This window comes from Gigantopelta aegis, chromosome 13 (genome assembly GCF_016097555.1).
Source record: "Gigantopelta aegis isolate Gae_Host chromosome 13, Gae_host_genome, whole genome shotgun sequence".
Taxonomy (NCBI): domain Eukaryota; kingdom Metazoa; phylum Mollusca; class Gastropoda; order Neomphalida; family Peltospiridae; genus Gigantopelta; species Gigantopelta aegis.
In genome coordinates, this window is record NC_054711.1 from 28,974,681 (window position 1) to 29,043,071 (window position 68,391).

Below are 68,391 nucleotides of genomic sequence, written 5' to 3' on the forward strand. Positions count from 1 at the left end.
TTGTAGATGTAAGATAAGTGATAAGTATGTGTACAGCGGTGACAGGTGTGAGATACTTTATTTATGTTATTGTAGATGTAAGACAAGCGACAAGTATGTGTACAGCGGTGACAGGTGTGAGATATTTATTTATATTATTGTAGATGTAAGACAAGTGACAAGCATGTGTACAGCGGTGACAGGTGTGAGATGCTTGATTTATATTATTGTAGATGTAAGACAAGTGACAAGCATGTGTACACTGGTGACAGGTGTGAGATGCTTGATTTATATTATTGTAGATGTAAGACAAGTGACAAGCATGTGCACAGTGGTGACAGGTGTGAGATGCTTTATTTATATTATTGTAGATGTAAGACAAGTGAAAAGCATGTGTTCAGTGGTGACAGGTGTGAGATGCTTGATTTATATTAGTGTAGATGTAAGACAAGTGACAAGTATGTGTACAGCGGTGACAGGTGTGGGATACTTAATTTATATTATTGTAGATGTAAGACAAGTGACAAGTATGTGTACAGCGGTGACAGGTGTGGGATACTTGATTTATATTATTGTAGATGTAAGACAAGTGACAAGTATGTGTACAGCGGTGACAGGTGTGAGATACTTGATTTATGTTATTGTAGATGTAAGACAAGTGACAAGCATGTGTACAGCGGTGACAGGTGTGAGATGCTTGATTTATATTATTGTAGATGTAAGACAAGTGACAAGTATGTGTACACTGGTGACAGGTGTGAGATGCTTGATTTATATTATTGTAGATGTAAGACAAGTGACAAGCATGTGCACAGTGGTGACAGGTGTGAGATACTTTATTTATATTATTGTAGATGTAAGACAAGTGACAAGCATGTGTTCAGTGGTGACAGGTGTGAGATGCTTGATTTATATTAGTGTAGATGTAAGACAAGTGACAAGTATGTGTACAGCGGTGACAGGTGTGGGATACTTGATTTATATTATTGTAGATGCAAGACAAGTGACAAGTATGTGTACAGCGGTGACAGGTGTGAGATACTTGATTTATATTATTGTAGATGTAAGACAAGTGACAAGTATGTGTACAGCGGTGACAGGTGTGGGATACTTAATGTATATTATTGTAGATGTAAGACAAGTGACAAGTAACAAGTATGTGTACAGTGGTGACAGTTGTGGGATACTTGATTTATATTGTTGTAGATGTAAGACAAGTGACAAGTATGTGTACAGCGGTGACAGGTGTGAGATACTTGATTTATGTTATTCTAGATGTAAGACAAGTGACAAGTATGTGTACAGCGGTGACAGGTGTGAGATACTTGTTTTGTATTATTGTAGATGTAAGACAAGTGACAATTATGTGTACACTGGTGACAGGTGTGAGATACTTGATTTATATTATTGTAGATGTCAGACAAGTGACAAGTATGTGTACAGTGGTGACAGGTGTGAGATACGCGGTGAGAAACTTCTCCTCACGTCTGAGGAAATCATCGCCATTGCTGTAGGAACTGGAGGAGGAATCATCCTTCTGCTGGTGATCGCGCTAATCTGCACGTGCTGCTGGACACGGAAAAAAGCAGACGACAAATACAGGTAAAAACGAACGCCGAATTAATCTTAGTTGGAGATAAGTACTCTATAATATATATATATACAAGTCCATCGCCATTTTAAAACACTTTGTAACACAAGCAAATGGAATAACACCCCGTGTTAGACTGGTGAATAAACAGTGTGTTGTACACTGACGTAGAGGAGGACACGGCCCGCCAATTACACCTATTAAATGAGTAGTTTTATATTGCATCATAACACTTCTCATTTAATATACAGCCACTCATGTTTTATGTAAAGAATTTTTTTATTTTTTTTTAATAATAATAAAAATAAAAATTAATGTTCAATTATAGTTGTTAAAATGTCTCTGTTAGTCGACATCCTCTTAACAACTTCAGCAAACTCAAGATAGGGCTTTTACGGTAATGTGTTTTTCTTTATAGTTTCTTTGATGATTCGAAATCGGAACAACTACAGCCATACCAGACGATGGGGAGTAAGTTCGGAACTCAGAACAAAAACGAATACCTGAGGAAATACGCCATGCCGAGGTCTGTGGACAATACCGGATATCAACTCTCGGGCGATGATGACGTCACCTTCTACACAGGAATGACCAATCGCAGTACAGGAAGCGAGGTAGGTGGTGTTAAAGGTAGTACTAACCCAAATAACTTCCGGCTGTGTCAAAGTTGGAAGTGCACCAAACTTTTAATAGAGATGTTAACACCACAAGTCCTGTGATTGGTGATAAATGTGAGTGTGTTGGTTTGCAAAATATGTATCCAATTTTATTTCATCTTGTACCACTGTGTCAAGTAGCCTTGTGCTTGAAACATGTTTGGGGTACTTGTAAAAAAAAGTTCTCAAATTTTGTGCGGAACTTTTTCCTAAAAGTTTGTGCCAATTTTTTCTGATTCGTTTTAAGGATGAGGGGTGGTGGTATTTATATTCGTGGCGTTTATGTCGATTGATACGCTGCAGGTAGAAGTTATAGCCACATATGTTACTATTATTAACCAGTGACCTTGTAGGTTTGCGGTCTGGGATCGATCCCCGTCGGTGGGCCCATTGGGCTATTTCTCATTCTAGCCAGTGCAGCACAACTGGTATATTAAAGGCCGTGGTATGTACTACCCTGTCTGTGGGATGGTACATCCAAAAGATCCCTTGCTGCTAATCGAATATAGCCCATGAAGTGGCGACAGCGGGTTTCCTCTCTCATTATCTGTGTGGTCCTTAACCATATGTTTGACGCCATATAATCGTAAATAAAATGTGTTGAGTGCGTCGTTAAATAAAATATTTCTTTCTTTCTTTCTGGTAGGTTTGATACTGTCAAATCATCCTGACTACATTTGACAAACATACACAATGACATTTTAAACTTTAAAATGTTTGTTTACGCGTGGTTTCGTCTACAAGATAATATCAGTTAAATGTACACTTATTACTTGACTTATCATCTTCACAACGACAAATCTGATTGGTGCGTTTTCACTGAGGTTCGATATATTTGATTGACGTGCAATTTGATAATCGACTTCTCTTGTGTGTACATATATCGTGAGTGAATATCTGCTGTGTTGATAAGCGTGTAGCTTAAAGCAATAAAATAATTGAAATTATTGGTTCTAAAGGAATCAGTAGAACTTTCGTTGTTAATTAGAAATCATTTGTGAACGTAAATAAAATTTAAAAAAAGATATAGCGATGCCGAGAATAGTGTGTAGAGTGGTTTACAGAGGAAAAAAAGAAAGAAAGAAATGTTTTATTTAACGACGCACTCAACACATTTTATTTACGGTTATATGGCGTCAGACATATGGTTAAGGACCACACAGATCTGGAGAGGAAACCCGCTGTCGCCACTACATGGGCTACTCTTTCCGATTAGCAGCAAGGGATCTTTTATTTGCGCTTCCCACAAGCAGGATAGTACAAACCATGGCATTTGTTGAATCAGTTATGGATCACTGGTCGGTGCAAGTGGTTTACACCTACCCATTGAGCCTTGCGGAGCACTCACTCAGGGTTTGGAGTCGGTATCTGGATTAAAAATGCCATGCCTCGACTGGGATCCGAACCCAGTACCTACCAGCCTGTAGACCGATGGCTTAACCACGACGCCACCGAGGCCGGTGGTTTACAAAGGAATACGAAAGATAAACCGGCGTCGGTGGTGTCGTGGTTAAGCAATCGGACAGAAAGCTGGTAGGTACAGGGTTCGCAGCCCGGTACCGGCTCCCACCCAGAGCGAGTTTTAACGACTCAATGGGTAGGTGTAAGGCCACTGCACCCTCTTCTCTCTCACTAACCACTAACAGCTAGCAACTAACCCTCTGTCCTGGGCAGCCAGCCCAGATAGCTGAGGTGTGTGCCAAGGATAGCGTGTTTGAAATTTAATTGGATATAAGCACGAAAATAAGCTGAAATGAAAGGTAATTAAAACATTGTGAAAAGTATTTCCCTCGGGACATAAACGCGTGGCATGTTTATTAGTCTCTATGTATAAGACCCCTTGCTTCTATCTGGAAAGGGTAGCCAATGTGGAGGAAACACAAACCAAAAACAGTATGTGGGGGAAAGGGGGAAGGGGAGGGGGAGTTGGAGGGGGAGGCGACAGTACAGTAGAAAATGAATCAGGACTCGGTAATATAAATCTGCTCAGGTAGAAAAAACCCCGTCATATCTAAACTAAACAGGGTGGGGTTTTTTTTTATAATTACACGTGGAGGGCAGCTGCCCCAACCCCTGCTTGGTACCGCCCTGAACACGTACGTGTTAAATTATAATATTTTCTTTTACTCTTTTACTAGTGGCATAGTTACAGAGGTCCTGACGCATCACGTGGGACACCGCATGAAGAAGTCACACCACGAAGTGATAACCAGGACAGTTCTGTGACACCACGAAGTGATTACCAGGACAGTTCTGTGGTCAGGTTTGGTGGTGAGACACAAGCTAGTGGACCGTATGAAAGTCTTCTACTGGAAAACGTAACAACAGATGGAAAAACAGTGTACGAAAGAATCAACACTGAAACAACGGTGAGCATGCTTCATTCTTAGGTGTCACGATTAAACAAGCGCTTGTGCAGGGGACGAGAAATGGATTCCGGAGGTCGAAATCTCCCTTCTGAAAGATCTACAGATCCCGACAGTTCTCGCTCCCTTTCTCGGCCCCTTTACCTTACAATTGTGTGACACCCCTTACAAAATCCTGGATCCTCTCCTGACTATATAGCTTGAAATTACACGTAGATGTAAGTGTATCTTGTCTGCAATGGCGTAGCCAGCATGACGCAGACGAGGCGCTTGCCTCGTCTGGAATTCCCCTAGATTTATTTTGTTTTTCCCATCACACTGATATTTATTTTACAGGTCTGGGTTTGCCTCGGCGTTTTTTTTCCGTCTGGCTACGCCCCAGTCTGTGTGTTTATCAGAGTCTGTTTAGCTGTCTAAATATGTACGAATGTTGTTGTCTATGTGTATGAATGTGTTACAAGTTTCATCAAGTGGTGAAGTAACTTCCGAGATTGGTCACAGAAAAGTCATATATAAACTAGTACAGGGATATGTTTTTGATTAGGTTATTTGATTTCTCATTCAGATTTGAGAAAAAAACAAGAAGAAAACATTTCATCAGTGATCATATATAAACTTTAAATAGTAATTTTATGCTGGTAAAATACATATTTGAAAGGTTATAACACTGGCGTAGACATGATTTTAGATTGGGGCGGGGGACAACACATATTGGGGGGGGGGCCAACCCCCACTATGTATGCATGTTTATATGTATGTACGTACGTACGTATGTATGTATGTATGTATGTATGTATGTGTGTATGTATGTGTGTGTATGTATGTGTGTATGTATGTTATGTATGTATGTATGTGTGTATGTATGTATGTATGTGTATGTGTGTATGTATGTATGTATGTGTGTGTATGTATGTGTGTATGTATGTTATGTATGTATGTGTATGTATGTACGTACGTATGATTTTATAAAATTTAATAGGTTTTTTTTAAAGTTTGATTAGGAGAAGCATGGCCCCCGTGCCCCCTCTCCTGTAGTGATGATACAGATATGAATGAATGAATGAATGGATGAATGTTTAACGACACCCCATCACGAAAAATACATCGGCTATTGGGTGTCAAACTATGGTAATGCAAACAAATAAAGTGATGATCAACATCAATACAAAAATTCAAGATTTAAATAAAAACACAGTGTAAAGAACTGTGCAAAAACACAAATATCACAGATAGATACTGACTTTTACTCAAAATTTCAATTTTGTGCTGTATTGGCCATTCTCAAAGAGGATGTTACACCCCTGCACCACGGTGAGGTTACAGCACGCGCAGGGGTTATACAGATATTAAGCAGTGGTGAAATAAACTGCATACTCTAGAAGTACAAATTTCCGAGAACTGTAATTGATAAATCTGACAAACGAAGTACAAATTTCCGAGAACTGTAATTGATAAATCTGACAAACGAAGTACAAATTTCCGAAAACTGTAATTGATAAATCTGACAAACGAAGTACAAATTTCCAAGAACTGTAATTGATAAATCTGACAAACGAAGTACAAATTTCCGAGAACTGTAATTGATAAATCTGACAAACGAAGTACAAATTTCCGAGAACTGTAATTGATAAATCTGACAAACGAAGTACAAATTTCCGAGAACTGTAATATAAAGTGTATTGATACATCTGACAAACGAAGGATTACGATTCTGGCAGGAGTGATATAAAAGCTTGCTAATGTGATCAATAATTCTGGCAATGGTCATTTAGACGTCAGAGTGATAATATAAACTTCTGGCAGAAAAAACATAAACATATTTTTATCAACTAACAACTTACATAAATCGATAGTATTCCACTGACATTTTCAGATAATTCACTAAATGTTACATAGCAAGTTTTTTTCTTTCTTTCAGTTCACCTTCAAAAGGCCAACGCTAAATTTTGAACCCAAAGACATGCAACTGTGATGGGAGAGAAATCGTTATATCAACGAAAGGGCGAGAACTCGGCGTGGATCGTGGTCATCAGACTACCTTGTAAAACATTACATGGTATTTTAAGACTCGAGCTTATAAAACTTTTAGCGGTCTATAATGGAGTGATTTAAACAGTTTCAAATAGACAATTAAAATTTGCAAAACAAGATTGATGACCAATGACGCGGCAATCATTTCATGACATCCTGTGCAAGAATGGTTTTTCTAAGTTAATATTGGGAGTGGCGGTCCTCCTACAGGCAGTACAAGAGGGATGAAACATCCTGTTACGGATCTACGGGAGTGACAGTCCTCCTATGGGCGGTATAGAAGAGATGAAACATCTTGTTACGGATCTTCTACGGGAGCGGCTGTCCTCCTACGGGTGGTACAGGAGGCATGAAACATCCTGTTACGGATCTCCTACGGGAGTGGCAGTCCACCGAAGGACGAGCACCTGGTAGTGGATGATGGAACTAATCACGACTTTGCCTTTTAAAAAAAAACTACTCTGCCTAGTGCAGTGATACGATTTTGATCACGAAATACGGCTCTGTTATGCAGATTACATGCATTCGAATGAGGGGTAAATTCTGTACATTCAGAATACTTCAGCCAAGTATAAATTCACCTCAGATTAATTTTATGCAAAATTAATTATTCCATAACTTGTAGGAAACAGGTATTTATTACAACAATGATATACATTGTATTGCCTTTTCTTTTAGTTACTATTATTATTATTATTATTATTGTTTTATTTGTGTATGCGTTTGTTTACTACTAAAACTACTACTACTACTACTACTACTACTACTACTATTGCTACTACTATTACTATTACTACTACAATTAGTACTACAACCATCACTTGTATATATACACACACACACACGGTGACAGTCCATTATTTGTGTGCGTTTGTTTACTACTACTACTACAATTACTACTACTACTACAATTACTACTACAACCATCACTCGTGTATATATATATACACACCCACACATACACACACACACCCACACACACACACACACCCACACACACACACACACACACACACGATGACACCCCATAATTGACGTATGCATTCGTTTTTTATGATGGCTGTATTGCGTAATGGTATGATGCTATGTTTGTTACCGTATCTTATTTTTATTAAAGGGACATTCCCGAGTTTGCTGCATTTGTAAGATGTTTCCGACTAATCAAATATTTCTACGATTAAACTTGCATATTAAATATATTTTGTTGTTTAGAATATCAGTAGCTGTATATTCCATGTGTTTCTGGTCGTTTTAATATTAGTAAGAAGCCCAAACTGGATTTTGTCTTCACAAGTACAAATATTAGAACGATCAGAAACATGTTTTATATACAACCACTAATAGTTTATGCAGAAAAATATATTTGATATATAATTACAAAAAGTCTCTGTTAGTCGATAACATCTTAAAAATTGCAGCAAACTCAGGAATGTCCCTTTAACTATTAAAGGGACATTCCCGAGTTTGCTGCAGTTTTAAAGATGTTATCGACTAACAGAGACTTTTTAATGATTGTAATTACATATCAAATATATTTTTCTGCATAAAACGTTAGTGGCTGTATATTAAACGTGTTTCTGATCGTTATAATATAGGTACTAGGTTAAATTTTATTTTATTTCCTAAAATATAATTTTTTCGTACGTACGAAATTACTTGAAGACAAAATCCAGTTTGGGCTTCTTACAAATATTAAGACGACCAGAAACACATTGAATATACAGACACTGATATTCTAAACCAGAAAATATATTTAATATGTAAGTTTAATCCTAGAAGTATTTTATTAGTCCGAAACAATGCAGAAAACTCAGGAATGTCCCTATAAAAAATAAACAAAGCTGTATACATATTAACACAGGTATAAATTTTACCCGGAGCATGTAGCAAATTGTTATATTTTTTCACAATTATATATATTATTACACCGTATATTTATAATAAACATGTGTACCTTTTTAACCTTTGTTGTTTTAAGTAATGTTTTTAATAGCAACCGTAATTTTTGCTGAAAATTGCAATTCTATGTTGTTGTTTTTTTTGTTTTTTTTATTGGGGGGGGGGGGGGGGGGGGGGGGGGGGGGGGGGGTGGGGGGGGGGTTACGCCGCATTAGTTTCAACCTCTGGTATATACTGTATAACAACTGTGTAAATAATAAAAATGTAATTATTGTCAATGGATACTAGTATTTGCACAAATAATCAATGTCACATATTACTACCAATCACATCCACAGCTGTTTTTACTCCGTAAATATTTGAATTTGACACGGAACTCTCTTCTTTGGTACCATGGAGCCTGTAACAAAACACAATCCAAGACGAGTGATCTCTCTTTCATCTACAGGCTGGTAGGTACAGGGTTCGCAGCCCGGTACCGGCTCCAACCCAGAGCGAGTTCTTAAGGGCTCAGTGGGTAGATGTAAGGTCACTACACCCTCTTCTCTCTCACTTACAACTAACCCACTAACAACGAACCCACTGTTCTGGACAGACAGCCCAGATAGCCGAGGCGTGTGCCCAGGTCAGCGTGCTTGAACCTCAATTGGACATAAGCACGAAAATAAGTTGAAATGAAATGAAGGTTGAGATCACGACATTTTCGTATCTTCGTGTTCACAACTTAACATTCTCCTTATTTAAGGTGAATTGAAAAAGAACAGAATTTGTTATATAACATTTGTAAAATTGTATCAGATATCGGTAAGATGTATGTTAATCGCTTTTACCCTGTTGGAGAGAAAACAGGGTGAGAATTGTGGTACCACACAGAGACACCTCACATAATATTATTCTAGGAGTAAAATCCAAACTGTCTACTGAAATTAACACTACCGAAACTGATTTCTACGAATGATATATATAAAAGTTAATCGTACCAGCTCAAGTGCAGTAAATATATAATAGTCGTCAGAGATGTTAAAATTTCTATTACTGTCCTGAGTTTTCTGCAGTGTAAGATGTTTCCGACTAATAAACTATTTTAAAGTCTAAAAATACGCATTAAAAGCATACTGTCACAGATTTAAGAACCTTATTTCTCTAAAAATGGATAATAAATTAACATTACATTAAGATTTGGAAACCAAATCTATAGCTATCACATCGCCTTAACTGAACCACGACGGTGTGAAATCCATGTCAACTGTTGACAATATTAGTTTTTGAATTATAGACCATCGCCATAATTCAATTATTAATAAGTGGAGTATGGTGGCTACGTCTATGATTGAATAAAGTACTTTACCACCGGGCTACTTCCTGCCCTACACATACAGACATACAGACATACACATACAAACACAAACCGATAGACAAGACACAAGGCAAAACAGGGCAACCTGCAGACACCAATACAGACAGCCACCAGGCGACGAGACAGACATGCCAAGATAGAATCTATTATATTTGTATTCTATACACCAGGGCGGTAGATTTAGCCCAGTGGTAAAGCACTCGCTTGATGCGCGGTCGGTGTGGGATCGATCCCCGTCGGTGGGCTCATTGGGCTATTTCTCGTTCCAGCCAGTGCACCACGACTGGTATATCAAAAGCCGTGGTATGTGCTATCCTGTCTATGGGAAAGTGCATATAAAAGATCCCTTGCTGCATTAGGAAAGATGTAGCAGGTTTCCTCTAATGACTACGAGTCGGAATTACCAAATGTTTGACATCCAATAGCCGATGACTGTCTAATCAATGTGCTCTAGTGGTGTCGTTAAACAAAACAAACTTCTTCTTCTATACACCACTGAAAGCGAAGAGTTCAGTAACGAAGCGTGCTAACCGATGTTCCAGTGTTGATTCTTTCGTACTCTGTATTTTCAACTGTTATGTTCTCCAGTGCAAGTCTTTCATACGGTCTGCCCGCTCCTGCCTCTGGGTTCTCACCACCAAACCTGACCACAACGCTGCCCTGGTAATCACTACCAGGTGCTGAATCACATGGTATGTCACGTGGGGTACCATGTGATGCATCGGGATCGTCACATGTGCCGTCTCTGCAACTATGCCACTAGTAAAAGTTTAAAAGAAAACATTGTGATTTAATATGTACTTGTTCAGGATCCATATTCACAAAAAGGTGTAAAGTTACGTGTACGACTAGCACTTACGTCTGCCGTAGATTTACGTTTACGTGTAAGGTGTACCTTATTCTCAAAGACGGTCGTAAACGTAAAACGTAAAACGTAAACGTAAGTTGGTTAGACGTACATCTACGATTGTAGGCTAACTCTCTCACAATGGCTTCCGGGTAAATAACAAATGCGCAAAACGCACTTTCGTTTGTCGTCCCCTGACACTAACATCGCGAACGGCGAACCATGGCATTGACAAGTGTGAAAAAATAATTTTAAACAAGAAAACCAAACTGGACGGATCAGGAAATGACTGTCCTTGCTGAAGGTATTGTTGCGGTGAACATAGACGTACTAGCATAGATGTCCTTTTTATTTTGAGAGTGCCTTTTTGTCTACTGGGCCATTTCTCGTTCCAGCCAGTGCTCCACGACTGGTATGTACTATCCTGTCTGTGGGATGGTGCATATAAAGGATCCCTTGCTGCTAATCGAAAAGAGTAGCCGATGAAGTGGCGACAGCGGGTTTCCTCTCTCAATATCAGTGTGGTCCTTAAAGGAACATTCCTGAGTTTGCTACATCTTTTAAAATAGTATCGACTAACAGAGACCTTTTAACGATTGTAATTACATATCAAATATATTTTTCTGCATAAAATATTAGTGGCTGTATATTAAACGTGTTTCTGATCATTATAATATTTGTACTAGGTTCAATTTCATTTTATTTCCTAAATATATTTTTTTGTACGTACGAAATTATTTGAAAACAAAATCCACTTTGGGCTTCATAAAAATATTAAGACGACCAGAAACACATTGAATATACAGACACTGGTATTCTAAACAATATATTGAATATGTAAGTTTAATCGTAGAAATGTTTTATTAGTCAGAAACATCTTACAATGCAGAAAACTCGGGAGTGTCCCTTTAACCATATTGGTCTGTCAGTGGGCCCACTGAGCTATTTCTCGTTCCACCCAGTGCACCACGACTGGTATATCAATGGCCGTGGTATGTATTATCTTGTCTGTGGGATGGTGCATATAAAAGATCCCTTGCTACTAATAGAAAAATGTACCGGATTTCCTCTTTAAGAATATATGTCAAAATTACTGTAGGTGTCTTTCACTCTCCGTGAATATTGAATATGCCCTTTTTAAATGTTGCACCCTCCCTTAACACATTCTGTATCCACCCCTGCGAATTGCTGTTTGAGTTGCATGTGACTAACGGATAAAAGTTCACGTCATGTCAACTCGAAGTGTTTCCATGGCTTGCACAAAAGTTTCCTGTTCGCGCTTTCATATAAATATACTGCAGACGTCTGCGCTCATGATTTATACGCCAACAAAGAGGGTAAATCAATAGTCTACGCCAATAAAATAATTTATATATATATATTTTTTGTAAATTGCAAAAGATAATCGAGCAACAGGTACTTATAAATCACTATCTATGCATGTCGTGTACTTCAAGCTCCGATATGCAATATCTTTTCTTAAAGGTGCATTATCAAAAATTGTAAGAGTCAAATTTCGCTAATTATTTTATACGTTTCTTTTAATAAATAACTACAAATTAATCGATCCCACATATTATAATATTTACATATTTAACTCAATAATATAAAAATTGTAATGTAATTCCGTTCGGCGTAAACAGTGGTTTCCCCAAGAATCACTGGAGAGAAATATAGGGTACAGAGAAACTCTACATGGCGTATTTATTGAAGTACAAGTCAGTTCTCATAATTGGTCAATTTGACCTTCATTTTCAAGGTCAAATGAAGGTAATTGTTTCTGAATATGTAATAATGCTGTACATGACACAAATCATTGGCTCTTTTAATTCTTTCAACCAATATGATCAATATTGATCAATATTATTTCTCTGGTTTATAGATATATCCATTACACATTTAGTTAGGGTGCTTCCTGATCCAGCAAATCAAAATGGACGTTTGGCTATTAAGCATCACAAAACACGTTTTTAAAAGAGCTTAATCTTCCATATAACTAAAGTTTGGTGTCTGTCCCATGGACCTGGCTCCCGTACTAATACCCTTTGATACCGATTGGGACTGAGAAACCCGATTGAACACGATGAACACGTTATATCATTGGGCTTCATTGTCCTCCATTAAAAAAAAAAAAAAAAATGTTTTATTTAACGACGCACTCAACACATTTTATTTACGGTTATATGGCGTCAGACATATGGTTAAGGACCACACAGATTTTGAGAGGAAACCCGCTGTCGTCACAACATGGGCTACTCTTCCGATTAGCAGCAAGGGATCTTTTATTTGCGCTTCCCACAGGCAGCATAGCACAAACCATGGCCTTTGTTGAACCAGTTATGGATCACTGGTCGGTGCAAATGGTTTACACCTACCCATTGAGCCTTGTGGAGCACTCGCTCAGGGTTTGGAGTCGGTATCTGGATTAAAAATCCCATGCCTCGACTGGGATCCGAACCCAGTACCTACCAGCCTGTAGACCGATGGCCTAACCACGACGCCACCGAGGCCGGTCTGTCCTCCATTAAAGTCACTGACCCAAGTTTTAAACACTACGACGTATTTTTTACCATTAGAGCCCTTTTTGGAACATTTAAATTAGGAGTTATTTACATATTATTATTTAGAATATTCATTTCCGTACAGTGTTTTTTGGTGATCCTGTTTTCTGCAATACTCCCGAAATACATGATTCTAAAAAGTTCTAAAAAACCCAACAAAACCCGCATGTATCTCTGAGAAGTAATGGTTATGGAGCCAAGTTCTAGTCTATTTATCTAGACGGCATTTACGCGTTTAAACTCTATTACAATTTATCCAAATATTAATTTTCACAGGCTGAAACGAGGGTATCTGCCTTTAATATTAGGATACGTACCAAGCACCGACCACCGTTTAAGGCACCGGCCTCGGTGGCGTCGTGCTTAGGCCATCGGTCTAGTACCAACCGGCCTCGGTGGCGTTGTGGTTAGGCCATCGGTCTAGTACCAACCGGCCTCGGTGGCGTCGTGGTTAGGCCATCGGTCTAGTACCAACCGGCCTCGGTGGCGTCGTGGTTAGGCCATCGGTCTAGTACCAACCGGCCTCGGTGGCGTTGTGGTTAGGCCATCGGACTACAGGCTGGTAGGTACTGGGTTCGGATCCCAGTCGAGGCATGGGATATTTAATCCAGATACCGACTCCAAACCATGAGTGAGTGCTCCGCAAGACTCAATAGGTAGGTGTAAACCACTTGCACCGACTAGTGATCCATAACTGGTTGAACAAAGGCCATGGTTTGTGCTATCCTGCCTGTGGGAAGCGCAAATAAAAGATCCCTTGCTGCTAATCGGAAAGAGTAGCCCATGTAGTGGCGACAGCGGGTTTCCTCTCAAAATCTGTGTGGTCCTTTACCATATGTCTGACGCCATATAACCGTAAATAAAAATGTGCTAAATGCGTCGTTAAATAAAACATTTCTTTCTTTCTTTTCGTTTAAGGCCAAAGGCTAAACCAATGGATTTTTTTTTTTTTTTTAATTTTTTTTTAATTTTTTTTTTTCATTTTAAAGGCCGGAACACACGGCAGTTGTTCTAACAAATGACTGAACAAGACATTGACTGAAAATAAACACATTTAATTTATCTTGAAGAGTACTTTATTCAACCACCTCCATAGTCGCCATATCTCACTAGTTTATTGATGAGCACCTGGTAGTGGGTCATAGCAGCAATTACGACTTTGTCTAACGTCCTTTCAACTCTACCTTGTGCAGAGATACGAATTTGATCGTGGAATACGTTTTTTGTCGTTTAGGTTTATCGACATTTTAGTATGTAAATGAATTATGGCTACATATCTATAAATTAGAACGTATCTGTAATTGTAGCAAGCGCCAGCTGAAGAGTACCGCTCACAGAGTAGGCCACAGGGGTCCCGTGACTCTCCATACCCCCGCCCCACCCGTTTGAAATGCCACAATATACAACACTAAACTGCTCTTAGTTTTTAAGTATGGGTGAGGCTTGATTGGGTCGTAAATGTGCCAACTGTCAGACAAACAACCTGGGTTTTTTCAGTCATCAATGTTATCAGTACGCCTATAATCCGACCCCATAGGGATCGCATTTTTTATACTATGTAATTTACTACAAGTTATTTATTTCCGAGCCGAATGATTTGTAAATTGCACACACAAATTGTATTTCTTTAATATTCCCAAAACACTTTTACTTTTCTTCTTACGTCAAACCAAACTGAAATTATTTATTAAAAACCCCCCATGTTAATAGAATGATGGGATGAAGTATAAGTGGTCATAAATTCAGTACAAAGACTTGCCAGTGATATACGTAAACTTGAGAGACTTCGTATTACAGGCAACTTGAGTACAGAAATATGTCTTGTAAAGTATTTAAGCCCTTCAGGGGTACCAGGTAAACTGCATTTGGTAATAAATATTGCAGTTACAGTGCATCAATTTTAAAAGGGACTATCTTCACTTTGCTAAAATGTACATATTAATTACAATTAAAAAAACAAAACGAAACAATATCAGTGACCAACTATTAAAGAGATATAATTAAATACAGGAAATTACTGGCCATATGAAAGTACATTCTATGACAAGTCCTGTTACACGTCAAACACAGGGTTATTGTATTAGAGAGGGAATCTTTGCCTACCCAATAGGAGGCACCAACTCCGTGGTTTTCTCTATAAAGTTATCTCTGACGGCAGAGAGTTATCATAATCGTCTAAATGTCCGTCTAGCTCTCGAACAGCAGAGTACTCGGGATAGGGATATTTATAATATTTACATCGCAATTGCTGTTGTATAGTTTGTAATGATTAAATCTTCATATTAACTACTAAAAGCTTTTTAAAAAATAACAAAACATTGTTGACTGAAACGTATTTCCAAACAATAGCTTGTTTAAAAAAAATTCGTTTCGCGCTAGTATAAATTTACCCCCCATGTATTTATTTATTTATTTATTTATTTATCAATTTATTATTATGTGTTTTAACCATTATATCTTCTTTCTTCTTCTCCTATAGTTTCCATTCTATGCGTCATAGCAATTTGTTTTGTTTTTGTGCCATTCTTTAGTTTATACAGAAACATTACAAATGCATTTATGTCTCAAATTGCTATATATGACTATATAACATTATTATACCACAACTTAGACATATGTACTTGTATATAAATTATATCACTTTGATGTAAGGCCATGATGTCAAGGCTCCTCAACCTTGACATGGTCAGAATGAACGGGGGAAAATAAATATTTAATTGTTTGTTTTTTTAAACAAAGGTTAGGTGCTATGTTAAAGATTCATCAATGGAGGTTCCCGCCAAACATATATTATTTTTTTCTTTGAAACATGAAGTGTATAACTTTAGTTTTATGCATATAAAAAATTACAACCAAATAATTCCATTTATTAGTAGAATTTGTTTAGTGGGAATCTTGAGTATGTCACACGCATTAACTAGTGACGTCACTGTTTTATGTATATACATTCAATACACTACGTTTACCTAGAATATTTTGCGGTCAACTGACAAAAGAAACAAATATGGTGCCTTTACTATATTTAACCTCAAATTATTAGGGAAACCCTCTTGTCGTCCAGTCTAAGACTTTTTAAAAATATTATTCTAGAGTTAATTATAGAAAACATTATGCGTGGGATCGATTACTTTATAGTTATTTATTACAGATAAACAAAACAAACTCAGACCTTTAAAACCACGCCTGGTTGATGATGAATGTACACCACGGTCTTGTGTCCCAAGCCTCCCCTCCCTCCCGACCGTCACCTGGCCACACCAATGTTTAAAATATGACTGGCAGCCCCTTTCCTCTTAACCTCCCATGGGCTTAATGAATATTGTTTAAGAATTATTATTAATTTTGGACCAGCCCATCTAAATTTGCGCCGAAAATATATTATATTAATAATTTATATAGGTTAGGAATGTTGATGTTTTTCTTTAAGGGCGCAGCCGAAACTTTTTAACCCCAATTTTCCCCTTTTTATACTTTTGGCGTTAATTATTCAAAATTTCCCCTATTTATTAGGTTATCCCTGTCCCGAGTCACACCCCCGATCCTATCGGAGGCCGGACTCGGAATAGGCGTGTTCGAAACCCAAGTGGTATATGGACACGTTAAACCAGTTACTAAGCTAAGTGACCCAAGCACTGTTATTACGTTAAGTAACGGTACCATATTATAGAAAGTATACGATCGAATCCCAAACAACCAGTATTTAAATATACATTTGTATTTACGTAACTCAAATTTAATTCTCTATCAATCTAACCATTTCGTAAGTTAATGTCCTCCAAGGGTTATCTTAAAAATTGATAATCGTAAAATATCCTTTAAAGATATGAAAATGTACTTTCGATGTTATAGGATGTAGGCATAAAAGTTATGCACTCTAAGTCCAATATTAATCTTCTGAGGAGTATGTGCTTGCATTGAGGTTAGGTTCTGACTCATAGTGTACGTCACGTGAGAAAAGAGAATGATTTACAATACTTTAAACATACAATATAGAATTTCATTTACATTTATTTATTTAAAATATTACTGTATATATTTAATGTCACTCTAAAGGTATACTTTTGTATGTCAGCCTCGTTCTGACCACTACTTGATTTCACGCCGGATACGCCAAAATATTCTTGAATTTTAAAACTAAAGCTAGATTTAGACTTCACCACCGACTCTTGTCGACCAGGGCGAGACGTATCCCAGTGGTACAGCGCTTGCTCGATGCGCTGTCTGTGTGGGATCGATCCCCGTCGGTGGCCCCATTGCGCTTTTTCGCGTTCCAGCCAGTGCACCACGACTGGTATATCAAAGGCATGTACTACCCTGTCTGTGGGACGGTGCATATAAAAGATCCCTTGCTACTAATCGAAATGAGTAGGCCATGAAGTGGCGACAGCGGGTTTCCTCTTTCAATATCTGTTTGGTCCTTAACCATATGTCTGACGCCATATAACCGTAAATAAAAATGTGTTGAGTGCGTCGTTAAATGAAACATTTCTTTCATTTCTTGTCGGCGAGTAGTTGACTCGCCCAGTGCTGCTTGTGTTCAAACCTAATCCACATTTTTCAGTGAAGTCAGTCAGTGTGGTTTTAACACAGGTTTGATTAATTTTAGTGCGCGTTCGTTCAACATTTGTTAATTTACCTAATAAAAAAAAATAATTCCATTTTATGATTTCGGCAATCAAAGTATGAATTCACCTCAATGAAGCTAGCTAAACAAAGAAAGAAAGAAATGTTTTATTTAACGACGCACTCAACACATTTTATTTACGGTTATATGGCGTCAGACACATGGTTAAAGACCAAACAGATATTGAGAGAGGAAACCCGCTGTCGCCACTTCATGGCCTACTCATTTCGATTAGTAGCAAGGGATCTTTTATATGCACCGTCCCACAGACAGGGTAGTACATGCCTTTGATATAGATTTTGAGAGGAAACCCGCTGTCGCCACTACATGGGCTAATCTTCCGATTAGCAGCAAGGGATCTTTTATTTGCGCTTCCCACAGGCAAGATAGCACAAACCATGGCCTTTGTTGAACCAGTTATGGATCACTGGTCGGTGCAAGTGGTTTACACCTACCCATTGAGCCTTGCGGAGCACTCACTCAGGGTTTGGAGTCGGTCTCTGGATTAAAAATCCCATGCCTCGACTGGGATCCGAACCCAGTACCTACCAGCCTCTAGACCGATGGCCTGCCACGACGCCACCGAGGCCGGTGCTAACTAAACAAGACTCTGACTAAATAACCACGTATTTTTTGTTACACAAATAGCGTTCTTTGTCTACAACTAAATAAGGTGTAAAAGTAACAATTAAACACAGAAGAAATAATTTACAGTTAAAATATTTTTAATATTTAATTGATTAACCATATATGGAACCTGATGTGGGTTATTTTCTTATTAAAGGTAACATTAGCAAAATTCGTCATTTCGTCATAACCCCATTTATCATAGAATGTGTATGCATTGATACATCCATGTATATTAGTACTGTCGTAATTTGCTATAATTACCTTATATATCTATATTATTCATATTTTATAGAATCGTTTGTCATAACATGACTGTAAGGTAGTGATAGCAGGGTCCCAGCCCTGACACTATCATATTTGTTTCTACGGTAATAAACTTCTTTTAAAAACAATATATATATTTTTTTAATTGGGGGTGGGGGGGGGGGGGGGGGGGGGGGGTAGGGGTAGTCTTAAGCCTTAGTGAACTCTATTACAGTTTATTACTGTGAGAAATATATTGTGAACAGGTTTTTGTAAAGCTATATCGTCAATGATTACCCAATATCAGTGATTTACGATTTGTTTGGGGATGAAATTATCGTGTGACGTATCTCCGTTCTGTTCTTTAGCCTTTGACACAAGTATCATAAAATTAATATTTCATGGAAAGGGGTATGGCTATTAATAAAGGGGTATAAAACTGACTTACCCACCAATCCCTTTTTAAAGCCAGAACTGACTTCGACTACTAATTTCAACCTTATATTCTATGATTAATTTTCAGTCGAGGGTTAATCAAATTTTAAAATTTCAGGATACTGTTTGTTTGTTACAGTTTTTGTGTTCTTCATTTGTGATTTAATTTTCTTGGAGATATTCATTCACCATGACAACGGTATTTCAAGGAAATTATTCTTTGATAAAATAACAATTGCTGTTACACTTGAATACCTAAATTGGAGGTAAGAGAAAAACAAAAATGTATTTAACTATTTTTATTTAAAACATTTATTTAGTTTACATTTATTTATTTATTTATTCATTCATTTATTTACTTATTTATTCATTTATTTATGTATTTATTTACTTATTTATTTAGTAATTAATCTTAATTCTTATAATTTATTTTATTATCCATAACACATTTATGTATTAATTTATTATGTTAGGCTAACACATTTTAAAGACACTACAGCGCTCTCAATTTAGGAAATAAATTTAATATATAAAAAGCATAAAATTATCCTTATATTATCAATATATATATATATATATATATATATATAATATATATATATATATATATATATATTATATATATATATATATATATATATATTCTAAACTTTCCCATGATATCCATGTCATAAACTCATGTGATAATTTACTTTATTAACCCGGTTAATAATAGTATGCAAATTTGCAAGGTTTCTAAGTAATGTATTGCTGTGAATAGGAGCTATACCGGAGCACAAATTTGGCGATTTTCGAGGATCGGTACTAGTACGGCAGCGCAACGGTATCACATCGCTAAGAACGGTAGTACATCGTCAGGACATCGTCAGAACATCGGCGAAAAAATTAGCAACGGCAGCCGACGGTATAAATTTTTGAACATGCTAAAAAATTCTGCCGTTGCGCTGCCGGAGCGAGCAACGGGACTACAACGGCAGTACAACGGCAGTACTCCGGTATGGCTTCGTTAATTTCGGTAGAGCACCTGTAGCGCCCCGTAATGGATCGGCGGCTCTCCGGTGGCCTCAATGTGTACCGTACTGGTACAGATGTGATACCGTACTCCTGCCGACGTACTAACGATGTACTACCGTTCTTAGCGATGTGATACCGTACTACTACCGTACTAATACCGTAGTACTACCGTACTGCTACCGTTGTGCATTTTGCATATAAATAGGGGCACAGACTACCAGCCCGTCATTCTTTCATTTGTCACCGAGGATGGCGGACCTGTGGCTACACGATTATCAAATAGCCGTGCTCCAACACCAGAACCTGGTGACTCAGTTGGCACTTCACCAGATCCAGGCCAGAAGGAAGAGAAGAAGAAGAAGAAGACCTCAAGTACCTCGAGCAATCTGGGTGAGACCATGGATCAGCAGGCGTCGTCAGTTTGGCATGTATGACCAGCTGCTGGTGGAGCTCCGCAAAGAGGACCAGAGGGCCTTCAAGAACTTCCTCAGAATGCCCCCAGAGATGTACGATGAGCTGGTACAGTGAGTTGGTCCCAGGATCACCAAACAAAGAACCTGGTACAGGGAGCCCCTGGATCCTGGTCTGAAGATTGCCATCACTCTGCGCCACATCGCCTCTGGGACCAAGTACGCGGCCATGAAGTTTGGTTGCAGGGTACCCCACAACACCCAGTCACTGGCCGTGAGAGAAGTCTGCCAAGCCATCATTGACGAGTACCTGAACGAGGCGATGACCTGTCCCACAACCCCTGAAGGCTGGCGTGAGATCCAGACCAGTTCATGGAGAAGTGGAACTTCCCACATACATGTGGTGCCCTTGATGGCAAGCACGTTGCCTGCAAGGCTCCTCCAAAGAGTGGTTCCGTGTATTATAATTACAAGGGGTTCTACTCCATCGTGCTCATGGCACTGGTAGATGCGGACTACAAATTCCTCTGGGCAGATGTGGCCTCGTCTGACGCCCAGATCTACAACGAGTATGAACTCAGAGAAATGGCTGAAGATGGAACCATTGGCTTCCTTGCTTCAGATCCTCTTCCTAATGACTACAAAGATGTGCCATACTTCTTCGTCGTTGATGACGCGTTTGGCCTACGGAAGCACACGATGAAGCGATACACCTTGCGTGGTCTTACAGATGAAGAGAGGATCTTCAATTACAGACTGTCCCGAGCCAGGAGGGTTGTTGAAAATGCCTTTGGCATTCTGGCAAACCGCTTCCAGATTTTGCTTACCACAATGCAGCACCACCCATCCACCGTCAAGATCATCGTGAAGGCATGCATTGTTCTCCACAACTTGATGAGGACGAGGTATCCAACAGAAATGTCTCCCAAGGAGATGACAGAAAAGTGGTATTCGGTAGCACATCGGCTCTTACATCGGTAGGACAACGATAGAACAACGTTATCACAACGGGAACGCCGGTACTACATCGGTATTGCTACGGCCAACTGTGATTTTTCAAGTGCTTTCTCGACGGAGCTCTGCCGATTTTCTCGCCGCTGTTAATTGTGTGCTCCGGTTTAGTCCCGGCGGGGTACATCGGTAGTGTGTGACAGGCCCTTTACAGGCCAACAAGACCCGTGTACCTGAGCGTAACGTTTTCAAAGATTTATTTAAAATGCGTAACGTCAAACTAATCTGTGCTAATCGTGATGACGTCATATTATCGATGGCGGCGACTTTACTACTCTGACTTACTAAAAGGTTAATTAAAATGTTATTTTAGAAGTGTTATAGGATAAAGAGAATTCGCTACTCGTGGTTTTGAATATGTAAAATATCAACCTCGTCTAGTTAATCAGTTAACATAGACTCGGTTGATATTTTACATATTACAAAATACTCGTGACGAATTCCCCCCCCCCCCCCCTCTCTCTCTCTCTCTCTCTCTCTCTCTCTCTCTCTCTCTCTCTCTCCGCTCTCTCTCTCCTCCCCCCCTCTCCTCTCTCCCCCTCTCTCTCTCTCCCTCTCTCTCTCTCTTCTCTCTCTCTCTCCTCTCTCTCTCTCTCTCTCTCTCTCTCTCTCTCTCCTCATCTCTCTCTCGATTCCTCTCTCTCTCTCTCTCTCTCTCTCTCTCTCTCTCTCTCTCTCTCTCTCTCTCTCTCTCCCCACCCCTCTCTCTCTCTCTCTCTCTCTCTCTCTCTCTCTCTCTCTCTCTCTCTCTCTCTTCGTTTTTTGTAAGTCATAAAATGGAATCATAAGCTAACTAACTGAATGAATGAATGTTTAACGACATCCCAGCACAAAAATACACATGGGCTATTGGATGTCATTATAAACTAACTAAAGAACGATCTTTAATACACACGCACCAGCCCGACACATCGCTATAGATCAGCATCAAACGCACATTGGTAATTAACTGTTTTGTTTTCTTTTAATACCAGGTGTGTTTCTGAGTTAGATCGGTTGAAGATACCTCACGATGAAGGCCATGAAAAGTAGGTACCTTTCTGAACACTATCGTTTATGGAAAGCTTTAACTAGCGGTTATTAAGAATCAAGAATGCTACAAAGTCGGATCCAAGCGGAAGGAGAAACCGGGGCATCCGCCCCCCCCCCCCCCCCATTTTTGTTTCATTTCAACTTATGTCCGTGCTTATATCCAATTAAGATTCAAGCACGCTGTCCTTGGCACACACCTCAGGTATCTGGGCTGTCTGTCCAGGACAGTGGGTTAGTTGTTAGTGGCTAGTGAGAGAGAAGAGGGTGTAGTGGTCTTACGCCTACCCATTGAGTCGTCAAAACTCGCTGTGGGTAGGAGCGGGTACCGGGCTGCGAATCCTGTACCTACCAGCATTACCCCACCCCGTTAGTCCGCCCCAAACTATTTTCTGGATCCAGCCCTGTTCTAGACAAATAGTCTGGAAGGTTAGAGAAGAAACTCACTTCCGTCATATAGTTCAAATTCAAATTCTTTATTTTTATTTCAATTACCAATAAGAGATATTTAATAAGCTGTCTACCTTACTGTATATAGAAAGAATATGGCAAAAAAAAAAAAAAGCATACCATGTTAAAATATTTCAAAACGTAGGTTGTTCATCACAATTAGGCAGCATTGCATTCATGATAGGAATTCAAAGGCGGATCCGTGGGGGGTGGGGTGGGGTGGGGGGGGGGGGGGACCACAGGAGTTCCGCGACGCTCCGCTAGTTTACATGAACCAAAACAATTAATTATCCATTACAACACTAAATTTGACAAGCTCAAATTGCCTTTTTTAGAATTATGTAATAAAAAAATAAAAAAAACCTTTTCAGAATCCTGGATCCGCCCCTGGTATTATTATCACAAAATGTATTTTCAGCTATGGTCTGTTTCACAAATATCATTGTCTCATATGGTGAATTAAAAAAAAAAATAATTGTGTTTATTTATATAGTTGACGACAGTTTTTGTAAAATAATGATAAATTTTTACACATTTTATCATATAATATCTTACATTTTCAGTACAATCAAAGTATGTGATTTTTTTCAGATCACATACTTTAAGAATTTGATAACTTTGCAAATTAGATCTAAATTAATCGAGGTCAGGCACTAGGTTTATTGACATTTAAGCAAACGTACTAGGGTCAGGGTGACACTCCATAATTGACGTATGCATTCACTGTCATCAAATAAAAACATTTCAATAGCAATGTTACACTGAAAGCGTCATTCCAGTTTTACCTCATTTCCATGACAGCGCCACATATTCTTACGTCATTTGAATATCTAGTAATGGCGGACTGGAATTAAAGTTGCGTGTACAGTTTACAAAAACAGTTTGTATTAAGCTTGAGATAAAATGATAAAGAGATTTTTACTCTCGTGTGTTTCGGTATCGTCAATATCATATATTATGAATAAAAATAACAAACCGAAAACCCCCCAAAACAAACCCCAAACAAACAAATAAAAAATAATAAAAAACCCCACAACAAAGAACAAACAAAAAGCAAACAAACAAAAACCCACTTAATACAGTAACTAGTATCGTCCGTTGACCTGTTTCGGCGAGAGGCCTGTATCGGTGGTTGTGTTGTTTGTGCGCAACATTACGTACATTTGAATATTTCTGACATCGTTGACTTTTGCATTAGGAAAGTAAACACAATTAATGTCTGTCATATTTACAGCAATGTTCGTAGAAATAAAGTTAAAACGAGCGTAGAAAGCATGATTAAAGTTTACCCACTCATAAACACGGCATATTTCTTAATACCTTTTTTCTATGATTTTCAAAAACTGTCATTTGGGAGAAAACTCAATTTTGAGAAGTATTTTTGTCTGGCTATTGAAGTCACACGATTGTCACGACGTCTGCTGGTAAAACTCTTTACAGATACTTGGCAAAAATATATGGTCCTTATATGTTTTAACATAAATATCTTCCTGGATATCTGTTTATATATTTATTAAGACTCAGAAAGCAGCTTATATTTTTAAACCAAACATTTTTACCATTATAACCATTCATTGGCTCAACTTATAACACGATTGCAAGACATCAGAAGTGTTATATTCGTTTACCTAAAATACTGTCTGTTAACATTGGTTCTCGAGGGCACCATTTTGTAATTTGCCTTTTAAATATTTAAAATGTTGTTGTTTTTTTATAAATATTATTATACGTACATGTTTTGTTGAACAACATACATGTTATGGTATGGTAGTGACAATTGAAGTGACAAGTGTCATGGATGGATAATTGTGAACTGTTGTTAGTGTTTGGACATGGAACGAAGTTTAGGTATATTGCTGCTCACACCGTTGATGATCACATTAACCACTCATGGATGCTTCTGTTTCCACATGCTGTCTCAGGATGCGATACCGTCTCTTCCTTGCGTGGAATTAAAAAGAGACTGCCTGGGATCCGATGCATGGGAATTCCTGTCAAACTTGGTACAAGTGTTCAATCGCCTCTCACATGCGCCAGTGGATGACATACAGAGGTTTGATGTTGTCCTATACAGTAGAACATCTCCTCGGAAAGGGATAAATGAAAGACGCAAGTAGCTGTTTGTTCATGGAAACCACATGTTGGGCAAAAATTAGTACCACATAGTGCATTGAGGGCCTATGAATCTTTTAATCATATTGTCATTTTCAGTATCGTAATATACTGCCAAATACTGGCAATAGGAAAATGTTGTCATTTGCAGTTTAAACCTGAAACACTCATTTTCTTGAAATTGTGTTTTTAAGGGATAGTTCAATTCTATATTTTAGGCATGAAGGTCATTATAGGCATGAATGTATTTTGAATATCGGAATAAGATTCTTTGTCCTCGGAAATGCATGGTTAGCTGTCAAAAGCCACCTCCTACGAGGTTCAGAAGCCGAGATATGAGCAATTGACATTTTGTCATGGCTGTGGCCATCTTTAAATTCAAGATGGCAGCTAACCAGCTTGTCAGACTTCTTGGATCCATCAATTTGTTTAATTAGCCCACCAAAATACCCCTATATACCACATTTCAGTCTCCTAAGTAGTTCCGAAGCTAAAATATGAGCAACTGATATTGTGTTAAATTCAAGATGGTGGTCAATCAGCCCGTCAGACTTCTTGGGTCCATCATTTTTTAAATTAGCAAATCAAAATACCACATTCCAATCTCCTATGTGGTTCAGAAGCCGAAATATGAGTAATTAATATTTTGTCATGACAGCCATCTTTAAATTCAAGATGACGGCCAACGAGCAAGTCAGACTTCTTGGGTCCATCAATTTGTGAAATTAGCAAACTAAAATACTCCTATATATTAAATTCCATCTACTATGTGGTTCAGAAGCCGAACTATGAGCTATTGATATTTTGTTTTAGCGGCCATCTTTAAATTCAAGATGGCGGCTAATCAGCCTGTCAGACTTCTTGGATCCATAATTTTTTTTAATTTAGTAGACCAAAATACCCCTATATACGAAATTTCACACATTTTGCCAGATGTGAACAACTTGGTCATTTTTGTTACATATCTTCCCCACTATAACAACTGTCAGTTTATAATATTAGTTACACGTGTTTTTGACAGGGCGTTCGGGATTGTACGCCCCTCTGTATTTCTATAATCCCGTACGCCCTGTCAAAAACCCGCGTAACGAATTTATTACCTTTTGGATCTGTTTTTATAAGTAAACAAAAATTACACTAACAATCAAACTATTAAACAAAATGCACACACATTTTGAGTTTGAGTTTAATAACATAACATAACATCAAATTCCTCAAAATATATCATTGGATTTTTTGTTAACAATAAACGTTTATGATTATGTTGTAATGGTATCGGGAAAACAAAACTGAACACCCGCAGCCGAACAAAAATATTTGTCGTGTTGTACACACTAACTTGTAGAACATGTCAAATTATTAATTAAAATATCTTCGTGATAATTACACAATGCTATATACTAGCATTAGCTTTTATTACGCGAAAAACTCTAATCTAGCACATTTTTTTAGCCAAACGTGCTCGAGATATCTCCAAATAAACAGTAAAAATAAAATTTACCGAATTGTGGTATTCGCACAAGACTTTTAAGAAATTTAATCAGTGAGGCGTGTTGGAGAAATTTCGTCGGTACAACTTGTCGAGCAAGTCACGTGACATTTTGTTTACCCCGGCCAATTCTGTATTTTCCCGCGAATGACACGGTGTACCTGTGGTACGCATTGGCCAATCAAAACGTAGAAAATGTATCTAAAAGGTAATACATATGCATGAGAATCGAATGTTTATGCTCACCGAAACTTGTTTACCTAGATGATACTTAAAATATTACTGGAATGTATTTTATTCGAAATACCTGTGACTTTGTTTTTCCACAGGGCGGGAGTAGAGCGCCCACCTGGGGTACATCTATGTTAGAATCGAACCTCTTCGATGGACCCTTTCTGTGACTTTTTTTTTTCCCTTTCTCCATCCTACCCAATGTCCCACGACTGGAATATCAAAGACCGTGGTATGTGCTGTCCTGTGGTACAAGTTTTCCTTGCTGCTAATGGAACAAAACGTAGTGGGTTTCCTCTAACACTATAATATGTCAGAAGTTTCATTTAGCCGATGATTAATAACTCAATGTGCACTATTGGTGTCGTTAAACAAAACAAACTAACTTTGGGGTTAAGAAATACATTTTCTGTTTTTTTCCAGGTCCCATTCAACAGATCCTCTTAACAGAGTGCATTATTATCTCGATGATAATTGACGTAACTGGTACATCGTCAAATGACATACCTAGTAAAATAACAAATCATATATCGAGTAGCACAGCAAATGACATATCTAGAAGCATAGTAAGTCACATATCTAGTAGAACATCAAGCGATATCTTCAGTAGCGCATCAAGGGACATATCTAGTAGTACACCAAGTGACAACTTTAATAGCACACCAAGTGACATGTTTAGTAGCACACCAAGTGACATGTTTACTAGCACACCTATTGACATATTCAGTAGCACACCAAGTGACATGATCAGTAGCACACCAAGTGTCACATCTAGTAGTACACCGAGTGACATGTTTAGTAGCACACCAAGTGACACATCCACTAGCAAACCGAGTGACATGTTTAGTAGCACACCAAGTGACATGTCTAGTAGCAAACCGGGTGACATGTTTAGTAGCACACCAAGTGACATGTCTAGCAGCACACTAAGTGACATAATCAGTAGCACATCTATTGACATATTCAGTAGTACGCCTATTGATATATTCAGTAGCACACCAAGTGACATGTTCAGTAGCAGACCAAGTGACATGTTTAGTAGCAGACCAAGTGACATGTTCAGTAGCACATCTATTGACATATTCAGCAGCACGCCTATTGATATATTCAGTAGCACACCTAGTGACATGTCTAGTAACACACCAGGTGACATGTCCAATAGCACACCAAGTGACATGTCTAGTAGCTCAGCGAGTGACATGTTCAGAAGCACACCAAGTTACATATCCAGTAGCACACTAAGTGACATGTCTAGTAACACACCAGGTGATATGTCTAGTAGCGCACCAAGTGACACGTTCAGTAGCACACCAAGTGACATGTTCAGTAGCACACCAAGTGACATATCCAGTAGCACACCAAGTGACATGTCCAGTAGCACAGCAAGTGACATGTCTAGTAGCACACCAAGTGATATGCTCAGTAGCACACCAAGTGACATGTCTAGTAGCACACCAGGTGACATGTCCAGTAGCTCACCACATGACATGTCTAGTAGCACACCAAGTGACATGTTTAGTAACACGCCAAGTGGCATGTTTAGTAGCACACAAAGTGACATGTTCAGTAGCACACCAAGTGACTTATCCAGTCGCACACCAAGTAACATGTCCGGTAGCACAGCAAGTGACATGTCTAGTAGCACACTAAGTGACATGTCTAGTAACACACCAGGTGATATGTCTAGTAGCGCACCAAGTGACACGTTCAGTAGCACACCAAGTGACATGTTCAGTAGCACACCAAGTGACATATCCATTAGCACACCAAGTGACATGTCCAGTAGCACAGCAAGTGACATGTCTAGTAGCACACCAAGTGATATGCTCAGTAGCACACCAAGTGACATGTCTAGTAGCACACCAAGTAACATGTCTAGTAGCACACCAAGTGACATGTCCAGTAGCACACCAAGTGACATGTCTAGTAGCACACCAAGTGACATGTCTAGTAGCACACCAGGTGACATGTCCAGTAGCTCACCACATGACATGTCTAGTAGCACACCAAGTGACATGTTTAGTAACACGCCAAGTGGCATGTTTAGTAGCACACAAAGTGACATGTTCAGTAGCACACCAAGTGACTTATCCAGTCGCACACCAAGTAACATGTCCGGTAGCACAGCAAGTGACATGTCTAGTAGCACACCAAGTGATATGCTCAGTAGCACAACAAGTGACATGTCTAGTAGCACACCAAGTGACATGTCTAGTAGCACACCAAGTGACATGTCTAGTAGCACACCAAGTGAGATGCGCAGTAGCACACCAAGTGACATATTCAGTAGCACACCAAGTGACATGTCTAGTAGCACACCAGGTGACATGTCCAGTAGCTCAACACGTGACATATCTAGCAGCACACCAAGTGACATGTTTAGTAACACGCCAAGTGGCATGTTTAGTAGCACGCCAAGTGGCATATTTAGTAGCACACAAAGTGACATTTTCAGTAGCACACCAAGTGACATATCCAGTAGCACACCAAGTAACATGTCCAGTAGCACAGCAAGTGACATGTCTAGTAGAACACCAAGTGATATGCTCAGTAGCACACCAAGTGACATGTCTAGTAGCACACCAAGTGACATGTCCAGTAGCACACCAAGTGACATGTCTAGTAGCACACCAAGTGCCATGTCCAGTAGCACACCAAGTGACATGTCTAGTAGCGCACAAAGTGACATATCCAGTAGCACACCAAGTGACATGTCCAGTAGCACACCAAGTGACATGTCTAGTAGCACATCAGGTGACATGCCCAGTAGGTCACCACGTGACATGTCTAGTAGCACACCAAGTGACATGTTTAGTAGCACACCAAGTGACATGTCTAGTAGCACACCAAGTGACATGTCCAGTAGCACACCAAGTGACATGTCTAGTAGCACACCAGGTGACATGCCCAGTAGCTCACCACGTGACATGTCTAGTAGCACACCAAGTGACATGTTTAGTAGCACACCAAGTGACATGTCCAGTAGCACACCAAGTGACATGTCTAGTAGCACACCAGGTGACATGCCCAGTAGCTCACCACGTGACATGTCTAGTAGCACACCAAGTGACATGTTTAGTAGCACACCAAGTGGCATGTTTGGTAGCACGCCAAGTGGCATGTTTATTAGCACACGAAGTGACATGTTCAGTAGCACACCTATTGACATATTCAGTAGCACACCAAGTGCCATGTTCAGTAGCACACCGAGTGACATGCTCAGTAGCACACCAAATGACATGATCAGTAGCACACAAAGTGTCACATCTAGTAGTACACCGAGTGACATGTTTAGTAGCACACCAAGTGACATCTCTAGTAGCAAACCGAGTGACATGTTTAGTAGCACACCAAGTGACATGTCTAGTAGTACACCAAGTGACACGTTCAGTAGCACATCTATTGACATATTCAGTAGCACACATATTGATGTATTCAGTAGCACACGGAGTGACATATTAAGTAGCACACGAAGTGACATGTTCAGTAGCACACCAAGTGACATGTCCAGTAGCACACCAAGTGAGATGTCTAATAGCACACCAAGCGACATGTCCAGTAGCACACCAAGTGACATGTTCAGTAGCACACCAAGTGACATGTCCAGTAGCACACCAAGTGAGATGTCTAATAGCACACCAAGCGACATGTCCAGTAGCACACCAAGTGACATGTTCAGTAGCACACAAAGTGACATGTCCAGTAGCACACCAAGTGACATGTCCAGTAGCACACCAAGTGACATGTCTAGTAGCACACCATGTGACATGTCCAGTAGCTCACCACGTGACATGTCTAGTAGCACACCAAGTGACATGTTTAGTAGCACACCAAGTGGCATGTTTGGTAGCACGTCAAGTGGCATGTTTATTAGCACACCAAGTGACATTTTCAGTAGCACACCTACTGACATATTCAGTAGCACACCAAGTGCCATGTTCAGTAGCACACCAAGTGACATGTTCAGTAGCACACCAAGTGACATGTTTAGTAGCACACCGAGTGACGTGCTCAGTAGCACACCAAGTGACATGATCAGTAGCACACAAAGTGTCACATCTAGTTGTACACCGAGTGACATGTTTAGTAGCACACCAAGTGACATCTCTAGTAGCAAACCGAGTGACGTGTTTAGTAGCACACCAAGTGACATGTCTAGTAGTACACCAAGTGACATGTTCAGTAGCACATCTATTGACATATTCAGTAGCACACCTATTGATGTATTCAGTAGCACACGAAGTGACATATTAAGTAGCACACCAAGTGACATGTTCAGTAGCACACCAAGTGACATGTTCAGTAGCACACCAAGTGACATGTCTAGTAGCACAGCGAGTACTACACGAGGTACTACACCAAGTACAACATCTAGCACAACACCAACACCAGGAGGAGACACATCCACGAGGAGGCCGGATTCCAGTAAGTTGTGTCGTCATCACTGAACATCACCATGGCTATTTTTTTATATTTCTTCGATCTTTGAGGTTTGGGATGGAGTAGAGTGAATTTCTCTTTCGGGTTATGCTTTAAGTTTGAAGCTAACACATTAATTACCCGTGGGTCCAAAATATAGAATTTCATTCTCGCCATCAAACTTTTAAAAAATAATGCGACCGTACGACTGTTTGTTTCTTGCGTTTTTGTCCACATATCCTCTGGACTAACACATGCAATAATAAACATGCATCATCGTTATTTGTCTCTGTGTCTCTCTCTCTCTCTCTCTCTCTCTCTCTCTCTCTCTCTCTCTCTCTCTCTCTCTCTCTCTCTCTCTCTCTCTCTCTCTCTCTCTCTCTCTCTCTCTCTCTCTCTCTCTCTCTCTCTCTCTCTCTCTCTCTCTCTCTCTCTCTCTCTGTGTGTGTGTGTGTGTGTGTGTGTGTGTGTTGTTTGTTTGTTTGTGTGTGTGTCCGTTGATGTCTCCCTCTCCATATCTCTCTAATTTTTTCCTTGCCTGTCTTTAAATTTAGATTCTTCAATATTTATTATTAGGTCAAGCACGTTTCAGACTGTCGTTTTCCCTTGAATTTTCAAAGCTACTTTTCAATGACGACTTGAAAGACCCTCGAACAAAGCTCTATGCAAACTACACAGGAGAGCTGAGATCTCAAGTAAGTTTTATAAATGTATTTTTAAATATTTAACTTTGCACAGTAACAGATAATATAGATTATGGATAGAGACAGTAGCTTTAAAACTGTAGTGATGTTTGTATTGTTCTGCATTAGTGAAACATTATTATAGCAGGGTTCGAAATTAAGATGGGCAAACCGGCCTCCGCCGGTTATTATGCTTAAGAGCCGATTAAAATATATACAAAACCAAAAGATAACCAGCCCCAAAACGCTGTTTATATGTCCAGCTAGACCATATATATTAATTCGTAAAACGATATGTTACTTTGCATGTAAACATTTTAAAGGGCCTGTTGAAAAAACCTGATACTGGGCCCGTTAAAGAAAATGCTAATGTCGTATAGGATGTTGAGTTGATAATGTAAATTTATCAAATATGTGCTTAGTGTTTTCGTTTTGCATTAGTAAATAGTGTTATTAATTTAACATTGTGGTCGTGTTTTCCGTAATGTAATAAAGATTTTGAGGTAAGACTGTGACGTTTACTGGTATTTGTGTTTGACATTAGTAAACGATGTTATAATGATAAGGTGAGATTGTGAATGTATATATTAAAACTGTAGGTGCGTTTCTTATTTTATATTAGTAAATAGTGTTATAATATGGTACCGTGAGATTGTGAGGTTTGTAAAAGTGTAGTCGTGTTTGTGTTTCACATTAGTAAATGATGTTATAATACGGTGAGGCGAGATTGTAAGTTTTATTAAAACTGTAGTTGTGTTTATATTTTGCATTAGTAAATAATATAGTACTATGGTGAGGTGAAATTGTGAGTTTGTTAAAGGGACATTCCTGAGTTTGCTGTAATTTTTAAGATATTATCGACTAACAGAGACTTTTTAAAGGGACATTCCCGAGTTTGCTGTAATTTTTAAGATGTTATCGATTAGCAGATACTTTTTTAAAGGAACATTCCCGAGTTTGCTGTAATTTTTAAGATGTTATCGACTAACAGAGACTTTTTAAAGGGACATTCCCGAGTTTGCTGTAATTTTTAAGATGTTATCGACTAACAGATACTTTTTAACGATTGTAATTACATATCAAATAAAATATTAGAGGCTGTATATTAAATGTGTTTCTGATCGTTCTATTATTTGTACAAGGTTAAATTTAATTTAATTTCCTAAAAAAAAAAAAAATTGTATGTACAACATTATTTGAAGACAGAATCCAGTTTGGGCTTCTTACAAATATTAAAACGGCCAGAAACATATTGAATATACAGACACCGATATTCTAAACAAGAAAATATATTTAATATGTAAGTTTATTCGTAGAAATATTATATTTTTCGGAAACACCTTAGAATGCAGCAAACTCAGGAATGTCCCTTTATACCATAAAATTAATATGGCATCACTTGTTGACCTAAAATTAATATTCATGTAAAAGTAATATTTTGACTGTATTTTAGTTAGAGTGAAAATATAGAAATCATATTTATATTTTTGCTAACAAGTTCATGCTTCAGTTACCTCCCTTGTAAATTATCACAGTCTAATTATTGAAGTCAATGTGGCTTTATCGCTTTCTAGTTTGATGATTACCAATGCCTCTTGATCATATTTGGAAACAAAAATAGTACTTTAAAAAATTGTACCTGCAACAAAATGGATATGAAGTCCAATGAGGTAAAATATCTAAAACTGATTGCGTACGAAGCCAAATAATGTAATGGCGACACAATATCCTGTCGATGACTTTAGTCTTTAAAAAAAAAAAATATGTTTTATTTAACGACGCACTCAACACATTTTATTTACGGTTATATGGCGTCAGACACATGGTTAAGGACCACACATATATTGAGAGAGGAAACTCGCTGTCGCCACTTCATGGACTACTCTTTTCGATTAGCAGTAAGGGATCTTTTATATGCACCATCCCACAGACAGGAGAGTACATACCACGGCCTTTGTTTCACCGGGGATCGATCTTGGATCGATCGCGCATCAAGCGAACGCTTTACCACTGGACTGCGTCCCGCCTCTTAGTTTAGTAGGTCTCGGTCCATGGGAGACAAAAACCAACAGCCACCAGTAGGCTTGATTCCAATAACGAGCTACTCTTTATATATACTAAATACAAACATTATACGTAGCTCCCCTTTATTTTTCGGCGGACCGTTAAAAAAGCGCCCAAATTCCTTCATTAAAACTGCGCAACGTTTATTTTTGGCTTAATCCTACGGGACTTTCAAAATTCAATAGCACCAAAACTACCCCCCCCCCCCCCCCCCCCCCCTCCCCATGTATGTATGTATGCATGAATAACTATATATTGTATGTCGAGGTTGACTGTTACATACGTAGATATTAACGCACTGGAAAAGATTTACTTATCCCCTTAGCCAGTGCGTTAATATCTATGTATGTAACAATCAACCTCGACATATATAAAATATATAGATATTCATACATCAATACATACTAGCCAGTGCCAGGTCTGCCCACTGTTTTATGCACGTAAGTGGGATCGACCGCATATATTGTAGGCCCCATGCATGTGGTTGAGTTAAAGAGCATCCTTTTTATGAGTGCCTCGATAGCTCAGAGGGCATCGTGGTTAGCCTTGCAATTTGCGGGCGATTCCCAGGTTCGAGTCCCAGCAACGGCCTGGAACAATTTGTGAGGCCAGAAAGGATTTGATTATCCCCTGCGCCAATGCGTTAATATCTATGTATGTAACAGTCAACCTCGACATACATACAATATATAGATATTCATACATACATACATACATACATACATACATACATACATACATGCATGTATGTGTGTGTATGTATGTATGTATGTATGTATGTATGTGTGGGTGTGCATGTATGTATGTATATATGCATGCATGTATGTATGCATGTATGTATGCATGTATGAATGTATGCATGTATGTATGTATGTATTGCGGCTTGGTTTCACATGCTTTCTAATAAATAAAATACTATACTCGTTTGCCTCACACACCAATTCTCTCGTCAGATACCAAAACACTTCATTCATTTCATAAAAATGGTAATCTCGTTTAATATTCTATATTTATACACTTTAGTGGTAGACATATATTTGATAAAATAAAGATTTATTAAAATTTCAGCTGACACGAATCTACACAAACGTTCCAGGTTTTAACTACGTAGATATAAAAGGATTTAGGTAAGTACATACATGCAAGTTGTATTTGACCATTTGTGGGCGTTAATGCTAGTTTAACTGTCGCAAATTTAGGTTTACTGACCAGTGTTAAAAGGCTCTGTTAACCGCAACATAAACTTATCACGAATGTAAGCATTCATTCAACTCTAGGTATTAGAACATTTTGTGGAGTTGTAGTAATACATTTTACATGATTATATGTGAACAAATTAATATGTGAAGACATACATCCAGTTTTATAGACAGACATACAATAGTATTATTATTAAAGTGTTGTAGAACCACGTAGTATTAATAGAATATGTTTTATTTTAGAAATCCGCAATAGTGCCTTCAGTTACTATTATGTATTACTGATTTATATACAAATAGATTATTATTAAATTTATAGGCATTTTAGCAAATTTTGTCTATATGTTTGCACTAAGAGCGTGACTATCAAATATTTTGATATTTTTACAGAAATGGAAGCGTCATTAATCTCTACACCGTGGTTTTAAACGTCGGCCAAACAAACAAAAGCCTTGTTATTGATGTTCTCTTCGACGAAGTGCTTCGGGACCTCGAAAACGTCACACTCGATGGATCGGATGTTAATAGGACGTCACTGTATAAAACCATGACAACAGAACTTGACAATGGTAATATATTACAGTTTTCAATATCGGTGGTGTAGTACATACCAACCGACCTCTGTGGCGTCGTGGCTAAGCCATCGGACTACAGGTTGGTAGGTACGGGGTTCGCAGCTCGGCACCGGCTCGAACCTAGAGCGAGTTCTTAAGGACTCGGTGGGTAGGTGTAAGGCTACTACACGCTCTTCTCTCTCACTAACCACTAACCAACTAACAACTAACCCACTGTCCTGGACAGACAGTCCAGATAGCTGAGGTGTGTGCCCAGGACAGCGTGGTTGAACCTTAATTGGATATAAGCACGAAAAAAGTTGAAATAAAATGAAATACTACATACAAACTGCTTGGCTGGTTGGCTGCCTGCCTGACTGACTGGCTGTCTGACTGATTGACTGCAGGACCATAGCATAGTCTGACCCTGAGAGTGGTTGTTCGAATATAAACTTAGTGGGCCTTTTTGTGTAGATTTTCCCCGGACATCTATATGAATATACTTATGACGGAACATGCTCTTAATTTTGTTTTCGCCTGTGGCGATATTAATTGTTTTAGAGGGCCGTGTGCAGTCTCAATATGCACTTAAGCCCAGGTGAACCTTGTTACGTAATACACCTGCGCGACGGTCGTCGAGCTGTACTTTCCAATACACAACCGGACCAGTTGCGCAGGCCATGTGGCCAGTAGTTACGTAATACCTCCGCGCGACCATGGAATCTCTAGCGAACTGGCGTCATCAAGTCTGGCGATCTAAGGAAAATATGCCGGCGTGGTGGCTGTGGAAAATTCACATGATACGTGAGGTGCCGCGATGTACCCCCAGGCGATATTCGGCTTTTTTTGGACAAATAGAGTTGTCATTTCTTTATTAATTAAGTTCCCCTGGAAGCGTTTCTCAATTATCACACGTGTGGGTGTTGTGTCACGGTGAAGTGATTAGCATATTGTGTAAACTAGACACCTAGAGATTAACTAATTAAGTGATCAGTTCTGGGTTGTTATTATTTGTTGTTGTTAATTACCTACTGCGGCAGTACATTTGTCAGCGTAGGTTAATACAGATTCCAAAGTGTATTGTGTTTTTGTTGTGTTTTCTAGTGAACTAAACGTGCTATAATAATATATACTTTATATAAGATCTTATCTCTGATCATACCTAGACGAGCCACGCGGGTTTTTGAACTGCCCGTTACAGAGAGATCTAATAGATATACAGTTAGGAGAGATATTTGGATAATCGTGTTTCATTCAGTTTCGGGTATTATAGGATCCCCGTGACAATCCTAATAAACAATTTCTTGTTTCAAGGAGCATGGCATCAGACGCCCCACCCCCAACCCCCACCCCCGGCAATTTTTACAAGCTTACGCCTCTGGGCCCCGTTCCACGAAGCGATCTTAGTTCTAAGATCATCTTAACTACATAACTACCTGATGCACTTAAGATGATCTTAGCGTTAAGATGGCTTCGTGGAACGGGCCCCTGGACTGGCTGGTTTGGCTGAATAGCTGGCTAGTAGGTGACTAGATGATTAACTGAAAGTGTGTGTTGTGCGAAGCTGTTAATAACTGCATTAATCTCTTTGAGAATAAATCAATTAGCAATTTATTCCATGAATTCTCTATTACTGCTTTTTAACCCTTACAACTTACACATTACTTACAATTTAAAGTTGTATTTGAATTTTTTTATTAGTAAATGATGTTATACATAATATGGTAAGGCGACATTGTACTAATTACAAGTGTAGTTATGTTTGTGGTTTGCAATAGTCAATGATGCAATAGGCCAAATATGGTGATGTGAGATTGTGAGTTTATTAAAACTGCAATTTTGTTTTTAAGTCGCGACAACGTATGATACCATATAGAACATTTTTTAAAGAGTATAAATACTGCCTAACGATATTATTTTTATTTATTATATATCAAAATTAGTATTTCTAGCAAAGTGTTTACAGAACGTTTAGAGTCTAGACTGAGTCTGAGACTTTAACGTCATGGAAACGCAATACAAATTGCATGCATATGACGTCATTTCATTTTTGAGTCTAGACTCTAAATTATTTTTTAATTTTTATATTCCTCGCGGCGGACAATCCGTTTCTTAACACTAACAACAAATCGTTTTGCGAACGCCCGAATTCAACCAGATCGAGCAGAAAAACGTCCGCTAGGCTGGTTGGTTTACGAGCTTCATGGTAAACCGAATGACCAGTTCTGGAACCAGTCAAAATAGTTCGCAAATGTTAGTGAAAAACGGCTGACTGAACTTAGGTGTTTCTAGTAGCTCAAAATGGATTTTTATCTGAAAAACAGTAAATAAAAAAATATGGTCAGTGATTTTAATAGATCGATGAATTGAATCTGTGTATGAATGTTTAGCCATTTTGTTTAAACATTTGTTCTTCCTGTACTCCAGCCAAGAAAATTCTGTCCGACATCTGTAATGCTATAAATATGTGCCACGTCAACGAGACATGTCATGGCACTGATGCTGTTGACGTCACGTGTTCACCGCGTTGTAATGGAAACATTTGTACAGACGATGGCGACTGTTACGTCCGCGATGATGGGTCAACTGGATGCAGGTCAGTATAACCAATAGTACCGACTACAAAACCGTATATTTGTACTAGAAAGAGCGTAGAGGAATTTTTGCCGAGCTATTAAAATAGTCATTAAAGATCAAACAAAATGTCGTCTTTTTAGGTCAGCCAATTAGTTACTGTAGTATCACTCTGCAATTATCGAAAACAGGTGTGAGATACTTGATTTATATTATTGTAGATGTAAGATAAGTGACAGGTATGTGTACAGCGGCGACAGGTGTGAGATACTTGATTTATATTATTGTAGATGTATGACAAGTAACAAGTATGTGTACAGCGGCGACAGGTGTGAGATACTTGATTTATATTATTGTAGATGTAAGACAAGTACGTGTACAGTGGTAACAGGTGTGAGATGCTTGATTTATATTATTGTAGATGTGAGACAAGTGACAAGTACATGTACAGTGGTGACAGATGTGAGATACTTGTTTTGTATAATTGTAGATGTAAGACAAGTGAAAAGTATCTGTACAGGGGTGACAGGTGTGAGATACTTGTTTTGTATAATTGTAGATGTAAGACAAGTGAAAAGTATCTGTACAGTGGTGACAGGTGTGAGATGCTTGATATATATTATTGTAGATGTAAGACAAGTGACAAGTATGTGTACAGCGGCGACAGGTGTGAGATACTTGATTTATATTATTGTAGATGTAAGACAAGTGACAAGTATGCGTACAGCGGTGACAGGTGTGAGATACTTGATTTATATTATTGTAGATATAAGACAAGTGACAAGTACATGTACAGTGGTGACAGATGTGAGATACTTGTTTTATATTATTGTAGATGTAAGACAAGTGACAAGTATCTGTACAGTGGTGACAGGTGTGAGATGCTTGATTTATATTATTGTAGATGTAAGACAAGTGACAAGTACATGTACAGTGGTGACAGGTGTGAGATACATGATTTATATTATTGTAGATGTAAGATAAGTGACAAGTACGTGTACAGTGGTGACAGGTGTGAGATGCTTGATGTATATTATTGTAGATGTAAAACAAGTGACAAGTATGTGTACAGCGGTGACAGGTGTGAGATACTTGACATGTGTGAGATACTTAATTTATATTATTGTAGATGTAAGACAAGTGACAAGTATGTGTACATCTGTGACAGGTGTGACATACTTGATTTATATTATTGTAGATGTAAGACAAGTGACAAGTACATGTACAGTGGTGTCAGATGTGAGATTCTTGTTTTATATTATTGTAGATGTAAGACAGGTGACAAGTATGTGTACAGTGGTGACAAGTGTGAGGTACTTGATTTATATTATTGCAGATGTAAGACAAGTGACAAGTATGTGTACAGTGGTGACAGGTATGAGATACTTGATTTATATTATTGTAGATGTAAGACAAGTGACAAGTGATAAGTATGTTTACAGTGGTGACAGGTATGAGATACTTGATTTATATTATTGTAGATGCAAGACAAGTGACAAGTATGTGTACAGCGGTGACAGGTGTGAGATACGCGGTGAGAAACTTCTCCTCACATCTGAGGAAATCGTCGCCATTGCTGTAGGAACTGGAGGAGGAATCATCCTTCTGCTGGTGATTGCGCTAATCTGCACGTGCTGCTGGAAACAGAGAAAAGCAGACGACAAATACAGGTATAAGCAGTTATTCATTGTCCGATTTATATTCTTTTAAAGTTCAAGCACGCAAGCCTTGACACATATGTGGGCTGCTTGACCAGGAAAAGAGAAACGGATTCTGATTGATTATGATGATGATGATGATAATGATGCTGGGTGTGATGGTTGTAGTATTTGTGATGATGATGGTGATGATGATGATGATGATGATGATGACGACGACGACGACGATAATGCTGTTGGCGATGATGGTGATTGGATGGTGGTAATGATAATGATGCTGGGTTTTATTGTGGTAGTGTTTGTGTTTGTGTTGTTGGTGGTGATGATGATGACGACGACATTTTATCAATAACAAGACCTAGCAATGATCTCATTTCAATAGTGTCAGTACTATGCTAGTGTACAGGTGGCATTTGATTTGACCAATCAAAACACCGCTGATATAAATGTCATCAAGTTGTTTTAAAATTTATCGTATGAGTTGTAAAATAAAGGGTATCTAACGGATACTTCTGTAATATTATATTCCTTACTTGTCCTAAAACAACAAATGTAAAGGGACATTCCTGAGTTTGCTGCAATGTTTAAGATGTTATCGATTAACAGAGACGTTTTAACGATTGTAATTACATATCAAATATATGTTTCTGCATAAAATATTAGTGGCTGTATATTAAACGTGTTTTTGATCGTTCTAATATTTGTACTAGGTTAAATTTCATTTTATTTCGTAAAAAATAATAATTTCGTACGTACGAAATTATAAAGACAAAATCCAGTTTGAACTTCTTGCAAATATTAAGACGACCAAAAACGCATTGAATATACAGACACTGATATTCTAAACAATAAAATATATTTAATATGTAAGTTTAATAGTAGAAATATTTTATTAGTCGAAAACATCTTACAATGCAAAAAAACTCAGGAATATCCCTTTAATTGTGTTTCCAAACTACAATTTATTTACGGCACCTTCAATTGCACGGTTAACATCATCGGTTGAAGTCGCCATAGATCTGTAGTGTCCACTGAGATGTAGATAGAGAATAATACATGAGTGGCCGTTAGATACCATTTATTTCACAACGAGTTGTTTTAAAATGTATCTAACGAGTGAAAAAGAGATTTATACGTTTTTGACCAACTGGTTGTGAGATAAATAGTATCTAACGGACACAAATGTATTATTCTATTTCTTACATATCCTCAAAAACCAGTTTTTAAGCAAATTTTTACATCTTTATCCACTAAAAGATATTTACAACCCTTTGCACTTGTAGCTGACTTACGCGCCACAGACACATGATTGACATGTTAACTATACCTCACAGTGTACTCGATTTCCACCGTGCTGCTTTTTTATTGGACATATAGCACTGGTGACCTGGTCATCACCTAGGAGCAGCCAGTCGTATGTCTTGAAATTGTTACACATACATGTGTAAACAACCATGTGTTATCAAAAATAAAACACATGGTGATGTCACCAACGGGTGTGTAAGAAATCATCACTATCAGGTATCTTTAAACTGATCTGCAACATATGACTGGTATCGTTGCGCGGTGTTCTACCAACAGGTTGTGTAAGAAATTGTTCTGTTAACTATAATACTATTATTATATTGGTTTCTTTGCAGTCTGTTTGACGATTTTAAGTCGGAACAAGCACAGCCATACCCATCTATGGCGAGTAACCTGGGAATGTCGAGCAAAGATGAATATCGCCGGAAATTCGTCATGCCACGTGCTGCGGAAAATCCCGAATATCAACCCTCAAACCAGAATGACTTCGTCTTCTACTACGGTGGATTGACCAATCGTAGTTCAGGAAGCGAGGTAGGCGGTATATTAGCGAATGTTGTAACAGAAATTAATAATAATAATAATAATAATAATAATAATAATAATAACAATAACAATAAATAAATAAATAAAAATACTAATAACTTCCGCCCCTTGTGACGAACCCTGAAAATGGGAGATGGGGGGGGGGGGGGGGGAACGAGGGAGAGTTCCTTGAACCTTTGAGGATAGAGTCACGTAAAAAGGTTGTCTATGTCTATGCCCCCCCCCCCCCCCCAAAGAAAAAAAAACCGGAAAGAAAAAGAGTAGCGGCCTCAACCTGGTGGTGTAGTGGTTAAGTCATCGGAATTAATGCTGGTAGGTACTGGGTTCGCATCCCGGCACCGGCTCCCACTCAGAGAAAGACAATTTTACGACTTAGTGGGTAGGTGTAAGGCCACTACATCCTCTTCTCTCTCACTGGCCACTAGATCTCTGTCCTGGACAGAAAGCCAAGATGCGTGCTTGAACCTTAATTGGATATAAGCACATTTAACATAAGTATAAACAAACAAGCAAACAAACAAACAAACAAACAACAAAAAAGCTCGAATTTGACAGAGAGGAGACAGCAATATTGCTGATCAAGATACACAAGTCGTTTCTAATAATTCATTTCACAAACTTTTGTTATGGAAGAAATAATCTTTGAACGTGACACTAACAAATAATAACACCAAGTGATATTATAAGTTGTAGAAGCATCACGAGGGGTATATGGCTTTTTATGTACCCTCTGTGTGTTCTTTTACCCCGAGCCGAAGGCGAGGGGGTAAAAGAGCACACAGAGGGTACATAAAAAGCCATATACCCCGAGAGATGCTTCTATAACGAATTTATCTTGCCGACATGTTAAACCATATAGCCAAATAATCAAAATAACGCCAGACAATAATTGTTAAAAATTTATTAACGGAGCCGTACCACGCGGACGCGAACGAAACCACTTGCCAGTGACGAAAAATAGTTCCATCGATAAACGAGTTTTTAACTTCAAATGTTTGTAATACGAAATTGTCTGAAACAGATATTAATAAAAATAGAATAAAAAAACAACTTTTTTTTATCAGAAATGTATGTAGTAAAAAAAATAAAAAAATAAAAAATAAAAAACAACTGTTGCTAATCGCGCATTAATACAATAACACCACGACCGTAATTAGGTGGCCGAGTTCAACATTGCAGCTTTTAAAAGTATTGAAATATTGTATTTTATAGTAAAAATAAAATTAATTATGTATACTTGATTGATTATCAATGTTATTTATAATCTAATTATTGCTTTAGCATTAACTAGGGCGGCTGGAAACTGTTGGAAATTACAGACGGGGATAAGAGAATTTGGCTCCGCCCACAGGGGGATAAGGGATTTGTCCAACGGCAAACAACCAATGAGATCAAAGAATTTTACATGAAGGCGAGATAATCAAAATTTAATCAAGTCTATGCATTTAAAATACAATTACAAAATCAGTATTCATAGATAGACAACTAAACAGAGGCGGTTCGGGGGGGGGGGGGGAGCAGGATCCCGCCCCCCCCCCCCCTAAATTTTTCGACAGTTATAATTTTATTATATATTAATTTTCATTTTTTTACAATCCCCTCCAAAACTCCCCCAAAGTTCCCTTGGCATTCTGCCTCGTCATGGGGGCCCCCTTTAATCCGCCAGTGATAAGTAAACAATAATAATCATATCTTAAAAGTCATACTAAACTTCTAGGCCTCTGAGATTTGAAAATCTGCGTGACCCATTTATCGGTTACGCAGAAATATATCCAGGTAACCCATTTCCTTTTTGGGTAACCCGTTATATCCAAGTCAATGGTGCTAGAAATTTTGAGCAAAAAAAAAAAAGGTTACTCAAAATTAGATTTGCGCGAGTAACGCGCGAACGAAACGATCGTTCTCGCAATTTCGAGAGGCCAAATATTGTAAAGCAAAAATATAGGTTTTTGTGACGGAACTGCTGGTTATGATGAGTCCAGGTGGAATGTTATATTGTTCAGTTGCTTATTGTTTTATTTCCATTTTATTGTTTTATTTTTAAAAACTGTTTTGAAGACAATGTTTAATTTAAAAATAAAAAAGAACTTGTTGTTATTTAGAATCAACTGTGTGTGTGTGTGTGTGTGTGTGTGTGTGCAGGGTGTCGTTTTACGAAGCGAACTTAGCGCTAAGATTATCTTGTAGTCCGTCCCACGGGGAACAGCTTTTTTTCATGCTATGAAGTATACTACAAGTTATTTATTTTTCAGCCAATTGTTTTCCAAATCGGACACAAAAATATAATGTTTTTATTTCCAAAAAACCTTTAATTTTCTTCTTACGTCAAACAAAACTTAAATTGTTTACAAAAAACAAAAAACAAAATTTGTAGGAGGATGGAACGGACTTAAAGTGATTTTAGCATTAAAATCGCTTCATAAAACAACCCAAATCGCGCTCTCGTTGGCAGCTCATTTGCCTTTGACAAACTCAAATTGCCCTTTTAAACATTTTGTGACTCCCCTCCCCCACCCCCTTTATAAAATCTTGGATCCGCTTTTGGGCCCCGTTCCACGAAGCGATCGTAGCCCTAAGATTACCTTAGGCGCATATCTACCCTATGCACTAAGTTGATCTTAGGGCTAAGATCGCTTCGTGGAACCGGGGCCCTGATGCAATTTTTAATATTGCATCCACTCCCTGAATACATTAGGTGCCCATTGTAAACGTCACATCCCCTCCCTGAATACATTAGGTGCCCATTGTAAACGTCACATCCACTCCCTGAATACATTAGGTGCCCATTGTAAACGTCACATCCACTCCCCCTTTGTCGAGCGATTGTCGGAGGCAATGGGGTAGCGTGGGTTGCCAGCGCTCGGGGCAAGGCAAGTATTGCGCCCCCTAACCAGTGGACCGTTGGCACTCCCCGAGTCCCTTCCACCAGTCCAGAGGAAACACGAAACATGTCTAGTAGGTTCTAGTGACAATACACTGTCAGTTCCCAAGAAACACATTGGTGCCGTGATCAAAGTCAACATAGTCAACATCACGAAATCAGGGCATAGAATAACACTAACTCGCACACTGAGAAAGTTGGAAACAACGTGGAAGAGAGATAGAGAGAGGGAGGGAGGGAGGGAGGGAGTGAGGGAGGGAGGGAGAGGGGTCATCAGCACATTCCATGGCAGGATCTTCCAGAAGAAGAAAAAATTATTGTAAACTAGACAATCAAATATTGAAGGCGAGCGACGCAGAGAAATGGAAAGAGAGATAATCGATGCAGATTCTAATTAAATTTAGAAATAACCAGCATACAATTTTGTTTTGTTTTTTAAACCGCCTAGCAATCCCATGGAATTACAGTTTGAAACTTGAATACTAACGGTGCTTAGGCTACATTAGTCCCAGAACATAAAGTACTATATATACACATAAATATATATATTTTTAATTTGATTATGAAAGTTAAAGTTTGTTTTGTTTAACGATACCACTAGAGCACATTGATTTATTAATCGTCGGCTATTGGTAATTCGGACACGTAGTCATCAGAGGCAACCCGCTACATTTGACCTAATGCAGCAAGGGATCTTTTATATAAACTTTCCCACAGACAGGAAAGCACATACCACAGCCTTTAAGTTAACAACATGGATGAAGGAACAGACGTCACGAGCTAGTGGTGTATTTTCTGTTTCACTTTCCAACATTAAACCTGATTAACAAGTTAACAATGCACAGTGGTGATACGGATAATATAAGTCTAAGCTCTTGGGTGAACTAAAAGATTTGACACTACCTCCTCATTGTCAACCTCCGCCTCCTCAATATCAACCTCCGCCTCCCCAATGTCAAAATCGTCCCGATATCCGTGTCAGTGTAAAGCCACCAAACCACGGGTTACAGCTAGTACTGTATAATTTAAGTATTGTCTGTTATTTCTTTTACGTTCATCAGGGTATGAACACCCCTCCTCCCCCCCCCCCCCAAAAAAAAAAAAAAAATCCGCAAACTGAATGAATCGGCGAATCCGTTCTCACATAAGTTTGCAGATGATTCTGTTGTTGTTGTTGTTGTTGTTGTTCATACCCAGATGAACGTAAAAGAAATAACTGACAATACTTATAATTAAATTTGAATCATACCTGCTAATAATAACACTATAAGGTCATACTTTATTTTGAATTATTTTGGTCCATATATAATAAAGCTCATTAAGACAACCTACCCATATAAAATGACGTCATCAGATATGACATACTTTTTTCGTTGCTACGTCTGTACCAATGGGATGACGTTATATTGTAATGAGTGTAACGGAAATTTAATTATAATAATATATATAATAAAATTATTTTTTAAAATAATAATTACATGCTTTTTTTTTTCTGGGAGAGCTCAGCGAAGTCGATATAGGTGACATTGTTACATTCTAGTATGTGTGGAATCTGTGTCACTGTAATGTTTTTTAGTTTTTTCACCATTTCTGTATGGACAAAATGTGGTGGAAATCTAACATGCAATTAAAGGTATATCTTGGAGAGTAATATACCGTAGGACCAGGAGAGTATTTATTGTAGGACTAGGAGAGTAATTTAATCGCAGGACTAGGAGAGTAATGTTATTCAGACTTTAAAATGGAATGTTAATTATAACTGTAAGAAACACAAAGTTTAGCAGAAACCGGCGTCAAACTGTTCCAAGAAGGCAATGGAATGTGAAAAAGGACACTAAAAAAGCCGCGAAAACTTAGCGCGAGTAAAGTTCGTCCAGTAAACACACAAACACACACACATGAGCCAAGACTTAAACGTGTCCGTCTTGAGATGTTCCAGTCAGTGAGTGGAACCCAGGGTGACACTACCAGCAAAGTTAAGGCCAAAGATCAGCCTCGGCAGTGAGGCATAACAATTGTACTAGGAATGTAATAATAGGCTAAACATTAATAAATTTGCACGAATTATAAACATGTTCTCTTCTGTGCACAAAGTACAATACAGTGGATGGAAAAGTCCTAACTGTGTTGGACTGTGTGATAAGATTTATCTAGGATGTCGGAGCTGTAGTGTAAACTACTCTACGGATCATTTAACTCACTTGTAAGTTGCCCGTAGTATACAGCTTTATTACACATCTGGTTAAAAATGTCTTGGTACATATCAAAGTGATACCTCCGACTAGAACGCCAAGTAGGACGTAACATTTCGCGACGTCATCATTTTTGTGCACTACAACCTTACAGGAATGTCAACCAAACGAGTTTAGTGATATATATATATATATATATATATATATATATATATATATATATATATATATATATAAAGATTGATTATAGGTAATAAATAGGATATTAAACTTGCTACCATTTCGCTACCATGTTTAAAGCTCGTGACAACTGAACATTATTTCTCCCAGAACAAACATGATTCGAAATGGAAGCTCGTTTAATATGCTATAAATATGGTTGTTCAGAAGTGATGTGCACGTGCGTGCGTGCGTCTGCGTGCGTATGTGTACATGCGTGTTTGTAAGTCTGGTTTGCACACGATGGACGACAGGCTGCAAAGTCATTCTTCGACAGTGTCTGTGATCGGGTGACGTTGGGTTTGAAATGAAATACTTTTACCGGTTACATCAGATGCATTAGATGGTGACAGCTGAGGAAAGCTGAGGTTGATGGACAGAATAAAGATAAGCCAACAGAGACCGGTGTACATGCCGAGATATTTTTACCCACAATTATTATGTAAGTGGAGGTTGGGTCACAAATATATTTTCAAGGATAGAGCCTAAGTAGACAAATCTAGTATTATAATTTGAAAAAAAAAAATCCAAAAAACAAAACAATTGCACGCGGTAGCCTGATTTATTATTTTAATATATAATAATGACCAATCAAATACACGATCAATTTGTGTCTGAGGAAAACAGTCTGGGAACTATTCACGTGGATATTTCCAAATCTACCGCCAGAATGCCTTGTGTGCTACATTCAACACCTTCATGTCGTGACCAACAATATGAATGGGTGTAGCGGCCAGGCTTGGGATTTTGGAAGCTATGTTAGCACTACGAAATCGTAAAACCATCGTCGACTATGACGTCACTATATCACACGCCATAGTGACGTCATATTTTATGATGTTTTTACGATTTTGTAGCTCAAAGACAGCTTCCAAAATATGGGTCAGGTGCACAGAGAAAATCTTGAACGTATTTCCAGTAAATGTTCAAGGGCGGACTCAAAAAACATTTTAGGGAGGGGATCAAGGGCAAAAGGGCACATGGAGCAACTCCCTGAAAAGGGCACTTCAATGAAAATTGTAAATAAATTGTTCAAAAAGGGGCGCATTAATTTTATAGGAAGAGGGACAGGTAACCGTGGTCCCCTCCCTTGGATCCACGCTTCGACACAGCAGAAATGATACAGTGTATGTATAGAGATAAAGTCGGCTGAGGTGCCCAACACACTGATAATCAGAATTATTCCATTATAATGCATGTAAAAATCACATTATAATTCTTATTGTCGTTAAAGTGTATTCATTGTGATTGATTTTTGGTAATTAATGATTTTTATAAGCTGTGCTGCTTAGTAGTGTAAAAGCCAATAGGGATAGATACCCACTACATATATTTAGCCACGTTACACAATAATTGCAATCTCCCTGCTACCTACCCCCCAAAACGGTCTTACATCATCAAGTCACGATAAAGATTTAGCATTGTCTGTCTTAAAAGACCAAAGCTGGTGCTAGTGATCTTCGATACAGATAGAACGCCTCTATCCAAAACACAAATGCAGAAGGATTTAAAAATATTAAGTAACGAAACGGTCTACTTGAACAACATATCAATGAAGGGAAATCAAGAATTCATCCGTCAAGTAGCGGAGATGATGAACCAGGTGACGTCTGATTCCTATGGTCTCATTCCATTTGAGACATACTGCTCATACAGTAACAGGACACAGAGTGGTTATAACGCTTGGACTTGAAGAGATGACGTGAAATTAAGAATTCATCTACTGAGATAAACCAGGTGACGTCTGATTCCTATGGTCACATTCCAGTTGAGACAGACTGCTCATACAGTAACAGGACACAGAGTGGTTATAACGCTGGGACTTGAAGAGATGAAGAAAAATCAAGAATTCATCCACTGAGATAAACCAGGTGACGTCTGATTCCTATGGTCTCATTCCAGTTGAGACAGACTGCTCATACAGTAACAGGACACAGAGTGGTTATAACGCTGGGACTTGAAGAGATGAAGAAAAATCAAGAATTCATCCATCAAGTAGCGTAGATGATGAACCAGGTGACGTCTGATTCCTATGGTCTCATTCCAGTTGAGACAGACTGCTCATACAGTAACAGGACACAGAGTGGTTATAACGCTGGGACTTGAAGAGATGAAGAGAAATCAAGAATTCATCCATCAAGTAGCGGAGATGATGAACCAGGTGACGTCTGATTCCTATGGTCTCATTCCAGTTGAGACAGACTGCTCATACAGTAACAGGACACAGAGTGGTTATAACGCTGGGACTTGAAGAGATGAAGTGACATTAAGAATTCATCTACTGAGATAAACCAGGTGACGTCTGATTCCTATGGTCTCATTCCAGTTGAGACAGACTGCTCATACAGTAACAGGACACAGAGTGGTTATAACGCTGGGACTTGAAGAGATGAAGAGAAATCAAGAATTCATCCATCAAGTAGCGGAGGTGATGAACCAGGTGACGTCTGATTCCTATGGTCTCATTCCAGTTGAAACAGACTGCTCATACAGTAACAGGACACAGAGTGGTCATAACGCTGGGACTTGAAGAGATAAAGAGAAATTAAGAATTCATCTACTGAGATAAACCAGGTGACGTCTGATTCCTATGGTCTCATTCCAGTTGAGACAGACTGCTCATACAGTATCAGGACACAGAGTGGTTATAACGCTGGGACTTGTAGAGATGAAGAGAAATTAAGAATTCATCTACTGAGATAAACCAGGTGACGTCTGATTCCTATGGTCTCATTCCAGTTGAGACAGACTGCTCATACAGTAACAGGACACAGAGTGGTTATAACGCTGGGACTTGAAGAGATGAAGAGAAATCAAGAATTCATCCATCAAGTAACGGAGATGATGAACCAGGTGACGTCTGATTCCTATGGTCTCATTCCAGTTGAGACAGACTGCTCATACAGTAACAGGACACAGAGTGGTTATAACGCTGGGACTCGAAGAGATGAAGAGAAATTAAGAATTCATCTACTGAGATAAACCAGGTGACGTCTGATTCCTATGGTCTCATTCCAGTTGAGACAGACTGCTCATACAGTAACAGGACACAGAGTGGTTATAACGCTGGGACTTGAAGAGATAAAGAGAAATCAATTCATCCACTGAGATAAACCAGGTGACGTCTGATTCCTATTGTCTCATTCCAGTTGAGACAGGACTGCTCTTACAACAGGACACAACAGGACTCAGAATGGTTATGAAATAGGGAGTTGAAGAGATGAAGAAAAATAAGGAATTCATCCATCAAGCAGCGGAGATGATGAACCAAGAGACGTCTGATTCCGTGGCCTCTTTCCAGTTGAGACAGACTGCTCGTACAATAACAGGACACAACAGGACACAGAGTGGTTATGAAGCAGGGACTTGTGCAGGTCTTCTGGTGGAGCAGAGAACCGTGTAGTGAGATACAGGCCATCAAATACTGACCGCGAGCTGAACTTCAGAGTAGAGGGCAAAGTCCAGCATGGGATCGGGTATTGCAGACCCATCGGAGGATCTGACAACAGATGGGACTGTCGTCATCCCGAGTGCACGCTCGACTGGATGTATGGCGGATTCTGTGGTGTGAACGAATCGACCATGGAGATCAGTTTTACGCTGTAGGGCCCATCAGAGAGAACGGTCACGAGCAAGTGGTTACAGGCCCTGCGGACCCTTAAACTGGCTCTGCTCGACGATGTTACAACAACTTTCATCACATACTGGACATGCCCTTTTTAATTTACCTTATGTTATCTCTGATAATAACCATCTCACACTGCGTAATTAATATATATTTATGTTAGTGTTGTTCTATATATAAATGTATATTATGGGTTGGGGTTGTTGCAGGGTTGTTGTTTTGGGTGTTTTTTTTTGCTCTGCCCATTTACAGTGTTACGCAAATAATTCTTATCAATTATTGACCGTCATTGAGGGCAATATCATGTTTTATGCACCAAAGAAATTGATATTGACCTCGGCCGTTGGCCTCGGTCAATATCAATTTCTTCGGTCCATAAAACGTAATATTGCCCGAAATGTGGTCAATAATTGTTTTATTACATTCTGTCATCCATAAGACTCGCACATTCCTGCTTTGTTTATCATAATCTAAATACGCCAACGCTTATAATTTCTCGCAATGCGTTAAAATTGATGGGATTTAGTGACGTCACGTAATCCTTTGACGTTGTATGACACGCAGAGGAATGCAGAAATAAACAGTTGAAACGTTACCAAGACAAAAAATCAAATTCGAGACATTATAACCAGCAAGAGTGCCAAAATCATATTAATAGCAACATAAAACAGAAAATGTGATAAATCTGAACATACATTTATACTGAACAGTTACCGATTACCTTCAAATGCATTTTTTATTTGTAACATAAAATCCTGAGAGTGCAGATTCCAACTGCATTTTGATGTATCATGTACGTTTCTAAATCTGCGATATATTCTATACACAATTTGACGATTGCTGACCTTGTTTTTGTCGTATTTGCGGAATTAAACTCGGTATGACTAAAGATGTTATCTTTTTGCTGAAGGACAGCAAAGCGTTTTGTCACAAGATTCTGCTTGTTTACATTAGTATTAGCAGTTGACGTTGTAGTACGTTACCTACTCATTAATTGAATAGAATTTTGTCTCATCTTTATTTTCATTGGTCAGGGCAATATCACTTTTGATGGACCGGTGAGACCGTTTCAGGGCATTATCACTATTTACGGATGGTCATGTGACTGGTTTTTGACCAATAAGAATACAGATATTTTTTCATTATGTAATAATTAATCTTATTCTTATTTTGCGCGTCACCAACAGTTAAAAGGTCAAACTATAGTCCGTCCCATCTACAAAATGTTGGGGTTTTGGGGATGTTGTTGTAAATAGGCCTAATTTGTTTGGTTTGAAAATGTATTTTCCTACGATACAACTACGATACGTTACTCTCCTACCTTTAATTACTGTTAGATTTCGCAAAAACATTTTCCAGCCACAAAAGGTGAAAAAGACATTACAGTGACAGAGATTCCACATACGAGACTGTTACGATATCACTGATATTAACTTTGCTGAGATTGCAGAGAGCAAAATACGTAGTTTTCTGCCGTCTGCCATTTTTCTTGTTTATGGAATACTCTTGAACAGGAGGGTGTCGATATAACGTAATCTAACAACGTCATGACATGTGCTAAGGCACTCATCATGATGTTAGATTCTTAGGAGGCTTCCGCCCCTCTTGAAGTAAAGTTTGTTTTATTTAATGACGCCTCTAGAGCACATTGATTTTTATCTTATCATCGGCTTATTGGACGTCAAACCCTCTTGAAGAGTATTCCACAAAAAAAGAAGCAAAACGGCAGACGGTGAAAAAGTGCATGTACTTTGCCCTATGATGGATGTTGTGCCAAGGCTAGGGGTTATCGAAGTTATCTCCTTAGTGCTACGAAATCGTTAAACGATCGTCGGCTATTACGTCACTATATCACAGGCCAGAGTGACGTCATAACTTACGATGGTTGAACTATTTCGAAGTGTTAAGATAGCTTCGAAAATATGAGCCCTGGCTAGGGATTTTCGAAGCCATCTAAGTGCTACGAAATCGTAAAACCATCGTCGACTATGACGTCACTATATCACAGGCCATAGTGACGTCATATTTTATGATGTTTTTACGATTTTGTAGCTCTAAGACAGCTTCGAAAATATGGGCCAGGTACACAGAGAAAATCTTGAACGTATTTCTCTAAATGTACCATCTGGCTCCAGTAAATGTTCAAGGGCGGACTCAGAAAACATTTTAGGGAGGGGACCAAGAGCAAAAGGGCACATGGAGCAACTCCCTGAAAATTGTAAATAAATTGTTGAAAAAGGGTCGCATTAATGTTTTAGGGAGAGGGACGGATAACCAGGTTCCCCTCCCTTGGACCCAGGCTTCGACACAGCAGAAATGATACAGTGTATGCATAGAGAGAGACAAAGTCGGCTGAGGCGCCCAACACATTGATAACCAGAATTATTCTATTATAATGCATGTAAATGCGAATTATAATTCTTATTGTGGTTAAATTGTATTTACTGTCATTGATCTTTTGGTAATTAATGATTTTTATAAGCTGTGCTGCTTAGTAGTGTAAAAGATAAAATGGAGAGATACCCACTACATATATTTAGCCACGTTACCCAATAATTGCAGTCTCCCTGTTACCTATCCCCCAAAAAGGTCTTACAGCATCAAGTCACGATAAAGCTTTAGCATTGTCTGTCTTAAAGACCAAAGCTGGTGCTAGTGATCTTCGATACAGATAGAACGCCTCTATCCAAAACACAAATGCAGAAGGATTTAAAAATATTAAGTAACGAAACGGTCTACTTGAACAACATATCAATGCAGAGAAATCAAGAATTCATCCATAAAGTGGCGAAGATGATAAGTAATCAAGAATTCATCCATCAAGTAGCGAAGATGATGAGTAATCAAGAATTCATCCATCAAGTAGCGAAGATGATGAGTAATCAAGAATCCATCCGTAAAGTTGCGGACGAGGTGACGTCCGATTCCTATGGTCTCTTTCCAGTTGAGACAGACGACTGCTCGTACAATAACAGGACACTAGTGGTTATGAAGCAGGGCAGAGAACTGTGTAGTGAGACATAGGCAAAGTCCAGCATGGGATCGGGTGTTGCAGACCCATCGGAGGATCTGTCCAATAGATGGCGCTCTGTCGTCATCCTGAGTGCAAGCTCGACTGGATGTATGGCGGCTTCCGTAGCGTGAACGAATCGACCATGGAGATCAGTTTTACGCTGTAGGACCCATCACAGAGAACGGCCACGAGCGAGTGGAACTGCAATGACAGAAAACAGGAGAGGTTAACAATGTGTAACACGACTGCCATATCCGGTTGACAGATCCGGTTTATCCTAGTAGCACATGTAGCACGTGTCCCCGTGCGTCAGGGGGCCCCGTGGTGATGTGCACATTTATTTTCCCACGGTAATTCCCCCTCTCCCCGAGGGGGTTGCAAAATGTATATCCCGGGAAGGGGCACCCGCTGTTATTTGTGCTACAGGCCCCGCGGACCCTTAAACTGGCTCTGGTCGACGATGCTGCAACATCTCTCATCACATACTGGACGTGCCCTTTTTAATTTATCTTATGTTATCTCTGATAATGACCACCTCACACTGCGTAATTAATATATATTTATGTTAGTGTTGTTCTATATATAAATGTATATTCTGGGTTTGTTTTTTTGTGCTCTGCCCATATACGGGTGTTACCCAAATAAATAAATTCTTAATCTTATTCTTATTCTGCGCGGCACCACTAGTTAAAAGGTCAAGCTATAGTCCGTTCCATCCTACTACAAAATGTTTGGTGTTTTTTTTGCTGGGGTGGGTTTTTTGGTGTGTTTTTTTTTTTGGTGTTGGGTTTTTAAAAATTTAAATAGGCCTTATTTCTGTTTGGTTCGACGTAAGAAGATAAGTAAGCGTTTTGAAAATATATTTGTAATTTATATATACAGGGCCGTAGCTAGGATTTTATGTTTGGGGGGGGGGGGGGGGGGGGGGGGGGGGGGGGGCAACTGAGTAATTAATAGTTAAGAAGATAATTTTCTTTAAGTGTCTATAATGCTTTCCGGATTTTTATATATATATATATATATATATATATATATATATATATATATATATATATGTCTATATCTATATATAGATATAGATATATATATATTACGTGTAATTTAGAAAGCAATTGGCTCAGAAATAACTAAGTTGTAGGACGTTGTAAATTCCATCGTATGAAAAAAGGCGTTCCCTGTGGTAAGGACCATATTGTAACACAAGTGTCATACGTGGGTAGAGGTAGTACTTGGGGGCCTACTTTGCTATATAATTTATATATTATATCATGTGACCGAGTCAATAGGTGAAGGTCAAAATAAGGACGACAGTCACTTTTCGCTCCCTTATTTTGCCAACAATTATGACATATCCAACGGCAGTTTTTTTTATATGATAATATAATTTTATTTATTACACAGCACATCAAGTTAAAGTTACCTCATCAGGGCCGTAGCTAGGATTTTTTGTTGGGGTGGGGGCAACTGAGTCTAAAACTCCTTTTCTTTAAGTTTCTATAATGCTTTCCGAATTTTTTCCAAAAAAATTACTTTTCTTCTTACGTAAAACCAAACTGAAATTATTAACAAAAAACATATTTGTAGAAGCATGGGACGGACTATAGCTATCAATGAAAGTTTACATTCCTACCGTACGCCACACATCTATCTATGAAGTTTATAGAAACAATAATATTATTATAATATGATAAACATATTTAAGTCTAAACTAAATTATTCAAATAGGCCTACTTTGATGCGCTTCCTCGGCATTCATTACAAGAACGGTCGTCCACTATCAAAAGAGCTGGTGGTGGTGGTGGTGGTGGTGGTGGGGGGGGGGGGGGGGTTCGTTTAACAATACCTTCAATCAATTAAACAGATGCGACTCCTGGTCACGGTACCAGTATAGAAGGATGGTCACAGTGCTGTCGTCAAGAGATGGTCGGAGGAACCACGAAACACGTCTAGTATCTCGCCGTGTATTTGTAATCATTAACGTTAACGCACGTTAAATAGTGACGTCAACGACACAAGATGACGTCACATATTGCACCTTTCCCGAATACTGCAGGTGCCCTTTTTACACGTTGCACGGTCCCTCCATGAATACTGGATGTGCAGTGTCTAAAGGTTGCACCTTCCCTGAATACTAGAGGTGCCCTTTCTAAACGTTGCATCCCTTCTTAAATATCCGACGCCATATAACCGTAAATAAAATGTGTTGAGTGCGTCGTTAAATAAAACATTTCCTTCCTTCCCTTCTTAGAAAAATCCTCCATCCGCCCATGTATCGTATCTTCAATACACATATTACTAATGCAAACGTAGACGTTATTCGACAATCCGCTTAGTCTGTCGGGTTTCTTCTTGGAGCGTTTGTGGATGCCCCCCCCCCCCCCACCTCCCCAATATAATAACCTGGATACGCCAATATGACAGCAGCAGGCTCTCTCTCTCTCTCTCTCTCTCTCTCTCTCTCTCTCTCTCTCTCTCTCTCTCTCTCTCTCTCTCTCTCTCTCTCTCTCTCTCAAAACAGTCTGAGGTGTCGTTAAACAAATATTATTTTTCTTTCTCTAACGCGAAAACCGTATTAAAAATTTTTGAAAGTTAATTGCAATCAATTAATATTCAATGTGATTTAATACTTGTACTTTGTCTACTTGTATATTTAATATAATGTTTATGTTTTTCTTTATTAGTGGCGTAATTACATTCACGATACACACGACGACGCTGAGACATCACGTGATACACCACGTGACATTCCACTCAGTACCTTCCAGGATAGAGCTGCGGTTCCGTTCGGTTCTGAGAGACTAGATGAGAAACCTGGAACGTGTGAAAGTCTTCTTCTGGATAACACGACAGCAGATAGAACATCTGTGTACGAAAGAATCAACACTGAAACCACAGTGAGTAGGATTTGTCTTTATATCAGCAAAGCAGAGTGATGCCGGTGTGTGTGGTGGTGGTGGTGGTGGTGGTGGTGCGTGGCCAGGTGTGTGTGCAGGGAACTATGCAACAATGGGTCTTGACTGTGGCGAGCGAAGTTTCGACTGGGGTTCGGGTCATATACCCCAATAAAACATATATTAAAAAAAGAAAAATTGCTTTGACCTCCGACCCGACATCCCCCCCCCCCTTCACTCACACACCACCGTGTATGGGGGCGGGACGTAGCCTAGTGGTAAAGCGCTCGCTTGATGCCCGATCGGTCTAGAATCGATTCCTATCGGTGGGCCCATTGTGCTATTTCTAATACCAGCCAGTGCATCACGACTGGTATATCAAAGGCCGTGGTATAAAAAGAAATGTTTTATTTAACGACGCATTCAACACATTTTATTTACGGTTATATGGCGTCAGACATATGGTTAAGGACCACACAGATTTTGAGAGGAAACCCGCTGTCGCCACTGCATGGGCTACTCTTCCGATTGGCAGCAAGGGATCTTTTATTTGCGCTTCCCACAGGCAGGATAGCACAAACCATGGCCTTTGTTGAACCAGTTATGGATCACTGGTCGGTGCAAGTGGTTTACACCTACCCATTGAGCCTTGCGGAGCACTCACTCAGGGTTTGGAGTCGGTATCTGGATTAAAAATCCCATGCCTCGACTGGGATCCGAACCCAGTACCTACCAGCCTGTAGACCGATGGCCTGCCACGACGCCACCAAGGCCGGTAAAGGCCGTGGTTTGTGCTATCATATCTGTGGGATGTTGCATATAAACGATCCCTTACTAATAATGGGAAAATGTAGAGGGTTTCCTATCTAAGACTATATGTCAGAATCACATCCAATAGCCGATGATTAATAAATCAATGTGCACTAGTGGTGTTGTTAAACAAACCAAACTTTTTTTTCGTATCGTGTGACCTCGCCTTAAAGGGACATTCCTGAGCTTTCTGCATTGTAAGATGTTTCTGACTAATAAAATATTTCTATGATTAAACTTACATATTAAATATATTTGTTTGTTAGAAATGTCAATGTCTGTATATTCTATGTGTTTCTGGTCGTCTAAATATTTGTAAGAAGCCCAAACTGGATTTTGTCTTCAAATAATTTCCTACGTACGAAAAAAACCTATATTTTAGGAAATACAATGAAATATAACCTAGTACAAATATTAGAACGATCAGAAACATGTTTAATATACAGCCACTAATATTTTATGCAGAAAAATAATATATTTGATATGTAATTACAATCGTTGAAAAGTCTCTGTTAGTTGATGACATCTTAAAAAGTGAAGCAAACTCAGGAATGTCCCTTTAAGTGTTACCTAGGATGCGATGGGTTTTCCCATTCCAACCAGTGGTCCACGACTAGTGCATCAAAGACCGATATATATGAGTATATATGCATTGTCGTAGGATGAGGCGAGGGCTGGGCAGTTCTACATTACGTTTAGTATGTGCTACTACCTTTTTGTCAGTTTCCTCCGACTGCCCTCTGAGCTGTCCACACTATCGCCTACCTGTCTCAACTTCCTCTACGTGTGCAATCTGTGTGTACTTCCCTGCACCCAACTGGCATCCTCGTCCTCTGCTGCTAATAAAGCTGGTCTGACCCACGGCACTAACTAACGACCGCCGGTAGTAGGGGTGCATAGTAGGTGATTACAAGCGCCTCTTAACAATGCCAGAAGTAACTACTGAACACTCACCGAAGTGGTCAGACTAAGCCCACAGCTATAAGCTGATGGAGAATGGCAGGTGTGTGGCACAGATAGCCACAAGATACAAGCACATGCCGCGGTTGGAGAGACCAGGACTGGGATGTGGAGGTGGACAGCGAAAGAAGTTGAAAGATAGGAGGAGTTGCCAGATCGGGAAGAAATGAGATGAATTCAAAGTATTTAAAATAAATAAATAAAAAACAGTATGTGCTGCTAAGAATTATTGTTCAGCAATTTCACTGATATTTGCAGATCGAACGCTAACCGTTGTATAATAAGTATTCTTCTTTACTTTCAGTTTACTTTTAAAAGACCAACGTTAAGTTTGAAACCTGAAGATTTTGAGGGAGGAAGTTCGTATCAACTAAAGGGAGATAACTATTCATATTAAAAGGGAGGAACTCTCCATTTCAACTAGAGGGAGAGAAATTGTCATGGATTGTGCGCTTCTCAGTATGCCGTAAAACCGCATTAAACTTTAATGATGTTTAGGACTCAAAACTTCAAGGCACAAACTTTGACCTTTGCAATGAATAAAAAGTGACGGCGAATTGGGAGGAATGACTGTTGTAAAACTGTGGGTTTTTTGTTTACCGATTTATGCGTGCAGGGGCGGATGGTTTCCCAGTTGCACGACCCCCCCCCCCTCCCCGTCCCTTCCCCCGGCTAAAAAAAACCCCAACCCCACCACGTAGATCTAAATTGATGTCCACGTAAAATTTATAATTTCGAATTATAAACATTTATATATTATTTCGGACTGCGTGTGTATGTAAATGTGTATTTGAGTACAGGTGCGTGAGAGTTCATGCTCCACGTATGACTATTTTAATAATAGTAAATCCCAGTACCATATTCCTCTAGTATTTGTTGTATACGAGAGATAACACTTGTTTTTGACTTCCATTATTTTCCAAGCCGCCTTTCTGGATCGATCCCCATCGGTGGACCTATTGGGCTATTTCTCGTTCTAGAAAGTGCTCCACAACTGGTGTAACAAAGGCCATGGTATGTACTATCTTGTCTGTGGAATAGTGCATATAAAAGATCCCTTGCTGCTAATCGAAAAGAGTAGCCCATGAAGTGGCGACAGCAGGTTTCCTCTCTCAAGATCTGTGTGGTCCTTAGCCATATGCCCGACGCCATATAACCGTAAATAAAATATGTCGAGTGCGTCGTTAAATAAACCATTTCCTTCCTGCCTCTCTGGAAGTAAAATCATTTGTTATACATTTTTCACACCATACGCACTCTTATAATAATCTTTATATGTATATACATCTATATATGTAATACTCTTTATATGTATATACATCTATATATGTAATAATCTGTATATGTATATACATCTATTTAAGTAATAATCTTTATATGTATATACATCTATTTAAGTAATAATCTTTATGTATATACATCTTTTTAATATTTTCTTTCATTATATTATCAGTGCTTATACATAATAATTATGTGTGATAAATATATTTATATCAACAAAACGTATTTTTGTAATTAAAAAATGAAGATTAATTTATGTTTATTTGTTAATTTTGTAAACGCGTCTTTCTGTTAGTGTTTGTATGGACGTGTTTATACATACACCCGTGCGTGCCTATACAACAAAATATGTAAATAATTTACCTCTGACGTCATGGTCTCCACGAGTACTCGAGTATTCGGGCATGGGTCGAGTCTAGCAAGACTCGAGTCCATCCACAGGTCTCGAGTACTCGTGCAAGGAAGAGCACTCTCATTTAATTATACCTTTGTACGTCATTATACCTTTGTACGTCATTATACCTTTGTACGTCATTTTGCCATATGCTTGCCGCCAGTTACATTATAGGGCAATGAGACATGGAGGGAAAACAAAAGCCGAATGTGTGGAATGCAATACAATGACATGATTTGCATCCATGTTCAGCACTGGAATTAAGATGCCTAATGCTATTTTACTTTATTCCCAAATCTCTTTACAATCTAGTATGTAGTATAGTTTATTAGCTTTAAGCCTTCCAGCCCATAGGCATACATTTTATATACAGATCAATAGCATTTGATAAAGCGGCCCTCACATATCGGTAGTGGCGCCCGCGCGACTCCTAAAACAGGCCAAAAAGGGCATTTTCGTGAACCCCGCAGGCGTGAAAACCTGACTCCCAAATCCGCGATTTTCCAAGCGCGATTTTAGGTCGTGGCAATCCCGCAGACATGCAGCTAAGGCCCCGCCCGCCGGCTGCAGAAAACCGACTTGTGATCTGGCGGCCGCCTGAAGATTTTGACGAAAATTATTGGGGGAAAATCCGCCGGGCCACTCGTGGCCATCCTACGATAGCCTCACGGCCCCCTCACGGATCCCGGGCGATTTTTGCCGCTTAAGTGGTGCATACTTGGGGGATGGACAATTACATATATTGAAAACGTAAACAATGAATTTTAAAGATATTTACCAATATTACACAGTTTAAACACAGACGGTTTGCGCCAGTAGTATTTCTTAATATATATTGAACGTAATTGCATATATATACTACACAAAAGAATTTAAGGGTCAGACGATATTTTCGACATTATTTTCTGAATGTCAGTTATATTAGCTAGACCATAATGTCACGCATGGTATTGTTCCATTTTGACGAAAGTGGGTCTAAGCAACCCATAAATGAATTAAAATCCACTGTCATTGACACTGTCGACTAGTTCTAATGGCGAAAACATGCTTACATTTGCACGTAAATTAGGGCGAAAGCGAAAGGTCTGCTATGTGCCCATAACTTGCTTTTTCACAAAGCGCTTCATTTGCACGCTTTGCATGTGTATTCCATGTTCCCAATGTTGAATTTCCGTATAATTGGAGCTTGCGTTCGTGTACGGTGCACACTCCAAATTCGACAATGGTACGACGTCAACTGACTATCGAAGATCGAGGAAGGGCTATTGCTTGGCTTCAGGATGGCAATACGCAAAGAAATGTTGCTCTGGAACTTGGTGTCAGTCAGAGTGTCGTTGGCCGACTGTGGCAACGGTACCAAGCAACGAATTCTGTTCGAAATCGTCCACGTTCGGGAAGACCCCGAAGCACTACAAATAGAGAGGACCGCTACATCACCAATATGGCTCTACGTCAACGCACAACCACTGCACGCCGATTACGTGACAATCTGCGGACTGCGACTGGAACTCGAGCGTCTGATCAAACCATACGCAATCGTCTGAGAGCCAATAATCTACGCTGCCGTCGCCAGGCTGTTCGACCACCACTCCTACCACGTCACAGAACGGCCAGACGTCACTGGTGCACACTTCATCTGCGGTGGCAACGTGTTCAGTGGGGTCGAGTGATGTTCACTGATGAGTCCAGGTTTAGTCTCCAGTTCAACGACCGTCGGGTTCGTGTCTACAGACGTCCTGGGGAGCACTTCGCTGACGTTAACGTTAGACAACGTCACCGGTTCGGTGGTGGCAACGTCATGGTGTGGGGCGGCATCTCTATCCACCACAGGACCCCCCTCTATGTGGTGGATGGCAATCTGAATGGAATCCGCTATCTGAATGAGATTATCCGGCCGTTGGTTCTCCCAGGCCTTCAGCAGATTGGCGGCGGGGCAGTTCTGCAGGATGACAATGCCAGACCCCACCGCGCTAGGGTGGTAACGGACTTTCTCAGACAACAAGGTATCGCCAGGATGGATTGGCCAGCATATTCGCCTGACTTGGCCCCAATAGAGTACGGCTGGGACGAATTAGGCAGGAGAGTTCGGGATAACCATGTCCCTCCGGCCAACCTTCATGATCTGGGTCAACTTCTTATGGAAGAGTGGCAGGCCATTCCCCAAGAGTTCTTCAGACATCTGATCAACAGCATGAGGCAACGATGTGTCGAGTTTATTCGCGCCAGGGGTGGATTCACACACTGTTAAACGAATGTTCTAATGTGTAAAATCCATGTTTGACAACCTTCAACTCTGACAGCATGTCATGTGACTTTCTTGTATACAGTGACGTTTATATGTGTTTTTTTTGTAAATATGGAACAATAAATTAAATTTTTGGTGTAGTTTACATCATCAATCTAATACACTCTGAAACTTATTTGGTTATAAATTTTTGACCCTTAAATTCTTTTGAGTAGTATATATACAATGGACATTTCAAAATAAAGTGATATTCATCCGCTATATCATTCTGATTACACATCTGACATTTCCTTAGCGACCTTTCAATACTATAATATCTACCTTGTTCAACAAACAACTGGTGAGAAGAAACACAAACGTTTGTTACAAGAGTAGTGAAACAATCTGGCAATGATATTCTAACATAGTACTGCAAGCAAAACGTATATATTAATTCTTATATACATTACATTTAGGAGTTTTCTAGCATAGTGTCTCTCTTGAATAAAGTTATCAGATAAACGTATTTGTACACTTTTTGAAAATATCTCAGTACTATTGACATGCTGATTATACCAAACATCTCCAAAACCTAGTGATAAAAGTACTTTTTTTTACATGGTAAAACCAGTCAGAATGAAAGGAGCCGGCTGAGGTCGACACCTGTGCCCAGGACAGGCGTGCCCTACAACGGCTTGTTCTGAATGTGCACGTTGAACACTCTGACATGACCTGACCTGCCAATCAGAATGTACTGACTTCCAGCCAGAGGGTTTCTTGTATCATAATTCGCGTGTGTTCACGAGCAAATGACTGACCTCAGTGGTGTCCTCAGACAATGATATTCTAAACTAGAAAATATATTTAATATTTAAGTTTAATCGCAGAAATGTTTTATTAGTTGGAAACATCTTACAATGCAGCAAACTCAGGTATGTCCCTTTAAGTTAGGAAACGAAATCCTCTAATTTTATGCAGTAAAATATGGTTCAGTTCAGTAAATATACATGAGATATTGGGTCACCTATGAAGCAGAGCAATGAAACTGTACTCTTGGTTTAGGATTGGCCATTAATTTTTATGGTCAATTTATATTGATTTGGTATGTCCGCGACCGTCACAGAATGACATGACTGGGTTTGCTCAACGACAACAAAACACACGTTTTAACAGACAACATTTAATTACAATACACAATACACAAAAACACGTCTTTAATGGGATTACAAAGTTAATCTAATATTCAAAGATATCTCGTTTGCTTATACAAAACACAACTGTTAGACTCCCATTGAAACAGTATTCTTTATTACTTCCCGCCATCATTTATTCCTCTAAAGTATTCACCGGACATAAATGCTAAACTACGTAGTCTACTATACGTCCTTAAGGTAGGATTAAACCAAATAACTTTGATAGTTTTGATAGAGAAGTGAACACAAGAAGTCATGGGATTGGTGATAAATGGTTTCATCTGGGCAAATAATGTATGCAATTTTTCTTCATCTAGTACCACTGTGCCAAGTAGCCTTGTGCTTGAAACATGTATGGGGTACCTGTAAAAAAAAAGTACTCGAATTTTGTGCGGAACTAGGGTAGTCATAGACGCTACCCGTTATCTCAGAAATGAGCAGCTTGATTCACTTTAAGGGTGAGGGGTGGTAGTATTTATATCCGTGGCGTTTATGTCGATTGATACGCTGCAGGTAGGAGTTTTAGCCACATATGTGACTATTGTCGTCTATGGAATTTGATTTGGTAGTATACACCCTTAAGTCATTCTCTGACTTCCAGTCCCTTTCCATAGAAGATAGTCTGTCTCGGGTTTCCACATCACAATATCAAGACATCACGACGTCATAACGATAGTATATCCATATATATACATACATACATACATATATATAAATATAATATAATATGATATAATATAATATAATACATAGATATATATATGTAATATAATGCATATAATACAACACAATACAATAAAATACACCCAACCATACAAAATAACTTGCAAATACAATTAATATAACGTACACTTAATATAACATACGAAATGTATTGTTACATTAATATAGTTGTCATAAATTTATATACCACAATTACATTACTTTCCTCGCTTCAATTTGTCCAACATTATTTACAAATAAATATATTACACATATTATAGCCAAACATTATTAACTTAAAATTACACACATGCAAACCAGCTTACTGTAAACCTCTTTGTCACACCAAACGTATGTTCCTCAAATACCTCGACGCACAGTCTCTCTCCCTTTTTATAATTACCATGCACTGACTGCACGACCTGTGCATGCACTGTATAAAATACAGTTGAGCCGTCCATGCAAGATAATGAACACTTTCTCACATACTCCAATACGACAGTAACACTGCATAACAAAATAAACGCAATCATACTACGACACATAATAATTTTTTGCGTGAGATTGATGCCAAACAAGTGCAAACACACAACCAGTATAACTGCTAGTAGCAGATGTAAACTTACGATGTTTAGTGAAATGTAGGCGGTATAACTGCTAGTAGCAGACGTAAACTTACGATGTTTAGTGAAATGTAGGCCGGTATAACTGATAGTAGCAGACGTAAACTTACGATGTTTAGTGAAATGTAGGCCGGTATAACTGCTAGTAGCAGACGTAAACTTACGATGTTTAGTGAAATGTAGGCCGGTATAACTGCCAGTAGCAGACGTAAACTTACGATGTTTCGTGAAATGTAGGCCGGTATAACTGCCAGTAGCAGACGTAAACTTACGATGTTTCGTGAAATGGGCACCTGGCTTGCTTTTGGTCGTGATATTCACTTCTCCAAACAAACTAATATATTCCTGCCACTATCAACAGTGTCCAAAATACAAGACTGATATCAATGTTATTCACTAATAGTATTGTCATATACGTTCAGATGTTTCACTGAATGTTACGGAATAGATTCGTTCTGGTGTGACGTCCGTTGTCTGCACATCTTCTTGTGTTCACGCCAGTCCTTGCGTTGGCATTCTTTGCTGCAGTAATACACACCTTCACACTGTGTACATATTTTACACGATGGCCCCGTTACAGTACAGCTATTGCAAAATAAAAGCCGATTCCATTCACGCAATGGGGGTGTGACTTTTCCTTTTAGCATTAAGAGCATTTTGCTCGCTTTAGCCAATCCATCAAATGTGTCCATTCTTGACCATCCCGGAATCTCTCTTCCCATCGTTTGACAAACGGCGACTAAAAGGGGAAAAAAAACATTAGTTTCATTTTCTTTTATTAAAATCATTTTCAATCAATAAAATTTATAACTTGTCTGAGTGAATCATTCACTTTATAAATTAACTGGTAATTTTAATGATTGTCTAAACTGACTATAAAGTGTAAACTGTATATAACTATAATTTCAGTTATCCATCATTCGATATTCAAATGACGTATGAATACAAATGTATCTGATGCGATGTCGTTTCGAATGGGAACGATGTCGGATATATCCTTACATCAAAATAAACTAGTTCATGGCGTTGTGTTTTGTTTGTTTGTTTGTTTGTGTTTTGGTTTTTGGTTGACTGTTACATACATAGATATTAACGCACTGGTGCAGGGGATAATTAAATCCTTTCTGACCTCACAAATTGTCCCACGCCGCTGCTGGGAATCGAACCTATGGCCCTGAATCGCCATCGAATATATTAATATGCACGCCGTGATAGTGCTTCGATGAATCGAACCATGCAGCAAAATAGTAAATAACATTAAAACAATGGTCATTTCTAAAGTCCCAATTTTCGTCCTAATGTTTTGCTAATTATCTGGGAAATTTTGAGAATTTTGGTTTAATCGTGTGTTCAAGGATAAAACATTTCCTATCCATTTTACATGTATCCAGGAAATATTTTAGGCGGAAGGGACAGACTGAATTACTGTCTAACTATGACATTGTATTCAAAGTTTCGGGGGGGGGGGGGGGGGGGGGGGGGGGGGGGGGGGGGGGGGGGGGGGGGGGGGGGGAGGGGGGGGGGGGGGGGGGGGGGGGGGGGGGTGTAAAAAAGTTACATATTGTCCATGGGCCAATTATTTTTCATAAAGGTGACCATCCCAGTAATACATTCCAATATGATTGACATCTGAAAAGGGCCATTTTCACCCAAATGTCCAAGGTCACCATTTGCGAATACATTTATGCTGTACATCACATAAATGAATGCTATTTTAGATTGTTTACACCAGCATAGTGTAAATTAAGAAACTTTAGAGATATGTCTATTGTGCAAGTATTGGTGTTGCTTCAAAAAATATATTTCGGGTGCGCATCAAAAGTTTATGTAAAATAAAGGTTTTTAGGGGTGGTAAGGGGGTTCAATTTGTTTTGTTTTAGAAAATGTATCTAAATATGGTAAATAAACTTCCTCAATGAAGGAGGGTCCATTCCCACTGACACATTAATGTCCAGTGAGTAGATAACTTTAAATACTAATGTCAAATATGGTTCACTCTTTGTTTATAATAAAACACTTACCAAGTCTGTAAAAGGCCCCTAAAAAGGTTTTTGTGGCCTGTTTTGTTAATAGTGCTTACATGGTATGGTTTACGATTACTGTAGGTACCCAATGGACTTTGACTTTTGAAGGTCGTTTTGAAGTCATTTCAGGTCAACTGGGGTCAAAATTATGGGGTTTTTTATATTTGTGTGTATCTTCGATACTTAAGGCTTTCAAAAATATGTTACTTAAGAATTACTTTACACTAAGATGGTTATAATAAATCATTATATACTACAGTTTGCATGCAAATTATGGGAAATCTTGATATAAAACTCAGTTAACTCGAAATAATGGAAACATTTAATGGCATTTATTGTTTGTAATGGGTACTTATTATTATTAACATCTATATAGGGTAGGTTCATGGTGAGGATAGGTACTTACATGGTTTTGACATTTGAAGTTCATTTAAGGTCAGTGGAGTTTCATTTTTAACTTTTGTATTTTGTATTGTAAACTGTAATGGTACTATAAAAACGAGTTATTTACTTTTTTTTATAATGACTGTTTTCATATAGGCAGTGTCACCACTAGTGTTGCTGTATTATTATACTGTGTAAACACGAACACACGCACACAAACAAACACTGTGTGAAGGCTATATCATGTTCCTGTCATATTCTTGTTATATCAGTCATCATTTCAATCATCATCATCATCATCATCATCATATTCATTGTCATTACCAATGTCTGTTTTATCTGTAAGATCATTGTCATCGTTTTCCTCAATTCTATTCACAAACACTTTTATCATACATATGCAGGGTTGACAAAATTCATGATTTTTTTTAAATTTTTTTTAAATCGGATTTTGTTTTTTAATCGGATTTTTAAAAATTTAAATCAGATTTTTTTTTTTTTTTTTTACTTTAATTTGGAGCTTGGTGACCTTTATTTGACCTTGAAAATTGGGTCAAAACAGCCCTTCTAATATGTCCATCATATCAAAATGTATCACTGAGATGTTCAGCTTCATGAAAAACACCATGAAGTTTAGCCCCCCCCCCCCCCCCCCCCCCCACACACACACACACACACAGAGAAACACCAATAAGTCTTTTTTTTGGTGGGTCTAACCCACGGACTAATACAAGTAATAGGAGTCATATATAGGTATATAATTTTAAAAAACAAAAGCTTTCTTTTCTGATTTTACTTTGTCAAGTACCTGTAATGTGGGCTAGAAATACATACCTAGTGGATCGTCGAATTGACCGTCTAAGTTTGCATACAGTGCATGGTGTGCGAAGGGCAGAAATGGATACCTTGGTCGGATAAAGGAATTCTGCCATGGCAGGGCAACATCTCGCTGGTCTGCTTGCTTGGAACGTCTCGAGTTCAACACAAGTATCTTCTCGAGAAGTACCC

At 38.8% G+C, this 68,391-nt stretch overlaps 2 protein-coding genes across 2 annotated transcripts; both read left to right on the plus strand.

Moving 5' to 3' along the window:
• Positions 1–20,969: 20,969 nt before the first annotated feature.
• LOC121387058 (putative nuclease HARBI1) lies at positions 20,970–21,719 on the plus strand. Its single transcript, XM_041518068.1, has one exon. It carries the CDS (start codon positions 21,016–21,018, stop codon positions 21,622–21,624), a length of 609 nt encoding a protein of 202 aa, XP_041374002.1. The 5' UTR covers positions 20,970–21,015; the 3' UTR covers positions 21,625–21,719.
• Positions 21,720–28,092: 6,373 nt separating this feature from the next.
• Positions 28,093–59,584, plus strand: LOC121387245 (uncharacterized threonine-rich GPI-anchored glycoprotein PJ4664.02-like). Its single transcript, XM_041518270.1, has 10 exons — positions 28,093–31,390; positions 31,961–32,079; positions 35,200–35,258; positions 35,721–35,899; positions 38,312–38,480; positions 39,432–39,539; positions 39,940–40,128; positions 41,757–41,955; positions 56,579–56,791; positions 58,863–59,584. Exons 1-10 carry the CDS (start codon positions 28,093–28,095, stop codon positions 58,953–58,955), a joined length of 4,626 nt encoding a protein of 1,541 aa, XP_041374204.1. The 3' UTR covers positions 58,956–59,584.
• The last annotated feature ends 8,807 nt before the right edge of the window (positions 59,585–68,391 follow it).

Coding starts and splice junctions, on each gene's coding strand:
- LOC121387245 (XM_041518270.1), top strand. CDS start 28,093: ATGTCTAGTAACACACCAGGTGACATGTCCAATAGCACACCAAGTGAC. Junction 32,080..35,199: donor CAGGAGAGCTGAGATCTCAA/GTAAGTTTTATA, acceptor TTAAAATTTCAG/CTGACACGAATCTACACAAA. Junction 38,481..39,431: donor GATGGGTCAACTGGATGCAG/GTCAGTATAACC, acceptor ATATTATTGTAG/ATGTAAGATAAGTGACAAGT.
- LOC121387058 (XM_041518068.1), top strand. CDS start 21,016: ATGGAGAAGTGGAACTTCCCACATACATGTGGTGCCCTTGATGGCAAG.